Source organism: Haemaphysalis longicornis, unplaced genomic scaffold, assembly GCF_048455015.1.
Source record: "Haemaphysalis longicornis isolate Haplotype H1 unplaced genomic scaffold, Haemaphysalis longicornis Haplotype H1 scaffold_8, whole genome shotgun sequence".
Lineage (NCBI taxonomy): Eukaryota > Metazoa > Arthropoda > Arachnida > Ixodida > Ixodidae > Haemaphysalis > Haemaphysalis longicornis.
Window position 1 is genome coordinate 79,718,128 of NW_027526445.1, and position 72,089 is coordinate 79,790,216.

General features: G+C 46.3%; 1 long non-coding RNA gene across 1 annotated transcript; it reads left to right on the forward strand.

Moving 5' to 3' along the window:
- Window positions 1-5,140: 5,140 nt before the first annotated feature.
- LOC144149274 (uncharacterized) lies at window positions 5,141-41,786 on the forward strand. Its single transcript, XR_013318250.1, has 3 exons — window positions 5,141-5,250; window positions 29,204-29,389; window positions 41,468-41,786. It is a non-coding gene; the product is annotated as an uncharacterized LOC144149274 (long non-coding RNA).
- Window positions 41,787-72,089: the final 30,303 nt, after the last annotated feature.

Sequence of the window (72,089 nt, forward strand, 5' to 3'; positions counted from 1 at the left end):
TACCGTATGGCATAAAAATAAAAAATGGAAGACGCGCTTCGCTTTGGACACAGAAAACACGTCCGGGCCTGGTCCGGCAGTAAAAACAAACAATAAATAAAAAACCCATACATGATTCGCGGCAATATTGCGGACTTTTGTTTATCCGTTCTTAAAATAGCAGAAATATATCCGGTTCATGGATTACCGCCGAAACAGTGCCGTGATATGGGCCACCATTTAACTGCATAGAATTTAAAGAAGTTGCATGTGGGCTCGGCATTACCCACGTATTGTCAAGCCCATACTATCCAGGCTCAAATTGGACAACGGAGACGACCTCGCGAACTACTATAAGAAATGGTCTCGTAGTATGTCTCACCTCCCCATGGGTCTGCTGTAATGGCTTGATACACCTGGAGACGCTGTTTTGAAGTCCCTGTAGAGGTAGCCATGGGAAGGCGGGCGAGAACACTGCTTCCCAAACCCTCAAGCCACGTTGTACAGGACATTGTGCGCAATCGGGCCATCCATATCCGCTTTTCGTAAATCGGCCACCGCCAGAGGATCTACTAAATCGCGGCTCCAGGAAACTACCAGAAGTATCACCTGGCCAGAGCGTGACGGCATTTGATATCTGCGAAAATCCCTGGACACCTGAAGTCTTTCTAAGAGAAGCTAGGATGCCGCGCTTCTTGATGGTGAACACAGAAGAGGCCCATAGAAAAAAAATGCACTCACGAGGTTTTGTGAGGCGCACCTCGACATCCTTAAGAAAGTCCACCTGTCGATTCCGAGGGACAGGACGACACCTATTTCGTTCAGGGGCTGCCAGCAGCAAAAGGTTATGCTGGGAGCCTTTCCGCTACCCTAAACTAAAAAGCAATAATAATTATTGGCTTTTTCAGAAAAGGGATATGCAGCGCGGCTGAGGCACAAGACCTCACCAGTGATTTCGTTAAAACCACATGGTCAGCTACCTCATCATTTGTTTGTCTATCTACTTTGTTTCAATGGCAATAACCGTTGTTCATCACCCAAACGGTGGCCCGTTTGCGTACCAATTGCGCAGAAAGCGCAGGCCGATGCCGCTGCCTTGCGCTGGTCTGTTCAAGAAGTTCTCCATATTCGAACATTTTTTTTCAGTCGCCCATCATGCTGCCTGCCACCCTGCCGCTAACGACGCAAATATCGCTAGTGAATGTGCCTCATTGGACCCACTTAGGCATTGCGAACGCAAATTCAGAACTGTATTTTTTTTTCTCTGTAGTCTTGGCGTCGCGTTCCATAAAATGCACAAACAGGCGAATATGCAAGACAGTGGGATGAGTGAAGAAGAGTACATGGAGCAGCCTTAAGAAACTGGAAAATTGCAGAAGACAACGCCTGCCGTGCCTCGAATAACTCTCACTGAGATCGCCATGTCAGTCAGTCACACGGCAATAATCAAACGAACACTCCATGCTCCCATTATACTCATAAACATTAGGACTCCACCAACAATACTGTTATTGGACCCACAAATTAGGGAAATTAGTGTTTTCACCACCACCGCCATTGGAATGGTGTAATGTAAGTGGGTTTAACAGGTCACTAAAAGCATTCATATTTACCAAGTTCTTCCATATGCCATACATAGGAGTCGACTTCTGCGTAGCATCCTTCAGATGTGGTGTTTTCGTCATGATCATGGCCTGCAACATTACTTCGCCCTGCATGACATCCCACACATTGATACTTTTTAAGCACGCCCAAAGTCCTGTCGCAATCAGGAAACTGGCGATGTACCCACGCCATGGCCACAGGTTGCTGCGGCACAAGTGCTTCCAGAAATCTTCAGAACTAACACACCAGCCCATCCAGACGTCTGCATGGATGTTGTGCCCTTTTCTACAGATTTTAATCAAGATCTTGCGCCTGCGCTAGCTTTCATTGCCGTCAACAAAGCCGTAGTGACGGGCGGGAGAATTCGTCGCTAGTTTTAGGTGGAAATGTCTACATCTGCCGGATATAGAAACTGGACCACAAATGTCTGTTTTGCCAAAGTCGCGTACAGCAAGTGACAGGAAAAACCACCTTCAGTACCCAAATTAACATAGCGGCAGCGGCGGCAGTGGTTACTTGCCCCGCAGTCTCAGAGGAATTGCCGGCAAGGCGGCGCACCATCCGCCTTGTGACGGCACCCGGAACGGGCCTTGAAATTCTGGTATGTATGGCTCGAACAAAACGTTGTAGGAACACCGGAGGAAACGAACTTTGCCTAGCTTGGGGAGGCGCCGGATTACTGACTGAGCGTTTGACTGTGTTGAATGTGGTCTCTCACCATATAAGTTCTCCAGAATTTCCTTTCTTTCCCAAAGTAATGCTGCCTATACTAAAATGAAGCTTTCTACATTAAAAACACAAGTATGACTCTGTGAGGCACAGGCTGTTAGGTTTGCTATAAAACCATTGAAATATTCGGAAGACGTGCAGAGAATTGTAAATTTATTTGTTCTTGGATAGTCCTGCATGTCACGCTAGCAACGTTTTACATATTCATGGTTTGTGTGATAAGTAAAGGTAGCTGCACAATTACATTCACCGCTATAGCTTCTGATGTGTCTTTTTGTGTGTAATGGCAATATGCTCGGGTTGGTGTTCCTATGCATTACTAGATTGCACTGTTGAAATCTTTTCTGCAATATTAGCCCGTCATGCTGGAGTTTGCGGAAGAACAATCAAACATGGTCGCGGATAGCACACTGAGAGCAAATAGACATGAAATACGCCAAGTAGAGAAGAAAATTTGTTTGCAAGAATTTATGGTTATGGGTGCCATAACAGATTTGGCGTGCTTGGGAAACGTGCTGTATGGATAACGAAAGGAACTGTAAAAAGAAAACGATGTCTGGTTGAGAAGGCTGCGCAACCGATGCTTGGTTGCGCAGGCTGAACGACGCTTGTGCAAAGAATTTTCGCTGCGTGGAAATGTGGCTGACTTGAATGTTTAGATTTGTGGATGCTGGTAATCGACACAATTTATCCCTTTACAAATTCCTGTAGGTTTGAAATAGACGTCTTAGGTCAGTTTCCTGGATCCTGTTGGACGCTAGATCCTACTTAGGCTTTTTTATCTGGTGTCATTAGTGCGTTCAAGGCAGTTAAAGAAAAGGTAACATAAATAAGAGCATGATCATAATTTTGTCAAAACGTTTTTATCGAAACTATTCTTTTTATGTGCTTTAGGCGTGGTTGATTGTTGTGTTCTCTTTACTGTACAGTTTGCTTTTTGTACCTACCTGTGTAATGTGCATTATGTGCCAACTTCCTCTATGAGCCTGACCGAGGCATACAGCATTGATAAATAAAAATAACGTCAGCAGCGATAGGCATAAAATCCCAGCACTTGCTATAGCTCGTGATCCGCTTACGAATGATGGCCCCTTAGCGCAACCCTTTGTCCTTATATCAACCTTAGGCCGAAGTACCGTGGCTAGAAAGGAACTAAATTACTCTGGTTATACTAACCAGGAGATGATTGATTCCGGAGGCTGAAGCAGCCGACGCCGAGACGCCGAATATCACACAGAATATTTTGAGTGGATTTGGACTGTAATTTGATGCCGCTGGCGAAGGCAGGAAGTCCTGCAATAATATTTTGGGCCCTACGGTATTTAACCATGTGTTTGCCCACTCATCGACGAAGTTTTAATCGATGGCGACTCTGGAGCGTTACGATGACAACCGTAGACCAAAGTCGTCTACGCGGTTCGCCTGAAGCCTTAATACGCAAAATGATGGACATTTTAATATTTGGACTGTAGTTTACTTACCATGGGGTAGATGCTATTCCATAGGGTTCGTAAAGTCACGAAACACGTATTGTGTTTTGTTTGCGTTTGTATTCTGTAGCAAGCACTTGGCGCTCCAAGCCGTTTTCTCTGCTGCTGATCCTACCCTCTCACACTCTGAAGAACGCTTCTGGTGTTTCATGCCAACGGATACTTTGCCCTGTCACGTTTAACTGCACCTAATTCTCCCCACCCTGTAACAATGCGAAAAATGTCGCGCATGGGACTTGAACAACACCATCATTGATATTATGTGGGAGTGTATGAAAAATACCTTGCCAATATTCCGTACGACCGAGAAATCGAAGTCGACGCTAGGTAACTCACACCAGCACATGCCGATAGGTTAGACGAAACGGGCTGCCTTAGTCACATACAGCTCCATTTGCCAGTCACCATCCCTCCTCAATAAAATTTTCAGGAATATTTATTTCTTTGTTTATATGTAAGCAAAGCACTTGTTCAGTGCTCTTTCCTTTGCATGCCACACAGCCATCTCTCTTTACAGGGAGAGTGCTTTGCCCTCCCCTAACTTGACTACAATAATTGCAAATGTTCACGACCTAGTTCGGCGGTTCAAGAAATAATTACTAGAAAACATAAGCGCTCGCCAGCCAAACACTGCTAAATTGATTCATGACACACGGCTGCCACCATCCCTTTGCTCACTGTTCCTTTGCCACTTGTGTATTTTTGGGGTTCTCATAGGAGTAGAAGTTGGCTCGAATGAGCCTTTGTTACTTAAAGGAAACATGCGGAATCTTTTCTATGAAGTAATATTATAAAATGCGGGAGCACATGGAATCCCAAGACCAGCCCCATGCCATAACTCCACAAACGAGCAGTTTGTGACTTTGGTGGCCGGCTTCTACCTCTCCCAATCGTGCTACCCGGTACAAAGAACACTACCTTCGATGGGGGATCGGGGTTTTGAATACCAACAGGACCACCTACAAAGCAGGCACCTCTAAAGTCAGCAACTAATGTTCGTCTGCAAGGAAACTGATTTTCTCGAAGAATATATCCGCGCAAGTAATATTTGCACCCTCTACCTTACCCCCGTATTATTATTTGCTTTTTCAAACCCATACAAAAGAAATTCGAGCACTGGAAAGAAATGCAATGAGCACATGATTTCCCAACGCTATGATGCGGTTTTCTTGCTCAGAGCCCGCAGTATTTGAAGACCAAAAGAAAAGAAATGACCGTCGGAACAGCCTTGCATGTCTGCTGCTATTGTAACCAAAAGAACAATAGAGGCATTTCAATGTTTCTCAAAGCCTGCATGAGCCTACACAAACCTTCGTTTCATCTTGGCAGCTAATATATTTGTATATGTACAAACAAAACTAAAATATACGCAGAATATTAGTATTACCAAACATGAAGCTACTAGTTGCTTTTATCAGCAGTCTGCTGTTCCTGTATTCTGATCAAGGTAAGAACCTAACAACTTCAAACTATTTCTTCATTCACTAATATTTATCCTTGATTGGTGCCCCATTATTGCCAGAGTACAAGGCAGATATCACCAGTTTGTTTCTTATGTTTTCTTTACGTGAATTGCTACCTTTCAAGGATGCGTTCAGTGCTCACGTTATCTGAAGTGATGCGTTGGGCAATCACCTTACCATATTTTGTGAGAAGTGCCTATTGTGTCCATTCTTCCGAAGAATAACCCAGGTACACTAACGTTTAGGAAGTTAAAAATGGGGCACTCGTTTGCCGTTACGGAGATCGGCGATGGTTAGCGTTTTCCCGTCAAATAAAGGTGAAACACTTAAAGTTATTCCGTTTAATACCGCAAATTTTTTAGTGCGGAATGCGAAGGTGTGTCTAGGTCTACATAACACCGCAAAAACGTCATAAATAGGCGCAATACTATGGCCGCGGGAAGAAATTTATGTGCCCTTATATTTTAGATACTTATAAACCTATTGCACATGTATTCTTGTTATTTATTAGTCCTGCAGAGTCATGCACTCAGGTTTATTTATTTATTCAGTACCCACAGCGCCTGTGGCATTACAGTGGGGGGGGGGGGGGGGTACAAGGAAATGTACACTAATCAATGCAAGTGATTTAACAATAAATGCAGAGTCAAACCTAAACAACATACACAACTTGAATACACAACTTGAATGTTACAAAAAATTGGGTCATAACATGGAAAAAAATGCATCGTTAGACATGACTGTCACAGTATCTCGAGGTAGCCGATTCCAATTCGATATGGTCCTGGGGAAAAAAGACTTTCTTAGGACATCTGTTTTACACTTCATTTCTCTTACCTTATTCACATGATCTAAGCGTGAAGAGACATAATCAGGATAAAAAAGTATTTTTCTCGCTCTATGCCAGTCCTGGAGTGAAAGATATTATGAAATAACTTCAGCCTAAGAGCCCTTCTACGTTCTTCAAATGGTTCCCATCCAACAATCTCTTTCGCACGCGATACACTGAAATTCCTAGTGTAATTTCGGAACACAAAACGGGCCGCTAAGTTTTGCACTCTTTCTAACTTCTGGATGTCATTCTTTAGCCAAGGGTCCCATACAGTGCAAGCATAATCAAGAATAGAGCGAACATTCATAATATACAGTAGCTGCTTAGTTTGGAATGGATAATGTTTTGTATTGCGTCGCAAGAATCCTAATACTCGACATGCCTTGGCGGAAATATTGTTACGTGACGCTAGAAATACGGGCAAACGACGAAGACGACGAGAGACACTGGACGGTGCTCGGTTCGAGGAAGAAGAGGAGAAGGTTGATCGGTCAGCTTGCGAACTGTTCGTTTATGCGCTGCTGCATGCACCCGTCGCAGACTGTGTGAACAACGCAAATACGCCCCATTTTTATCTTAACATTGTGGTGGAGGTTGCGGAGTTGGTATCACCACCTCATCCCGTACCGCTCGCCCGGGCGTACTCCACCCACCACGGAGATCGGAGTGGACGCTCTGTTCCTCGCGTAACAATGCCTGGTGATGGAGCGACCGCGACGACGACCCCCCTCGTCACCGTGTCTCACCCCCGAGAGCCTGGAATATTCACCGGCGTGGACGAAACTGATGTGGACGACTGGCTCAGCCTCTTCGAGCGTGTTAGCGCTCACAACAGGTGGGATCCCACCATCATGCTCGCGAATGTCATCTTTTATCTTAAAGAGGAGAGTCCTGCGCGCAAGTGGTTTGAGACGAACGAGACCGATTTGACCAACTGGGAAGTCTTCAAAACGAAGCTCCGAGAAGTGTTTGGAAAGCCTCTTGGTCGCCAGGTTGCTGCCCGCAAGGAACTGGCATCGCGCGCCCAGACGTCGACTGAATCATACGTCGCATACATCCAGGACGTTTTGGCCCTGTGCTCGAAGGCTGACAGCACAATGCCGGAGGCCGACAAGGTGGGACACATACTGAAGGGCATTGCGGACGATGCATTCCACCTTCTTATATGCAAAGACTGTGCCACTGTAGATTCCATCATTAAGGAACGTCGGCGCTTCGAGGAGGCCAAAGGACGCCGAATAGCCCACAATTTCGCACGACTTCCACACACAGCAGCGACCTCTTCGTGTGAAGATGGCAAGCTGCAAGCCCGTATTCCCTGCCTACAAGATTCTGTTCCATCGTCGTCGGATATAACCAAAATCGTGCGCCGAGAACTGGAGGCTATGACCCCTACTACTGCGGTGCCATACATGCCCGATCGGAACGACCTCCACACCGTTGCCGTTATCCAGGCCGTTGTCCGCGACCAAATAGCCAACATGGGCCTTCACCCAGTGTGCTCGCTTAGCTCTCCGTTCGGACAAGGGTTCAGGTCACCCGGTTCCCACAACGAACGTCCTCCTCCACGCTACCCACGCCGTAACCCCGCTGAGTGGCGTACCCCGGACGATAAACCAATTTGTTTCCATTGCTCCAGAGTTGGCTACATTGCCCGGTACTGTCACAGCCGCCGGGTCTCATTCTTCCGCAACAGTTACTCCGACTATAGTACTCGACCACCCTTTGGCTACTCCGATGACCGGCAGAACTGCTTCTCTTCCCGTCCTGAGCTGAACCCGACCAACTTTAACCGTCCGCTCACCCGATTCAACCGTTCGCCGTCGCCCCAACGCCACAAGTCCCGCTCACCACAGCCTCGCCGTCCATCCCCGACGTCCGACTACGCTCGACCTCCTTCGGAAAACTAGGTAATGCAGCTCCCGGAGGTGATGCTGCATTCCCGACCACGCCCGAAAATCCTCTCTTGACCTCGGCTACCCGGACCAATTTACTGGACGTTGAAGTTGACGGCGTTCCTTTCAGTGCCCTCATCGATACAGGAGCGCATTTATCTGTAATGAGTGCTCATCTTCGCCGCCGTTTACGAAAAGTTATGACGCCACCAAGATCACATCTTGTTCGAGTCGCTGATGGAGGGACACCTATTGTTATGGGAATGTGCTCTGCTCGTGTTACTATAGCTGGTCGTCAAACGACTGTTTTGTTCACGGTGCTTGGACGGTGCTCGCAGGACCTCATCCTTGGCCTTGACTTTTTATCTGAGCACGCCGCCCTCATTGACTGCTCTACCGGTGTCCTTCGCCTCGAGATGCCGATTTTGCCAGCAGACGATGACGCGCCTGACGAGAAGCTTTCCTCCAAAAAGCACATTCGCTTGGCACCGAGGGCCATAACTTATGTTCCCCTGTCGTGCCGATCCCCAGTTCTCGACGGTTATTACGTAGTGTCACCAATTGTTGATGTGCTGCTTGCGCACAACATGAGCCTACCTCATACCGTTGTTAGTGTTACCAACAACGAAGTCACGTTGCCGTTCCTGAATTTCAGCTTCTGTACACAGGTTCTTCCGCACGGTATGACACTTGCCACGCTGGCGCCGGTTTGTGATTACGAAGTTTCCTCAGCAACCTTTGGCGAACCTCCAGTCGATGCTGAAACACCCAGCCCGACTCCTCCGCGGGAGAATGCCGAACTTTCGAAGATGATTGCAGCTGATCTAACGCCAACGCAAGCTCAAGAACTGCGTTGCGTTTTGGAGTCATACAGCGACATCTTCGATTTCGGTGATCGTCCTTTGGGCCAGACATCCATCGTCCGTCATCGTATTAACACCGGCGACGCCAGCCCTGTGCACAAACGGCCGTATCGTGTATCCCACGCTGAGTGGCTTGTTATCCAAAAAGAGGTGGACAAAATGCTTGATCGAGACATCATTGAGCCATCCTCAAGTCCTTGGGCGTCACCAGTCGTCCTGGTTAAAAAGAAAGATGGAAAGTGGCGATTCTGCGTGGACTACCGGCACCTTAACAAAATCACAAAAAAAATACGTCTATCCCCTTCCAAGAATCGACGATGCGCTCAACTGCCTTCATGGTGCCGCGTACTTTTCTTCCATTGATCTCTGCTCCGGCTACTGGCAGTTCACTGTCGATGACAAGGACCGTGAAAAGACGGCTTTTATCACACCGGACGGACTCTACCAATTCAAAGTAATGCCCTTCGGACTTTGTAATGCCCCAGCAACGTTCGAGCGAATGATGGACTCTCTCCTCCACGCCTTTAAATGGTCAACTTGTCTTTGCTATCTTGATGACGTAATCGTCTTTTCTCCAACGTTTGCGACCCACCTCCAGCGACTGTCGGACGTTCTGGCCGTTTTTCACCGAGCCGGACTTCAACTTAACTCTTCCAAATGCAAGTTTGGACGCAGGAAAATCACCATCCTCGGTCACCTGGTCGATGCTAAAGGAGTGCAACCTGACCCCGACAAGATTGAAGCTGTGCGAAAATTTCCCGTTCCACGCTCAGCAACAGATGTGCGCAGTTTTGTCGGTTTGTGCTCCTATTTCCGCCGCTTCGTCCAAAATTTCGCCGAAATCGCCAAACCCCTTACCGAACTTCTCAAGAACGATACTCCATTTGCTTGGGGCCCTGAGCAAGCCGCAGCCTTTTCTCGCCTCGTCGACACTCTGACCAGCTCACCAATCTTGGGCCACTTCGACCCTTCTGCTCCAACGCAGGGGCGCACTGACGCCAGTGGCCATGGCATCGGTGCTGTGCTCGCCCAAGTCCAGTGTGGTCACGAGCGGGTGATTGCGTTCGCGAGCCGGCTCTTGTCCCCCGCAGAACGAAACTATTCCACCACGGAACGCGAGTGCCTTGCGCTGGTGTGGGCTGTCGGAAAATTTCGACCGTACTTATATGGTCGCGATTTCACCGTAGTCACAGATCACCATGCGCTTTAAAAGACCCCACCGGGCGGCTTGGTCGTTGGGCACTACGACTACAAGAGTACACCTTCAACGTCGTTCACAAGTCTGGATATTTGCACAAAGACGCCGACTGTCTATCCCGTTACCCCGTCGGTACTCCGGACACCGCTAACGCCGCTGACGATGCCCACCTCTTGGCAATATCCGACTTTCTCCAGATGGGCGAAGAGCAACGCCGTGACTCTTCATTGCGCGCAATAATCGAACGCCTCCAATGTGACCCATCTGACCCATCGCTACGAGCTTTCCTCCTCCGTGAGGGAGTCCTCTACCGTCGTAACTACCGCTCGGATGGGACTGACGTCCTCTTTGTAGTACCTGAACACTTGCGCCTAGATGCCCTCCAACAGCTTCACGACGTCCCCTTGGCTGGCCATCTCGGTGTTGCCCGCACTTATGCCCGCGCCCGCCACCGATTCTTCTGGCCTGGTCTTTATAAGACGGTCAAGCAATACGTCAACGCTTGCGATTTGTGCCAGCGCCGCAAGAAATTGTCAGTGCTCCCTGCAGGTCCCCTTCAGCCCGTGGATATTCCGACCGAACCATTCTTCCGCGTCGGCTTGGACCTCCTTGGCCCTTTCCCTTCATCGCTGTCCGGCAACAGGTGGATCGCGGTTGCTACCGACTACGCGACCCGCTATGCTATCAACCGTGCCCTGTCAACAAGCTGTGCCACTGATGTCGCCGACTTCCTCCTAGAAAACGTCATTTTGCAGCACGGCGCTCCGCGGCAACTCCTCACAGACCGTGGTCGTTCCTTTCTTTCCAAAGTCGTCGCCGACCTGCTGCGCTCGTGCTCCACCCGACACAAGTTGACCACAGCATACCATCCCCAGACAAATGGTCTGACCGAACGCTCTAATCGAACACTCACCGAAATGCTGGCCATGTATGTCTCGTCTGATCACAAAGACTGGGATGCCGTGCTTCCATATGTAACATTCGCTTATAACTCTTCATGCTATAATACCACCGGCTATTCCCCGTTTTATCTGTTGTACGGTCGAGAACCAGCTTTGCCAATGGACACTTTACTGCCTACGCCCACGACAGCCTACGCGCACGACGCCATTGCGCGGGCTGCGCTGGCACGTAACGTCGCTCGCGCGCGGTTGTGTGATTCCCAGGTGGCCCAAAAGTCCCGTTATGACGATAAGCACCGCACTGTGTCTTTTCCGCCTGGCTCTCTGGTGCTCTTGTGTACGCCTCTTCGCCGTGTTGGCCTTTCCGCAAAGTTGATGCCCCCGTTACACCTGACCTTATAAGGTGCTGCGGCAGGTGACGGATGTCACGTACGAGGTTTTCCCTTTACTGCCCTCCACATCCCAAGCGTCTCCTTCATCGGACATTGTTCACGTGTCTCGCCTCAAGGCCTATCGGACGCCTGCCGATAGCGACTCCTAGCCAACACCGGGACGGTGATTTCGCCGCCGGGGGGGTCATGTTACGTGACGCTAGAAATACGGGCAAACGACGAAGACGACGAGAGACACTGGACGGTGCTCGGTTCGAGGAAGAATAGGAGAAGGTTGATCGGTCAGCTTGCGAACTGTTCGTTTATCCGCTGCTGCATGCACCCTTCGCAGACTGTGTGAACAACGCAAATACGCCCCATTTTTATCCTAACAATATATTCAATATGGCGGTGCCACGACAGAGTGGAGGTAAAGAAAACACCAAGATACTTGAACTCAGGTACGTATGAAAGCTGCTCAGAGTTAATTGTGTATTTAACTTGATGGGGAGTACGTTTTCTTGAAAAACACAAATGTACAGTTTTCTGCAAATTTATACGCATACCCCATTTTTTGCACCACTCTGCAACCCTATTTAGGTCATCTTGCAAGGCAAAACAATCACTCGTATTATGAATAACTCTATATAACACGCAATCATCAGCGAATAATCTGACATGAGATGAGATGTGAACACTTAGATCATTTATGTAAATTAAGAACAACAGAGGGCCCAAATTAGATCCCTGGGGTACACCTGATGTTACTTCTATTTCGTGCGAGTGTTGACTGTTTAATACTACTTTCTGGTGCCTTGAGGTTAAATATTCCTGAATCCAAGAAATAACTGATTTATTCAAATTATTCCAAGATAACTTTTGTACCAACAAATCATGCGGAACAACGTCAAAAGCTTTTTTAAAATCCAGGAAAACTGAATCAACCGAGCAGCCGTTATCCAATGCACTTGCTACATCGTGAGTAAGCTCTGTTAGCTGAGTAACGCAGGAAAAACCGGTACGAAATCCGTGTTGACAAGGGCTCAGCAAGGAGAATCTGTTTAAGTGATTAATAATGTTAGTGAAGAGTATATGCTCAAATACTTTGCACAAAATACTTGTCAAGGAAATCGGCCGGTAATTGCAAACTCTGTTACGGGGTCCAGACTTGTGCACAGGAACAACATTTGCATCTTTCCAATCTTCAGGTAAGGCACTTTCGTGTAAGGACTTGTGGAAAATATTGCAAAGATACTTCGAAATTGACTCAGCGCACGGAGACAGTAATGCAGCCGGTAAACCATCAGGTCCACAAGCCTTCCCTACATCCAATCGCTTCAGTAACATTTCAATTCCTCTCCGATCTATTTCAATGTCTTCCATGGGTTGGCCGCCCATTTTGCCGTAATCCATGTTTACAGTATTGGCACTTCCACGTGCCGAAAACACGGAAGCAAAGAACGAATTAAAGCAGTTTGCTTTGGCAAGGTTGTCATGAACAATGCTGCCGGAGTCATCTATTGGGGGAATCGATACGTCGTCTTTTCTATTAATTTTGATGAGCTTCCAGAACAACTTAGGCTGGCTTTTATTACGCGAGTGAAAAGAACCGAAAAATGTGTTCTTAGCCTGCTTCACAGCAGTTTTCATTTCTTTTGTAAGCTGCCGCAATTTAAGCGTTCTTTCGGTTGACCGACTGGTTTTGCATTTTGCATAAGCATACTGCCTTCGTTTGGCGATTTTGCGCACTTCCTTTGTATACCGCGGTTTATTTTTGCAGCGACGTGACGTCATCACCCATGATGGCACATAACGTTCGCGAAGCTCATAAATTGTACTTTTAAATATGTGCCACAACGCGTGTACGTCACATGTTTCCGATAAGGTTTCAAAAACTGTAAAATACGCCTCTAATGCTCGGGATATATCATTTATACGGGCCTTTTTGTAACTATATACGCGGCGTTGGCCGCTATCTGCAATTTTAGCGTATCTGAAGTTCATGGTACAAACTATAGCATCGTGATTCCCTATTCCTGGTACAACCACCGTAGACTGTGCGGCCATGGGAACGTTTGTGAAAACAAGATCTAATATATTGTTTCCACGTGTGGGTTGTAACACCAGCTGAGTCAATGCAAAGGAGTGGCATATCTTTATCATTTCTTTACTTGATGCATTTCCCGAGGTTTCAGTATTGTGTGTCTGCGACCAATCGATTTCAGGCAAATTGAAATCCCCTCCGACGACTAAGTCATCGGTGTCCATGGTCTCGATAGAATCATATAGGTCACTAAGCACTTTCACAGGGCTTCCAGGGGGGCGATAAAACGAACATAACGATAAAGATTTTCCATTCTTCAGTCTAACTTGAGCCCAAACAGACTCGCTTTGGCCGACCTGAACTTCCAGCCTCCGGGAGTCAACTGTTTCGTGAATTAAAATAAAAACGCCTCCTCCACGACTACCGCGATCTTTCCTATAACAAACGTAACTCTCGGGAAATACTTCATTATCTCTTATGTCACCGTCCAGCCAAGACTCAGTTCCAAGAACTGCACTTGGCTAAACCATTTCCAGGAGACTGGAAAACTCGTCTGTCTTATTCAGAATACTTCTGCAGTTTACTACAAGTACAGTAAAGGGGGAGGGTTGTGGGCGTAACTGTCAGGCGGATGGTACAACCCTCTGAAGTGACTCATCATACATATACTTCTTTTTGTTTAAATATAGTGTGTCATACTTAAGGATTACTTTATCGCCTTCAGTTCGATGAACCTTCGCGTACTCCCACAGCTGCTTCCTTTTGTTTCGCACATTTTGTGAAAAATCTTCCGATATGCTGAAATCATTTTCCTTTAACTTTTTTGCATTTGCCAGTACCTCTTGCTTGTCTTTGAACGTGGTAAACTTCACAATGATCGGCCTGTTTTTTCCCGACTGGAATCTGCCCAGACGGTGGGCTCTTTCAATTTCTACAGCGTCCAATTCCAAGGTCGACCGACAGATTTCCAAAACGTGTTTTTCAGACACTTGATACTTTTCATGCTCGTCGTTATCTTCCACGCCATAAAAGAGCAAGTTGCTCCTTCTGCTACGGTTTTCGAGGTCATCTACTTTACTAACCAGAGATTCTAGCTTAGCGTCTTGCAATACTCAGACTTCTTTGCACTCCCTGACAGTGTTCTGCAGTTCGTCAAGCTTAATTATTTGCGATTCAAGTTTAGCCATGCGCGCGTTTAGGTCACATTGCCTTTTTGTTATCAGCTTGATATTGCTCAATAGCGTTTAACTTAAGCTTAATCTCTTTCTGTCCATTCAAGAGCTCGTTTAGTATATCATCCCCTGGGCCCGGGTTTCGCTCGACATTACCGCACAGTAGAAGCAACAGGAGATAAAATGCGCAGCGCCGGAACAGAAAGAAATGGTGTCGCCTTCGGCAAGGTTTTTCGCGCACATTCAAGTTTGAACTAACACTTGCAAAAAGCTCTGGGGCTGAAACCGGCAAGGCAAGAATGATATGGGTGCAACATACATCATCGCAACTAACCTGCACGAAAAGCAAGAAGTTCGTGAGCGGCACAGTCATGGCCGCACCGGTTTCACGCCCCAGATGCGAACTGAAGATCAGCTGCTTTTGTAGGCAGTAGTCGTCGTCGATGAAGACCCATGGTTGCCGAACCCGTAGTGGGCAATGGCCAGAAGAGGAGGAGACGGTGCAGAAATCCTGGCCGATGTCTTCTTCGCCGTCCTCGTCGATTCCCCCACGGCACCACGAATGATTCCATGCATCGATTCTTGGTGACGCAGATTTCTTTGTGCTGACAGGTTGCGCTTCGATAGGGCATTGACGCAAAAAGGGTCCGATAAGCACCTGCGCGAAAAGGAAGAAGTTCGTGAGCGGCGCAGTCACGCCGGTTTCGCGCCGGGTTCACTCCAAGGGAGTACTATCATCAAATATATATGCGAAATATGAAGTGTTATTGGTGTGTGCAATGATTTTGTCAAGCGCCAAATGGCACTGTTTTTGTCAAATTTCCAGCTGAAAGAAAAGCCACCGCTTTTTTTTCTACATCCATGCCTCGTGCACCATCGTCGTTTGACCAGAATAGTATTACGCGCTACTGAATTGCCCACGTTAGCGCACTTAGTCCACAGTAAATATATATCTCAATTTCCCCTTCTACCCATTAGTGGACCTAATATAAAAACACAATCACAAACACAGTTACTTTCGGTTGAGAAATAGACGACTTAAGCGATTACCCATTATTACTGCTGCTGCATAGTTGTTTAAGGTGGTCTTTCATAGGTGGCGTTTAGGTTAAATATTTAGGCTCTACGCTTAATGCCATTGGCTCTGTTGTGTGGCAGAGTTTAGTTGCCGCGTGCAGTCCCCATACAATCGGATAGATAGAACTGACCTAATTTGATGCGGGTTCTCTGGTGGGTACGCGAATGATTGCGGGCAGGTGGAACATGAACGAATGCATGTCTTCGCCTGTGCTAGCTCTCGCGTTTGTCGTCAGTTGCATTGGTCCAAGTTTGAGCAGGCTCTAACTAACAATCAAATTGCCAAGCAAAATACCCGAAGTAAAAAATACACTTTCCGTAAAAAATTATTTGGAGGAACCTAGATTTCCCTCCGCAAAAAAAAAAAAAAACAGTAAACAACAGTCAAACATTTATTCACCATGTAAGGCCATGATTTAACTTAGCTTTTGGCTTCCGCTCAACTCAGAAGGGGATATTTCGGTAATCCTTCTTTATTCAGAAAAAGTTACGTCTTCCTGCAAGTACAGTTACTCTTTAGGTGCTGCGAGAAATGTACTATTAGCCTGTTGAACCTTTAAATGCGACAGTCCTTTGTAGGCTGCCCAAACGTCGAAGTTTTGATTCGTCTCTTGCGGTCTGCTGCCACTCAATTGAGCCACTGCGCAGAAATAGAATGACCCTTGCTCAGTATCTGGTAAAATATGACACCTCACCGTATTACTACGGCTGTCGCGAGTGCTAGAAATTGACGTTATATAGCGCAAGGGATTACTCAAGCACACTTGATCAAAAATAAAACCAAAAACATTCATTGCCCGCGTTGCCTAAATTAGCTCTGCGCCTTGGGTTAGTTCTTAGAGAATAAAAAAAAATCTATGCTCTGCGTTCCGCAGAAAGATGAAATAAAAATACCACAAACAGAACAGAACTCAAGTTCGGTCTTTCCGATGATGTGCAACAAAAATTACCAAAACGCGCTTCACTAAGCGATGGCGCTTGAGTGGCATGCAGACTATCAAACAAATAGGACAAAAAGAGGGCAGGAAAAGGATGGGTACACTCAAAAGTGGGAAATCACGTCAATGCTTTGCAAATGGCGGATTCGGCAAACCAACGGCCACAAAAAACCGCAGTGACCTACAGGACAGAGAAACGGGATTTCGGGTGGGAACGTCTCTTGGTAGCACGCGAGTGTGTACATCGCCCTTTGAAGTACGGTCCCGGAGTCAGAGGACACGGACATTCCTGGGAAACCACAGGCAACTGGATGGAAGTTGTGCATGCTGTGACAGTGGGGCGGTTATTATTAAGCATATTTTCATGGACTGCGCATTGAACAGACACGGTGGGAGGATGGGGGCACACCGTTATCTGAGGCCATGGGCGCCGGCAGTGGCCTTATTCATGGGTACTTGCCAGCCGCCCCCCTCTTCCACAGGTCACACGTAACATTTGACCTCTGCCCCCCGCCCTCAACTTCTGCCGCCACCCCCCCCCTCCCCCAATGCGACGTTTATGCTCCCCTCAAGGCAAAAACATGCGAACGCTCGTGAACGGTGCGATATTTTTGGGGTGACGGGACTCCTGGGAGGCCTCTGATTTGATGTGAAGGTGATTGTAGAGATGCTGGCAGACTGGTAGGAAAGAGATAGGGGCGCAGAAGGAGCGATGAGATATTCAGAAATTAGAGCAGCCGCCTAAAGGGCAGAGAAAAATGCGCACAAGCAGAAGAAGGTGACGCAGAGAACTTGGTATCAAAACCATTCAGGAAAGAGTAAGAGGAGAAGGAAGAAGCGAGTGGCTGAAATGTTTTATTGCTACAACAAAAAAAGCAATAAGCCGGCAAACGGATTGTTGACAACCGACTCTTGTTGACAACCGACTCACCCACGCAAAGAGTTTTCCTCTTTGCCCATTTGCCTCATTGTTGGTAAAATTCAACTGCATTAAACGTAAGCTTCTTGAATTCATTGTTATGGAGAAACAAGGAATGGCACTACCCTGATGGTGCTGTTCTCAATAGAATCTAAGGAATTACGTGGTAAGGTTCTTCTTTTGGTAAAAAACAGCGGTGAGACAAAAAGCTACGACTCAGGTTTTGCACTTGTTTTCTTTGTTTGTATCTCGACTACCGCATGTAGCTTTCACTCCCGCATCCATTCACAATCAGTTTAAAAACCCGCTCCGGACGCAGAGTAAACTAGAGCGTACAATAAGAACACATATCACACGCGCACCAGGCATTGTCAGCCCCAGTGAAATGAAGACAGGGTGTTTCTCTTCAGACACTCAAACGGGTTTGAATATCTATTCCCGCTTGTAGTAATTACTTGTAATGGTTGATAACTTAGAAATGCATCATTTTTAAATTAACAGTTCCGCACATGTCGAAATGTCGCGAGTGGGCAAAACGTGCTCATAATGACGAGATAATACCATCCACGGGGGGTCACAAAGCGTACCCTATAAGCTTCAAATTGAGTCTGTATGTGGATGAGAGCAAAGGAGTCACGTCATAATTGACTTCCATGGTCAATTGAGTCTACAAAACAATATGTGCTGTTTACAACAAGGCCTTGAAATAAATCTTACCTGAAACGTAATAAACTTTTCTGTAGTGGTAACATATAAATCGGCCATCCGACCCGTTGTTGACGCCGCTAAACCATCTCGCTACCTCACAAAGTACCTTAAAAGAGTAGTGACACCAATTTTTTAAGGCGAAATAAATTCGGAGATAGATTGCTGTGAACACACATAATTCATCAGCAAAATATAGGCGCCGAATAGAGCCTATCCATAATTAAAATCAAAGTTAAAGTGCGCAGAATGCAACCAAGCAGCCAGCAGAGGTCCTGGAAAGATCTGAACCTTCTTGGATGTGGCGTAAATAAACAATGTACAAACACGCTACGAGGTTGTGTCGGTGGTTTTCGCGCTCCCGGCGTATCTCGCAGGCTCTCCACTCCGATCGCAATTCTGGAGCTACAGACGATTGGATCGTTGGCGGCGGAGGCACGGAAGCTACTTGACATAGTGGCAGATGTCCGCGACCCAAGTTCGACAATGAATCCAGGAACTCTATTTTTATCGCTTTTTATTCAAGTGGACGTGAAAACGCACCGGGCACAATACCGGCGCCGTGAGGGAGCTGCGTATACCACCAGCACTGATTCCTTGCGGGCGCCGGCCGCGGCCTTAAAGTGGCGCAGGTAGCTCAAGTGATATCTTGTTACCGCCCACTAAATGGTACTACTTGGGCAAACAAAACTGGAGATACGAGGAAGATTGTAAGGATGTGATGGCGAGTTGTCTTAAAAATCGCCATCTGTGGCGCTTACGGAAGCGACAACAGAATGTCAGCCGCAGTATTAAGCCTAACATACACAGCTTTACCTGTAGGTGGACCGGAAGGCTGCTCCCAGTGCGCATCTCCCCACCATTTCGCCTCAATCGCCCCTTCGGTCAACAGCGTCTCCCTCCCGACAGGATGTTCGGATCGCGCTCACAACTTCCAACCAACGACCTACGCCTTCATATTTATCCCAAACTACTGAGAACACCCTCGGATCGAGACACTTCGGCAATCCCTAACAAAGATCTAACTAAAGCTTTCGTTCAAATCTCACACTCAGCTATCCTGTAGTCATAAATGTCCTTGAAAGTGGGTAGAAATCTTCCATTTCGTTCAATCTTTTGTGTCTGAACGGACACCCACGCTTAAATTCGGCAGTAGACAATCCACAGTTCTGCATATTCTCAACTGTGGTACTCCTTAAGGTTCGAGGTTATGTCCGACATGGTTTAGTACAGCTGTTATTACTCTTGCTACGGCACTGGCCAAGATCCCCTCCCTCCACAATAGTCTATACGCCGCCATTACAGTCTGGATAACTCATGGCAGTGGTGCCCGCGTAGAATCCGCACTCAAGTCGCTACGGACAACATACACAAATTCGCCGAGTCGGCAACCATATCATGCGCCCCTGAAACATCAACGTACTCCGGCCGCCCCAAACAATACATGCAACACATGCTGCTGTAACCTAAGGAAGAAATAATAGACAGGCTTTCCAATTCGCAGAAAATATGCATTCTTGTTTTGGATAGCAAAGGGAACCTTTGATAATGTCAACCACCAAGCTGTTATTTGTGAACTGGCGTTAAGTTAATGTACACAGGGGCTATATAACTATTTGTTACGGCCTTCCTCGCAGGACGCACGGCAACCTTCGGAATAGGCCACCTCCACTCTAGAGCATTTAAAACAACACCAGTGGGCACTCCACAATATCGGGTGATATCACCGGTCCTATTCAATATAGTACCTGAACAGCTGCCTTGTAAACTCAATGACCTCCCGTATCGACGGCATGCGCTTTACGCAGACCACTTGACCCTCTGGACCCCACACGGGATCAAAAGAGGAAGAACAAGACGCCCTACAAATACCCATCGACAAGGCACATGAAAACCTTCGAGCCCAAGGCCCACAATTAGCCCCATAAAAACCGGCTAGGCTTATACTAACATCTCGGAAAGCTACTCAGAGTAACACAAGCATCCCCGAGCTCAGCTCACCTTAAAGGGCAAACCAGTTCCACTTGTGCCCCACCTGCATATTTAGGGATTGGGATTCCCAGAAATGCCTCAAGAGTGCATGCAATTGCCCCTATCAACCACACTCTCAGCCAGCTAATGCATCTCAGACTAGAAAGTTGGCTTGCTAGAGTCTAATACCGCGTGCATCATACCAACACTGCTCATCAGCAGGGTCGCATATGGCATGCCCTCTCTTGGACTTAAAATATCGGAGAAGAACAGATTGAATACTATAATTACACAAGCTTACAAAATCGCCTCAGGACTACCATCAAACACATGAAGGAAAAGGTCACCCCAACTGGGAACACATAATACTTGGGGGAGAAAGAGGAAGCACAAACAGGGACCTTGGTCTGAAGTTTGCTTGAAAGCGCTGGTGCTGTCGATGGTATCCGTAGCCATACAAGGTAGTCAGCAGCGTAAGTCGGCGTTCCACTACTATCGTCGGGCAAGACTGCTGACCTCCTTGTTGTTGAAGGAGAGTGCCAATTGATTGCACACTTCACCCGCTTGGCAATTTCCGAGACTGGAACACATTCCGAGATATCAGGGCGGTAAGGAAGGATGGTGTCAAGTAGGCAGGAATGCTCACGACGGTATAGCAAAAAGAATAGTAAGAAGCCGGTGGTTGTCTGCGTGGCCGTACTATATGCGTACGTGACTAAAGAAGAACTAAGTCCCAGTTCGAATGGTAACGAGAAACATACATCGACAGCATGTCTCACAGGGTACAGTTAAAACGTTCTGCTATCCCGTAGGTTTGTGGGTGGAAAGGTGTAGGCTTCCTCAGAACAACGCGGTAGTCAGTGAGTAGCGCCTTGACGACTTCGGACAAAAAATGTCTGCGCAGGAGGCCGCCTGGTTCTTGCTGCGGCAGGAAACTAAACATCCCCCTCGCTAGGGGCACGATCAAATGCAGAGCATTTCCGGGGGGGCACGACGTTAAGTAGTTTGCGTTACGTTAATTTTGTTGCAGTAGTTTCTGTTGGTTGTTGTATTGTAATTAAATGAGGAGACGTAATTACGTGGTCATGTGACATCATTTATAAGCAGGTGGGTATGATTATTGTGGCGCAGTGGGAAGAGCACCATGTACCTCGCGTTCCGCTCACAGGTAGTGAATGCGTTGTATGAGCAGCTTCTTGAGGAAGTTTGAATGAGTCAAGGATATAAGGCGCGTTCGTAGCCCTCCAGCTGTGTCGGCTTTGTGGCACAGTGGGTAGAGCACCATGCACCTGGCGTTCCGTCCGCAGGGTCGTGGGATCGAAACCAGGCGCCGGTAAGTATCATTTTTTATATAGCGTAGGGGGAGGGGTGCGGACTACTACGGACGACTAGAACGAGTGGCATCGTGAGTTAAAGAAATGCTCTGCATTTAAAACACTCGTCCCCGGTCGTTCAACAGTTGCCTGGGCGTTCTGTGCCGCCGAATAAAACGTTGAAGAAGGAAGGATGCGATATCGCGAGCAGTGGCAGTGGACAGTGCAGTTTGTTCCGCATAGCATGTTAAATGATCAACTGCCACAATGATCCAACGATTGCCTGCGGCCGTGATGGCAAGAGGACCATACATTTATTTTCCAACACGGTTAAAAGGACGTGCTGGACACGGTAGTGATGCAATGCTCCGGTGGGATTTTGAGGAGGCGACTTACAACGCTGACACTCTGTGCACGAGTGGATTGTCTTGATCACAAGGTACTTCCGCTTGTGAGGTCAAAGATCGAATTTAGGTCTTTGTTGATAGACTGTAGGAAGACACTTGTCGTACACAAGGGGATAATGCACTCATAGGGACCAATGACGGTTCGTCGGTCACGGCCTTTACACGCGAGGAATCAACAGCTTGGTGCATCGTCTCATAGCACATTTCAATTTGTGCGTTTCGCATGCTGTGGGGACATCGGCTGGGGGCGCTCTTTTAGTTAGGTTACCACTTGGAATTGTTGAGTGGACTGTCGTAGCGGATCCCTGTGACCGCTTTGTGCTTTGGGATAGCTTTTTTTTTCAAGACTGAATGAAGAGTGATATGCATTTATGCACCTAGCCCACAAGGTGAACGGGATGTGTTTTTTCAGAGCATCGTAAACACCTTTATTGCGAAAGGGCTGTAATTTTGCTTGGTGACCTCAAGTCTGTGTGCATGCAAGAAGACAGAACAAAAGCGTGCATTAAGAATAGGGGCACTGACTGTTTGATGGATATTTACATTTTTATTTATATCTTTATTTATTCAATTATTTACTTATTTAGTTATTGTTGCACACTTTCAGGGCTATTAGGGCGCTACAGTGAGGACAGGGTACACAGTAAAAATATCATTAATCAAGTAACAAGCAATTAATGGGTGAAAGTGGCAAACAATCTCAAGTTATACAGGCAAAAGTGCGGTTCGGAAAGCGGAATGATCTGTGATGGAGACAACTGAGGCAGGAAGGTAGTTGGAGTACTTCCTGGTCGGGGTACAAAAGAATCATAAAAAAGGTTATTCTTGCCGTGGATATGCCACTTTTCATCGCGTCTATATGCGAGATGATAAGTAGCTGGGAGGAGTGAAAAAACCTTCTTTTAGGGTTTCATTTGTATAAAAATTTATGAACGAATGATAAACGAGGTATTTGTTAACGGGCCGAAAGATCTCCAAGATATAATGAAGATTTCATTTGCATGGCACTAGCAAAACGGGAATAAATTGAAAGTATAAGTCGTGCTGCGCGATTTTGGAATGATTCGAGTGTGGAAATGGGTGCGCTACCTTATGTATCCCAGACTAATAATGTGTGTTCAACTTTTGCCCACACCAGCGTTTTATAAAGCAGCAGTTTTAGTGTGGTAGGTGGTAGAAAAAAGTTTTGACGAATAAAACAAACCAAGCATCCGGTTGGCATTGTTGCGTATTTGCTGAACGCGAGTTTGCCGGGTGATGTCACTAGTACTGCATATACCAAGTTATTTGTAACTCCTGACGGGGGATAAAGGCAAGTCATTCAGAAAATAAACGGGGGTCTAGGGGATTAGTCTTCCGTGAAATTCTAATTGTGTTGCAGTTGTTAGTATAGAGGTTCATCATCCACCGGTCGTACCATGCATATGTGTTGTCAACTTCAGATTAGAGACAAGAAACATCGATTGGTGACTAATTTTTATATACATTATGCAATCACCGGCGAACAGCGGTATTGAACAGGAAACAGATTCAGGAAGGATATTAATATACATAAGAAACCGGAGGGGTGTCGAAAACTGACCCCTGTGGCAGACCGGACGTCACTTGGTGTAGGTCGGTTTGGTAAGCATTGGCACTGACATATTGGGTACGGTTATGTCGGAAATATTGTATCCATGCCAGTAGGTTGGCGTCTAGGTTACGTTTGCTCAGCCCAAAGAGAAGTTGATGGGATACGGTGCCGAAAGCTTTCGCAAAATTGATGAAGATGGAGTCAATGAGCAACGGGTCGTTTAAAGCCGAAAATAAGTAATTGGTAAAGACTATTAATTGGGTCTCACAGGAATAATATTTACTAGATCCGTGTTTGAATGGTGAAAAAAAGGAATTTGATTCGAGGAAACTACTCAGGTTAGTATAGATTATAAGTTCGACGAGTTTACACAAAACCGAAGTGAGGCTATTTGGTCTATAGCTAAAGGGAGATTGAACATCACCAGGCTTGTGCACTGGGACTACCTTGCGGTTAGCCCAGTCTGAAACAAGGGCGGCACTTCGTAAAGACTGTGCAAATATGTATGGCAAAATAATGGATGAGTATGCTTCAGTGATTTTTAGAAACTTGTTAAACGAGGAGAATGGGACCTTCGCCTTACGGGTAAGGTTACCGATGCCTTCTGATTGAATTGCAATTCCATTCTTTGCTTAAACAGTGCGCTGCAAGAAGAAGGAAATGTTGTTTGTGTTTGATCTGTAAACGGCAGGGAAAATGTGTGTTTTAGGACGGTGCGACATTGGTGACAGGGTACAGGTGTATCATCGGGTACATGATTGGTCCGGGCCGCGGTAATCACGTTTCAAAATTTCCGTGGATTAGTCTTTAATACAGCAAGAAGCGTTGGCGCAAAAAAACGCGTGTTTCGGGCTTCACAGAGCGCGTTTTTATTCTGAAGTTGTGGAGAGATACGATGATAGTATCTTGCTCGACATGGAACGCTTGTATCTGCGAAAGATTAGCTTTTTTATTAAGAAGGCGGTTAAGGGTTGGGTTAAACCACGTTGATTTGTGCTGTGCCAAGCGACGCAGTTAGATATATTTATCAGTTAGTGTTCTAACTATATCTATAAATCACGAGCAATTATCGTCAGTGCTATGCTCCTAGAATTGCGGAAAAAATCAATCGGCAAAGTTCGCAGGCCCCGAGCTTATTCCGTCAAAATCAGCCTTGCTGCAATCTTTAATCATTTTATAACACATATTCAGCCACTGTAGAGCGGAAGGAATGTTGAAGTGCATAACCGCGAGGTCGCTTAAACGGGGCAAAACAGTTAGTGCAGAGAAGGAATCAGGTACCGTAGTCAATTTTAGGTCTAGTACTATAATGAGGAAGTAGTTGCGCGCGTAGGTGTTTTTCAAATATGTGACAGATGGCATTTGTTACACTTGTCAAAAAATGCTAGACAATCCGACAACCCATTGGTTGCTGTGTGCTCATCTTTAGATGAGATGGCGGGGAAAATAGTCTTCAAAAGTAAAATTGCAGCGCTGGGATATCTAACAATAATTTTGCTCCAACAATCGAACGGGTCAGCATAAAGGTATCTGCTGCGTTACGTGCATGATTACATGCGCACAACACTGCGTCTCTCTGTGGTTCACCCTAAAGCTAACTGAGACGATTTCTAAAGACTTGGGAATGGTTATAGGAATGGATTATAATACCAGGAAATTTGATACTGCAATCGGGGTTCCTCTGCCGCTGCACTCGCAGCGGTCACTTCTCGACACGTTGTAGCGTTTTTTGCAGGTAAACAACTCGCAGTTGGCGAGTTTACTTGAAAGCCACGTTTCAGTTATTATGACTATGATGGCTGAGCAAGTATCTAATATGGCAGGCAAAGAATCACGTTTACATACAATACTTCTGATATTGGTGAAAAGAAATGAATGGTCGTACTTACGTTGTGCCTAAAAGGCCAAAGTTTCCTAGAACAATGATAAGGGTGGTACAGTGGCAGAAGAATGTGCATTATCGCCAGTGGCAAGCGAGAATGCGATATCGCCCTTGCGGCCGGGCATGTGCACTTCATGTACACTGCCTGCTTGCGCAACATATACCTAACACCCTTTGTTAATGTGAAGTTTGTTGTAATTTCGTTTACACTTCTGTCACGCGAAGTTCCGAACATAGTAGCTTTTTTCTTGTAAGCCTCGTTGACTTCCGAAAATCATCTTGCAAAATTACACCACTGTCTTTGAGTTTGGATCGCTGGGACATAATTTTATCTGTTGTTGAGAACGCAGAAAAATTAACAACAGGGCGGCACTTGTTCGCGACGTAACCGCCTAGCTTATGTGCTCGCGCGATGCCTTCGTGATTCATCTGCGGCGTAAATGTGTTCCCGAGAAGGGCCCGCACTTTTTCTTCTGTGTGGAGGCGAGTCTCGGCGGCGTGTCAGTTATTTCAAGAGAAATAAGATTATCCCGTCGAGACATATCCTCCTGATCATCAAAGCGGAACTGAAAGGCGGCCTTCTGGCTACTAATAGTTTCTGCAACAAGGTGTTGAATGTCCCTTCTAGCAGGAAGGTTCTCCTGCGAACTTACTTTTAACTTGACAGCAGCTGGCCTGGTTTTAATATTTGAGACTCGTTCTTCAAGCAGTTTTTGGCTAGCCTTAACTTCATTTAGGGTGGAAATCACTTCTGAGTGCCTTGATGTCATGGTTCGATGGAGGGACTTTATGGCAGCTAGTACATGATTATTTACTCCCATTTTCTTTATTGGAACTATCGCTTGGAGTGCGAGGAATTTGTTCCTCATCACCACTCATAAGTAGCGACTTGGTCGCCTGAACACAATCACAAGACAACAATAAGAGCGTATATGGGTATGGGACAAGCAGCAAACACTGGTTACTAGTGCTCTTCAAATTCAGTGTAAATAAACGGACCCTGTGTAAGAAAAAAGAATGGTCTGAGCCACGTTCTTTCCATAGCTACTTGCCCATGCCCAGTGGTCGGTGCGGGTTCACGCTCGGTATTTTAGCTAGGTCCACACGATGATGGCTGCGCCGATGATGTCGCCTTGCAGTGGCAGAGTAGCAGTGGCTGCACCTGCGTCGAAGGAGGTGATTCCGCCGCCTCAGGCCCATGTCGCAGCAACAACAGCTGTAGCGAAGAACGAGCTTGCAGGAGTTGCAGATAGGCTGGTGGTGAAGCTTCCGGGTTAGGCCAAGAGCAGGTGATAGCCAGCAGCTGTGTAATCAAAAGAACGGTCTGAGCCACGTTCGCTCCATCGCTGCTCCCCCATGCCCAGATGTATAACTAAACACAATTCTCTTGAAGTAGTGGGTCATTTCACGCCGAAAGGTCCAGTGATTCATTGATTTACCGATTACTTGATTCTTAAGCGGCGATGAGGCGTGCCGTAATGGAGGTCACCGGATTAATTTGGACCACCTGGGGATCTTTAACGGGTGCCGAAATCTCGTACACACGGACATTTTTGCTTCTGGCCTCCTTCAGAAAAGTGGCCGCCGCGGTAGGGAATCAACCCCGCTACCTCGTGCTCAGCAGCGCAACGCCTTACCCACTGAGCCACCGCGGCGGGTAAAGGCCCAGTGTGGTTTACCCACTAGCATGGTATTAGCCACCCTAGACTCGCCAGACACTATATTTCAAGCGAAGTAGTGCCTCTGTGTGCCAATTGCAAGGTCGCGGCTTTGTCTACCATGACTTGTTTACTTATATGCCTGTAGCTTTGGAACGAAGCAAAGCGCGCCGAAATGGAACTGGAAGTTGTGGAAATTGAGCCGTCCCATTCTCAGAGAGGAAGCTTTCACAATCAAAGCCAACGAACGTTTTACAGATATGCACACTGGTATACAGATCAGCTGGGGGCCAGATGGGTACTTCTTAAAGAACAAATCAAGATTAGCGCAATAGAAGGAGCACAATTCTAAATAAACAAAGAAAGAATGAGAAAGACCTACGCCAACAGTTAAGCACCCTTCTGCTAGAAGAAAGCATAAACGCCAGGGAGTTCAAACAAGAGATAAGAGACACGGAAAACTGCTTAAAAGCAATCGATACAGAATGCTACAGGGGAGCCATCGTCAGAGCACTGTGCTGATAAAATTCGGGTTGGTGAAATGCGCACAAAGCGTGCACTATCGGACGAAAAGCACTATGCGGAGATAAACATACTAAAGGAAATAACGTACTGTAATGTTGTTACAGCCAACGAGGAAATGATTGAGCGCGAATTCGTTGAGTGCTACACAGAATTGCTGTCCACGCATATTCCAGAGGATGAAGGTTTTTGTGAGGAACTTTTACCGCTCATGCCCAAGTTAGGTAAGGTGTATTTAAAATAACCAGCACCAATTAGCGTGTGGAAATAGAAAGGGGAAATAATGAACTGACCGTTGTAAGTCAACTAGTCCAGATAGCTTAAGCGCAGAATTTTACGAGATCGCTCTTGTTGAAAGTAGTAGCATCGTTATCTAGTTCATGCTATGGAGGTAGTATTGCAGCTAGAATTCAAATGGTTCCGATTGCGGATGATATCACAACCCGCACTTAACAATTTAAGCGGCCCATACGACGCGCTTAATACGGCAGGCGTGCTGCGCAATATCACTACGCTTTCACTCGAAGGGTATCAGATGCTCTGCTACCATTACTTCCATCAAAAAAGCAGTTGGAATTGTTAATAGGCTGCATTCGCGACTACTGGAAAAGCTCCCCTGCTAACCAGGCGGACCGTGTATCACGTCCATGCCATTTTTAAGCATGCATTGTGGAAGGGCAGGTGCGTGTAGGCGCAGGCAGGCTTCATGCTGTCACCGTTGATTTACCCGTTCTGATGGGATGAGATTTTAACATGCGTGCCCCGTAATCCGATTCGACCTCACTTGTCGTAAACAGCCGTGTTGTTTCAGCTGCTGTGTTGCCCAGATAGTAAGATTCGTATGACACGTGATTGAAACCGAGAGCTTCATTTTGGCCGCGGGAGTAAAGTTGTAGATATTTACAGTTTCTATTTAGCTAAACAGCTTGAAAATATGATCCACCACGAAGAACAGACCGATTTCTTTGTTATTTATTATTTTTCTTTATTTATTTATCATTTATTTACGAAATACTGCAGGCCTTTTTGAGGCCCAAGCAGGAGTGGGGTACGGATACAATATTCTGATACACATTACCATTCACCCGCCGCGGTGGCTCAGTGGCTAAGGCGTTGCGCTGCTGAGCACGAGGTCGCGGGTTCGATTCCCGGCCGCGGCGGCCGCTTTTCTGATGGAGGCGAAAAGCAAAAACGCCCGTGTGTACGAGATTTCGGCGCACGTTAAAGATCCCCAGGTGGTCAAAATTAATCCGGAGCCCTCCACTACAGCGCGCCTCATCGCCTGCGTTGCGTCGGCGCGTTAACCCTACAATCAATCAATCAATCATTACCATTCCAAGCAAAAAGTAAAGAATAACTAATAAAAGCAGCGAAAGGGAAAAAAGCAAGGGTATAGTAAAGCCGAGGTTTGGCATACAAGGCATGCATGAAAAACATGAAGAACAGGAACAAAAAAAGAAGCCCATCTATAACGCCAAGAACAAGCAACTGAAATGGGGAGAACACAAGACAGCTGAAATTTTACATGTTGAGGAAATTTTCAATGCTCGGCTTGCACGGCGCCCAATACCGCTTGTTATGTAAATTCAGACTTTGAAAGGCCACTCATTCTTTCCCCGTTTAGGCCTATCCATCGTAAAAAAATGTTACGTTTGACTGCCAAAACAGCCCCGCTAAAAATGCTACCTCTTCCAGGTTTTCCCTCGGTACCAAATGAAGAATGCATGCACCCGGTGTATAGTAATGACACCTGCGGATCTGCCGTAAGGAACTGGTACTATTCAACGGAAGTCGCGCTCTGTCTGCCGTACTTATACAAGAAATGCCGGAAAAGCAGAAACAACTTTCATTCTTGTTATGAATGTATGTTAGCTTGTCGCGGTGAGTAAAAATTTTGTGTCTGTATCTGAGGTTTAAGGTGAAACAGCATTTTTTTTGTCTAAACCAGTGTTGTTCTCTTGTAAAATTTCTTTGCTTGGGGGTAATTTTATTACCAACATACATGATGTCCGCTTCGACACCTTGAAACGTTTTGCATAACAATGACTTTTTTTAGTGCTTCCGAATGTTTGCTTAAAATGTAGTTTCGGGAATGAAATTGTGGAAGCATGCCGAATCATTCCAAAATAACTAACGCTTGCTAAAACGTGTACCTAATGCATCCCCATCCAGCTAAGACTGCTGCTCAGCGCTCAGCTATTTTTGAAAAAGGAGTTGTATGCGTTCGGCGTTGCGCTCGGCCGTGGTAGTAAAACATTTTGCTGATCCAATATGCGTTTCAGAAACTTGGAACACTTGAATTTGGGAACACTTGAAGAAACACTTCACCAATGTTTCACGAAGGAATAATAGCTAGCGGTGAAGAGGTGACCTTTTATAATAATATGTTCAACATTCTAATCTCCCGTTGTTTCCAAAGAAATCAAGTCTCTCCACCACCCGAAAATTGCGAGACCCGAAACGCGGAAAAAGGAATTGGCAGCACATTTCACCTATCTATAGTGTCTATATTTTAAACACTTTTGAAAGCAAAGCCATTTTTTTATTACACAAATAATGCCGCACCGACTGGTTCTATGAACGATTCTTAACACCAACTCCCTGATCCGTCGGTTGTTTCTCTTGAAGAGCTAATGGTTTCTGTCTCCAGACAGGGCGCGAACCAAAGATTTTCTTATTGTGTGCGGGTATACCAATGTGCTAAGATATTTCCTTCATCAGTTTGTTATCAGGTGCAGTAAATAAGGCACATAAAGGGGCGACAGTTCAATTAATTACTTCATTGTCGGCCACAGCTAGTGCCTGCGACGATAGTACTTTCACAAGGAATCAAACGCTACTAAGACCTTCAACCGTGAATTGAACTGAAAATAATTGGAAAAAAAGTTCTACGTCACAAAAATTATTGCGAGCTACCATTACAAATTCTGTTCAAATACAAAAAAATCGTTCGCAAGAAGTGACACACTAGGCAAAACAGTGCACAATAAATATTAAGTGTAATAGCATGGCCCCTAAAAAACACCCTGACTAAGATATAGGCATAATAGATATTACAGAGAATCAAATTCCTGGCGCCGCGCCAGAGGTCTTAAAACTACCCATGGAAAACACTATGGCATGTTACATTACCTTTACAACATGAACCCCTCTTTAACCGTGCATAAGGAGACAAAGTGGGCACGACAGCAATACAAACCACCTCAGAGACACGGACAGGCTGTCGTTCGAAGGCGTGTGTAAGTGTTTGCGGGAATTCTTAGCCCAATTAGTCACGTTTCTTTAATTTACCGGCTGGAAATTTTTTGTCACAAAAAAGGCGTCTACCGGGATGTAATGCAGATGGTTGCGTGATATTTGTGGAACAATAGCTTCACATGCTCGACATACATATCACAAAGTTGAATTTTGCTTTTGAGCATCATTAGAAACGTATGAAGAGCACCCAGCACGCAAAACACAAATCTGTTTGCTATCACTGCATCGCGAAACATTTAGTTTTTACAAGGAACCAGCAACTAAAGTCACTGAAAAAAAATGGGCCCATCTGCCCGCGAGGGGGACTGAAGTAAATGCGTCGCATAGGGGGTGGGTGTATTGCGTTAACGTTTAGTGTTTGGGGGGTTGGTGCTATGACGCGCACACAACGCAGCTATCACGCCGCTAGCACGCCGCTGAGTCGCCAACGCACGCCGCTGACGACGTAGTTTGAATGAGTCAAGGATATAAGGCGCGTTCGTAGCCTTTGATTCTGTGTCGGTTTTGTGGCGCAGTGGGAAGAGCACCATGTACCTCTCGTTCCCCCCACAGGTAGTGAATGCGTTGTATCAGCAGCTTCTTGACGTAGTTTGAATTAGTCAAGGATATAAGGCGCGTTCGTAGCCTTTCATTCTGTGCCGGTTTTGTGGCACAGTGGGTAGAGCACCATGTACCTTGCGTTCCGCCTGCAGGGTCGTGGGATCGAAACCAGGCGCCGGTAGCTGTTATTTCTTTTTATAGTGTAGGGGGAGGCTGGCTGCTGCGGGCGCCGACGCACGGGTGACATCGTGAGTTATACAAATGCTCTGCATTTAAAAAACGTTTCGGTAGCCGAGATCAAAACTGCGGCTCCCCATTGGCGAAAGTGATCCTCCCACTGCTGCGCAGCGCGAGTCGCTTTCTGGCCAAGGCAGAAGACGCCGCAGGTTCGAAATCGTGGCGCGGGCGTAAAATAAACGCGTGCGCACGCCTGGTAAAGATTTACGAATGCTTGCTGGAACGTTGAAATTTGAACGAAGGGCAAAGTGGCAGCATTCGGTGGCAGCGGCCCCATCAGATTAGGCTTTCCATCGCGCAAGATATTATATGGGGGCTTTCGTACGCGGCGCGTACGACGTTTTAAAGTGAAACTTTCGTCCGCCTTATCCGCCTTTTTTCTCACATGCCCCTCTCGTTTGCCCCTAGAGTTCTGTTTCAGAGAATGATTAAAAGCGTCGCCAGAGCTACCCGCAGCGCGCGGGTGGTCTCTGCGGCTGCTTCAGCGCGCCTGTGGCTTGAAGGGCGCGTTCTTGTGCGACGAAAACGCTCCATGCTGTTCACACTGATTATGGTGTAGAAGATTAAGCTCCGACAGAAAGAGAAACAGTGGGCCAGCCGTGCGTGTGCGCCACGCAGATTGCTGGCGAGGAGCTCGCTCACGTACTCTATGGTTCGTTGCATCCGCGGCATTAGGGGCCCATATCGCCGTTCAAGTTTCATTAAGACACCGTTTTGCACTTGCAACTCCCAAAATCTACTTCTACAATAAAAGTTTCTGCCTGACTCTCTATGAAACTTCGTTAGCTTAAAATCCCGGTAAACGGGACTTCGTTAAATAGAGGGTGAAAATACATGGTGTGCATACACACTTGAGGTTACAGAAAATCTAGTTGTTATTTACATTGAGGGTTTCGTTACATTGAAGTTCGTTACATCGATGTTTAGCTGTACTGTAATCCGGTATCGGGAGAGCTGATACCACCAGCACTGTACCGAGGTTTTCCGAAAAGGTAACTGCGCCTGCCCGGTTGAGTGGTGCTGTCATTCTTCAGCCAGGCGCATGTTGCTTTTCTGCTTCATACCAGGAGCGTGCTTCGTTAGTATTTCAGATTAGATGAGAGCCACACCATTTATGCATATTGCGGTGCAGCAGGAGAAACCTAGTCGAGTTAATAAGTCTCCGATCAGTCATAGCTTGTCGTTGATGTGGAGTCGGATGTCTTGCTTATGCTTTGGTGCAGGTTCGCGTGTTCCTAAAGCGGTCCTCGAATGAAATTTACAAGGTTGTAGCCATTTGAAAAACGGGTGGTCTTCCAGTGGTCCTGCATTCTATTCAGGCAATAACATCCAATATAGTTTGCCTAGCGCGTTGGTTCCCGCAGGCATGCTACTACCGTGTTTGCTCCTCTTGCTTAGAGAAATTTTTATTCTTCACGATTGAGGAAGGCCCAAGCAATGTTTTGTCCAAGAAAGCTTTAGATGTTTTTTATGTATCTGTCTCCAGGATTTGAAGGGACATTGGCCAGCATGTTCAAACATTTTCTTGGATATGCGTCCACTACTATTCATCCGACCAAAGCTTTCAGAGTAGACTGCTCCAACCATTTTATGTGTCGCTGCGTTATCGAACAAACGAGGCAATGCTGTCTGCAAGAAGTAGATTACTCATAATTTTTACAAAGAGTAATCCTCATGTTCACCACCTAAGTCGGTTTTACATTCTTTGCAAATGACGGGAGATGTTGTGAAGATACATATTAAATCGGTCTTAATAGAAAAGTTGTTAATTTTTTTTAAGTTCCTGCACTTCCTTTGTATGGATTCCCAAATAGCGGCCGCAACGTGTCCTGCGTACAATTATTTGGCATTGCTAATGTAGTAGGCGCATAGTGAAATGCTTTTGAATAACAAAGCAGTATCTGCAGACTTCATGGATCAGAGTTGATATTCCGAAATTGAATATCTTTTAAGCAACGCTTCCAAAAGTGCGCTCGCACTATCAGGTGGTCAAAATCTAGCGTGTGACTTAATATATTACAATCAGTTTGGTGTAATACAAATTGTTCTGTATAACGTGTGTGTTTTATAACCACTTCTAACGACGTATAACGAAAGAAAATTTGTGTATTCAAGGCAACGTCCATTTTGGTAATAAGGTTGCCCGCTTTGGGTATTGAAGGTATCTATTGCTAGAAATAGCGATATTTATTTTTAATAACATACCTAATTTTTGTACTTTTTTATTGTTTCCTACGCACATGCATGCACTCTCTCATGGTTAACTAATGTTAATACGCCAGCAATGTAGCCATTTGGGGATCTTCCCTTTTAACAATATATTACGGCGCACTTCATTCACAGCTTTTTTTTTCTGCGACACTTTACCAGAATGTTCTTTTTGCGGTGTTTCATCTGGAGTCACTGCTGCCTGGAAGTATGCCACTCAAATTTTAATTTAAAAATTTAAATTTAAAGCTTTTCTAAGCAGCACCAAAGTCAGTCTCCCACAATTTTATTAAGATAAAGTTGCGTTTCCTTTCCCTACCAACAGAGGTGTTCTCTGCTCTGGTCTGGAATACATTTCACAAAACCTCTCCAGTACCAGTAAGGGTGCCGTTGTCAATGACGGCTCACTGCGCAGTGCCCAACGAATGGTATATTATGAACGCGAAGTTATTTCAATGTTTAACCGTTCCGCGTTCTGCATCAAATTTTCTTTATAATGGAACTGTTCTGTACACAAATGTTCGTCCTCCATTAGAAGTGAATCGAAGAGTCAACGTAGCACCTCTCGAGACCACATCTTCAGCAGAGAAGGTGATTAGCTATGAATTGTGCCCAACAGCTGCAACAAGCTTGCAAGCAGTAAATTCTGTCTGTAATGGAATGATCTAAACCATATGTGAAGACATCCTTGCATTGTCGGAATGTCAAGTTTTTCTGCGTGCCACACTTCTGGATGCCAAAACCCTACAATTATTTTATGCATGCAGTACTGCATCGATGGCACAATATTTAGCCTCACGGTGCAACTGCTGCAACATTTATTTGTAAGTGTCGCTTCAGAATAGAGTGTTCTTTACACCATGGTTTTTAGGCTCAGGAACCGCTAGTCTTTGTGACTTATGCCGTTTCACATTTGCGCCATCTGCATAACACTGTGTCCCCTGGTATAAGTGGCGCACCGACAGCTGTCGGCTTAGTGCACGGGACACTTGGCTTTTAGAGAATCCACATCCGAACACACGTACCCTTGTTGCTGTTAGATTCTGTAAGCTTCGTGCCACCTGCCGCGGCGTTGCCGACGGGGAGGCACGGTAATGTGTTTAGCTGTGCTGGCAGGCCGTCTTCCATTACACTAGAAGATGATGGCTGCAGCCACTGTGATTCACAGGCGGACGCCAGTAACACTGTTTAAACTCGTTATGGCGGTGTGGTTTTATCCAGGTTTCTTCTGCTGGGAAAATATTCTGATGGGCATTTGAGGTTGCCGCTTGAATGGGAATAATTAGAAACCGTCGGATTCGGAAGCGCGATTTCCTACGCAGCTGAAAAAGTGACGGCGGAGTCGGGTGCGATCGGCTTCTTCCGAAGCTATGACGCATCTGGGAGGAGGAGGGTTCCAATGATCGGCATGTTCTGCGCTTGCGACTGCATGAGTTCGAGTGGAACGTCATCATGTGGCGGGTTCTTTGAATTGCATTTATTCTGGTACAAAATGTTGGCGGGTGTTATCAGCCACTGACGAAGTCCATAGCTATACTCGGGGCCATGTGCCTGGTATTCCCTTATCGGCATCGACGTGTTATACCGTTATCTTGTTGGTAATTTTACTGCAAACTCACGTATATATAGGTGGTCGCAGCCTTCCAGCATAGCGACAAAAGAAACACTTCCGCTGAGTCGGTATTCGGAATTACCGCGCGCTGTTCGCGAAACACAGTGCCTGGGTCGTTGACCCGGGGGAAATGAAATTTTAAATGTTTTAGTCATGATGTGAATGTCGGAATTTGCAACGATATATTACATGCGTGGTGGCTGCTTGATAGATTTACTCCTGTAGCGAGCGGCATGAAGAAAGGGGTTATCGATCACCGCCACAAAGGCGAAGGCGAATCACGTGCTTTTTATGCACAAGCGGTTGCCTCAGACTTTCACAGAGGGCTCGGAGTACACCTCCCCGATAGCAACAACACGAGTAACAGGCGGTATTTTGGGAACCAGCATAAACTGTTGGCGGTCAGCCGGGAGGTATAAAAGCCGTCTAACGCAATCACTCGTGACAGGTGGTTCGTTGGGTGCGGAAGCCATCACCTTGGGAGATAACGCATGTTCATGCCAAAAATCAGTGTGATGGTTTCAGCTTTCTGCACCTGTCGGCGTTCAGTTGTTATGTGAGACTGCCTCAATAAAAAAGCTAGATATACATTATCGGTTAAACAACAAAACATGCACAAATGTCAGACCTGCACAAATGCCGGGTAATGGAGAAGGGCGTCTATTGCAGCTAAAGCCCTAATGATGTGAGGTCGTTGAATCACATGACGTCAGCAGGTATTGTGTATGGTATGGGCAGTATAACTGCACGAGAGTATATGGGGCAGTACTCATGGCGGGAGGGCTCGTGCGCAAGTCCGCTGTGATATAACAGGGCTAAGATACATGCCTCGTGCGCCCCGGAGGCTCAGCAACATCAAATGCAGTGCCACACGTGCCTCGAATATCACGGTTTCCCCAACCAGTATGGACCGAGGGGATGTGAAATAGGAAAGCTTGGAAAATACACCCAAAAATCAGGGGTGGCCAATGGAGACTTAACAATGCACAAGTTCGGGGTGATATTCTTTCCCAATTCTGGTCATGACCCTCTGCCGGCATCTTGCTCACCGAATTAACTGCAACGTGTCCATCATCTGCTATATGTTTTTTGTCTGAAAACAACCACGAGCATATACAGAACTGCTTTGTACCCAGCCAACCATTTGAGAACACGCATTTGTATTTCTAATATTTCCGATAGTTTTGCGTACTATTCGCATATCGCGCCATACCGATCAATGGGTAGATGTCTGCCAATTCAAAATCTTCGTAAAAGGTTTGCCAGTTCATCCTGCTATACTAACCTGCGTCTAGAGGAGACCGAGTTTGCGGCTTATGATTAGAACAGTATTTTTATGTGACGGGAAAAGCTAATGGGGACTTTCTGTTCATGTTCTGCTGAAATGTAAGCTGCATTTTCTAACCATGACAGTCACCAATTTCCCAGCCTGATTCGGGGGTTGTTGCACTTGCTCGCGATCGACGCGAGCCCCTTTTGATTTCCATTGGAAATGTCCTTTTATCTTTCTGACGCACGTCGCAACTCCACTAGCTTTTGACGTCGGAAGCTACTTTCGCTCTTTTCGCACCTCCACTAAATTTTAAAACACGCTCTCGTCGCCTTCACCTCTTAAAGAAGCCATAAAAAACTTTAAGTTTGGTTCATTTGGGCGAATGTGTCCCGAAAACAACCATAACTATTCTATCCAAAAACTCAAAAAATAATTAGGGCAGAAGAGAAAATGCATGAAGTAGTTGCACCTCCCCAACCACTTTCCGTAAATTTTGCTGTAAATCGACGAAGTCTTTTTTGCATACCTTGCGGCCACCGACATTATCCCCAGCCGAGATCTTTTACTGCTGGATTATTGTTGCCCGTCCAGTTCCACTCGAATATGTCACTTAAATGGTAACGGGTAATTCAAACTCTGCAGAAAAAAATCTGTTTCGTGCTGGCCGGCATGACGTTACGCGTTCTCAAGATACACCACTGAAGCTGGTAATTCAGTGGATTGTTTTTCTTGTGTTTTTTCTCAAAATGCTCTGGTTGTGGCGAGAAGAAATATAAATGAGTTGCCAAAGGCTGGTTCTTTCTGGCTCACGAAAGCGGCGTTAGTCTTCATGGAACCTGCGTCTATAATTGCAGGTTGGGCAGTACCCCGCTGGTCTCTTCTTTCCAGGCGGTCTCTGCGTAGTTCTCAGAGTTTTCGTGTGATACCTATCCCATACACCTACCTAAATTTTCGGGCGGAGACACTTCCGTTCCAAATAACTCCAACCACAACACAAACTTTTTGTACCATAAATTTTCTGTGCCTCTCTTTGTAGCAGTCATAAAAATACAAATCTAAGTTTTCGCAGTGTTATATCCAACATCTGTATCATTGCTTCACAACTACAAGAACAGCTTGTACTCTGCCCTCTTTCCCAAATCCCTGTTATTTCATTTTCATTAAAAGCCCAATTAATTCCCGGACTACACAATCAGGGCAAAATGTACTCTCGATCATTCACTGTTCACCAGATCTTCTGATTTCCCTCGATCCTTATACATACCATTTACATCTTACAGATATGGCATTTATAATAACACTCCGCCTGCAGCACAATGGATTAGCGTTAAATTTAGCGACACGTATCTCGTCGTTTCCGCCTGTCCGCTCCCAGATATCACTAGCGCCGTATCATTTGTTGATTTCTCTGCTAATCGCCTTGGTGAAGTGCTTCACGTTCTGGGGAAACCAAACTGTCGTACTTTCGTTGTGCAATTGGTTTTGGTTTTGGAGTGGTTTTTTTTTCATCATATTTTCATATTTCACCAAACAAGGCCTAATGCTTGAATTGTCACGGAAAAGTGTTTTTTTGGCAGTATATTTATTATTGCAGCTATATTTTTTTCTGTGTCCGCGTGATAGACTACGCTGCGTTTCATACTTTGGAATGTACTAGAGGCCATACACGTAACCCTTCACGCTTTAATGAGGGGGTGAAGATAGGACAGCAGATAACTGTGTTGACGCTATCATACACCCAGAGAACGTTTGTCTGAAAAATTGAAATGCACGGTAAAAAACCTGCGTATTAAGCGTCCAGTAATCTAGAGGCACGCTATTTGGTATATCCATTTCCTGATACACCGGCCATTATTACAATACCAGCTTTTTCCTGGTTACCTCATTATAAGCAATAGATATAGGACTCGATGCCAGTTTTCTGACGTTGAATAGTTAGAAGGGTAATGGCTTCTCGCCGTAAATGTTCACTTCATGCCTCATTTGCTCGTGACATTGTTCCAAAACAGTCCTGAATTCGCGCACTTCAACGATTGTACGTAGTGCTGAAGAGTGCTTGAATTCGCTTTTATTTTACTCGTCTCCCCTGTATGTTAAAAATGTGGCAGCTCCTAAGCCCGACTGGAATCTTAATAAAATATATACCATTTATTCAGAGTTATGATGACCTTATAATAAAATCTTTTGCTGCTGTACATATGCTAATGCGTTTTTTTTTCATTTCACATAATATGTACCTTTGCGAAGACCTTAAAATTCTCTAGCACCTCCTTAAAGTTTAATTTCTCCTAACTAGTTTCCATAGAGTGTATTTTTTCATTGCATACACCCAGCTAGCCCAATCATGCCCTGTATTACCCGCTGACTCATTCCTTTGTTACCGGTTTATATTTTACCAAAAGCTAGGAGAACGCAAGTATACCTTACAGCATGGGGATTGTATTTGTAAATGTGTATCCTACTATTGATGCCTACACGTTGGAATAAATAGTTAATACCTTTTTTTCTAAATGTAGGTTCTCGATCATTTATTTTTAGGCGGAAACTGCGCAGTACGTTGTTATGATGGGCACGTAACGTTGACCGGTCTTTGTAACGTCGTGAGACCCCGCCTTCGACGTATGGCATATTGATATTTTAGCGTTTTGTAATCGAAATTGCCTGAAAGTGAAACAAAAATAGTTTCTCCTGGCTACAGTAAAGACAGGTGGTGCCATCTGTTCGTGTTTCATGCAACTGTCAGTGCGATGTTGCGCCCCTACTAAGAAACGCAAATAAGGTCATTCGGTCCGGAGGTTTTCTATTGAGGCAGCCAACGTAAATCGTTTTCATGCATTTAAGAAACCTGTGATGCTCTAGAATATCGTTTTACAAGCTCATAAAAGACTAAGGTCTCATTCACCACGTCTGTTTCTGGGTTCTCTTTTCGGTTTTCTTCTTCATTTCACTTGTAATCTTGATCTTAAACAGGTTTCACGTAAGGCCATTATTCACTCTTGTGACTACCTTTGGCTCAACTGAATATATTGATTGGCTCTTTCTCTCTCCTAAAAATAGGGGTATGGTTTGGCAGAAGAATATTAAAAATCTGTAGATGCCGCCGATGCATGTGAGCCGAAAATTCTTCAAAGGATTTCAGTAATCGGGACAAATAGACCAATTCCGTGTTGCTTCTTTCGTACACCGCTTCTTTTCAACTGGAAGATTTTAAAATCTAATACAAGGCCTTGAAGGCTTGCCAAGCTAATGTTCTTCTGGCCTGTCAGTTTGAGCTTCCCAGGAACGAACTGCTTTACCAACATCATGTTCCCCTGACATCGTGTGCACTTACCGAGAAGGTAATAATATGCTCGTCCACGAAGATTTTTGCTGAGAATGGTAGAGTAAGGCGGGCAGGTGTTTGTAAAAATGTCAAGAAGAGGACGGACTTTCCATTTACAATGGGATTTTTTATATTCGTCACAAACAGGGAGTCACACACACACGTATGCAATCAGCACACACACACACACAAACAACACACAAGGCAACACACACAACACGCACACGCATGCACAACACACACACACATAAAAAACACAACGTACACAACAACCCACACAACCCAGCACACACACACACGCCCGCACACAAAAAACACCCAAAATACAATATAACACACGCACAACACACAGAGAGTGCCTAGGACATCATGTTCAATGGCTTTTTGAAAACGTATTCACAGTGTGCAATAAATTGAACATTTAATACATCTAAACGCAGCGTCATAGAACATACAGAATAACACGAGAATTATTTTTAAACAATGATAAAATCAAATATTTTAAAATAACTGGCTTTTACTACGTCATGTGTATGGTGTCAAGAGGGTAATACACGGTGGGGACGTTTCTCAATGGTTCCCAGTCGAAAGAAAGGCCCAGGTGGCAGAGCTTCTTATCTTCTTCTGGTAAACTTTATTCACTGACATCTTTATTAACTTATATCTTTTCGCTGGCAGATACTATGGTTATGTCTTGACACATATATGAGCCTGTGTTGGTTTCTTCTCCATAGTTCACGCCCTTTGTAATGTAGCGCGTGTAACACGAAAGAAACACAACTCACCATTACCCGTTTTTGTATCCTTTGACGTTTTAACGCCGCTTCTAAAGGTACAGCTAGGGCATCTCACAATACAGTGCCACATAACCATTTGAAGCAATGCAATTCCACTTATTGGTTTGCGTGGTCGCTATTCAAATGATAACAGCCCATGAAGTTACAGCAGCAAACAAATGCAGGTTTCAGATCTTCTCTGATAAGTTCAGGCATGACAGGTTATCTTCAAAAACGTGTCCCAAACCGTTTGTTCTATCACTTTCGCATTCGATGTAGCATAGCTTTATTCGGATATTGATGACGTGGCGGCAGAAACGTTATTCATGTTATCTTCTTTTTTTCGACAAGGTGAAATGCATAATTTATAAGATAAGACATTTGTTTTTCATTTGTGCCCCATGTGGGCAATTTTGCTATGACGGACGTCATTTAGGAGTGCTGGTCGTACCACAGAAATAAGGCGTTTTGAATCATGTTACAAAATATCCACGTTGAAATCTCATAACCGAAAGACCATGAAATGCAGGCAGATGTAGTGTGTTGGCATCTCACTGAAGTTGTAAGAAATATCACACCTTTATTGTCGAGAAACTGAATATATTGCGTTAAATTTCCTCCTTTGCCGGTTTTTTTATCTCGTGACTGTATTTGCTTATGATGAAAATTTACACTTAATATATGTTCGGATTGTTCGATGGGGTTGTTAATTTTTTTACTTTTTTATTTTCAGATAAGCGGACAGCACGCAGGTACTGCGGCTGCCTGAAAGGGCATGTTTCGAAGTCTGGTTGGAAAGTCTAATTGGAGCCGTAGTACTTTACAACCAGAGCTTTCTAGGAGTTCCCCTGCATGGTTACATTATCGTCCGGCACACTCTACAATCTATAATTTAAATTTGTAGAAACCCTTTATAGCTGAGAACTAAATATTAAAAGCTGAAATACGTACCTTCTGTCATTGATCCTCATGTTAAATCAAAACAATAAGAGCTCAACTGTGTATTTTGTACACAGCCTAAAACACAACTAGAAAAGCTTTACTAAACACCATGATACTCCAAGCATAGAAATTCGAGCTTTCTCCCCTTCTCGTACACTATCATGGCTACACAAGAACTCTTCAATCATTGAGTTCGCAACAAGCTTAGGGAGAGGCAAGAAACCATTACTGAGCTCTCCGTTGGTGCCTGCAATTCCCTTACACAAGTGTAGAAGCCTCTGTAGCATTAAGACCGAGGACTTTACCTTCAAGGAAACGAAAATTCCAGCCTTGGGAGAACGCATTCTTGTGTCACGTCCCAATACGCACCCCAACTACAACATTGGCCCCTAGGTTGCTTGCTGTCGAATCCTGACAGCCTGATACCCAGACGACAAGCCGCCCTATGAACACAGGCTACCCCCAAACTGAGCATGCGCGCCACGTAGCATGCGTGTGTGCACGCACTACCCAATGCAATAATGCAACGAGAACTCCCACAAGTTCAATTGTATTCACCGAGGGAATAGCCACGGCTTTGGGCGCCGCTTCACACGGGGGAGCAATAAGAATATTTGCAGAGAACCAGACAACCTTCTGGGAGTTCGAGAGTGGCCCACGCTCGTTATCAGCGCAACGCGTGCTAATAACCGGTTCTGGTTTCCCAGATGTCTATTTCTCGTGGGCATCTGGTTTCGTGGCCATGCACGGCAATGAAGCGGCTCCCTGAGCATATAGCCATTAGCTACAACGAGCCCTTACGAATGAAAATATATTTTAACCACATACATGATCCCGCCCACTGATAAGGTATGCAGATTGTCTGTGTCAATTCACGGAAACGTTCTGGGTGTTCCAAACTGCACAATGTCGCCTCTCCCGAGATGAAGCTACCACGTGGAAGTTACACCAGACTAATGCATATCGCCATTTCCCCTGCTTCCACGGAATCTTCCAAGCCTAAGTACTTTCCCACTGTGCTTATAAATCCGTTTCACACCCAATACAATATATTAAAGGCTTATAACCCAACGAAATATTTTCTCTCCCTTCCAAGCTTACCTTTGATGAGTGGAGTGCTTGCCTCGACAGCCCGGGCTTGGATTACGACCTCAACATGGTTCCCGAGTTAGGGACAGCTAGTCGTCGCGAAGTTATCCTGCACTGGGAATTTCTGAATGTATTTGTTGCAATGAAGAAACCTGTTGCAATAAGCCACGAAATACCGAGACATACCTGGTGAAAAGTAGGTAATTTTGAAGCGTTCCACCCTCACAATAACAAGAAGGTGCATTGATTTCGCGCACACCCCTCTACCTGCGCACACTTCCGCGTAAAAGCCTCTGAGCCAATAGCGACCTATATGAATGCACGCACTTTGTTGCGTGGATGGTTAAGCCTATTGTTTCTGAATAGGATTTTTTCACAGATTAACAAGGCATGTACAGTGTTATAGTACGATATCCTTGCATAGTTAAATGCGCTATTTCGCTATTCCCGGAAGCACAACAGAACTGTCTGTCTCTGCAGGCTTCGCGACACTACACTGTTGATATATAGGTGTGCATATCAATTTTGGAACAGCTGTGAGGATACCGTTACCAGTGGGGGAGCAATTCAGGGAATAGTGGCACCGCTTTTGTTGAGTGGATAGTGTGACTCACCTCATTTGGGCTCCCTTTTGAAAAAGGCAATGGCCAATGACGAGTGGCGCATGAACGCTTTAGTGGCTACTCACAAATGAGACGTCGAGCTTTATTATGACTTGCAATAGCCACAACAAACAAAACAATTGCTTTTCTACCATTTACTAGTTACAGGTGAATGAGCGGAGAGCAAGTGCACTGCTGAGTGATCTCGTTGTTTTGTGCTAGTGGTTCAAATCAAATGATGCTTTCAACGAGCAGGTATGTAAATGTCCAGAATAGATCATGAACTTGTGGGGACCAATGAATGTTTTTGTAAATATAGAGAACAATGTATTTCAAAAAAAAAGAATGGTTGCTTATAGTGTGAATGTAAGAAGGCGTGAGAAAACAAAGGATCCGACAATGGAAGCTGCACTTATCAAGGAATGTTCTTGATGGTGAGGGAATAAATTGTAACTTTCGAATGTTGTTTGCATTCCATCTAGATTTTTCCTTGTCATTGGTGGGTTGTTAATAAAACGTCATGCTTCTCTAATTATTGTTTTGGTTTTCTTATTGCAAGCCTTCAGGATTTATTGAATGGTAATATTATTTGGCTCCGCGGTGTAGTATTATATTGAGTGTTTTCACATGTGCCAATTTCTTATAAGATTTTGGCTTCATGAGCATTCATATAAACACATTTTACTTATATTAACAAAACACTGCGGCCTGCTTAATCCTGTCTTTATATTTGTTCGTACTGGTAACGGCAAGATAGGAAAAAAATCATACAATTGCCTGAAAACCACTGCCATAAAAATTTAAACGCTCGCCAAAGAAACAATACTGAATCAATAGACTTCCTCTACGTATGTTGATAATTCCTTGTGACCCATTATCGGCCTCCTACAAAAGAAATTCTTTTTTTTCGACGGTGAAAGTATGCACGGTGCACTTTCTCGAATATCCTAACCATCAGATTCTTTTGTCTAGCCGTTTATTTTCATGCGCAAATCCTAGGTGTCCGCGTATAGTAGCAGACCACAAAGGAAATATATTTCTGCTATGATTCTGCTTTGCAGGAATTACAGAAAGCAAGCCAGAAGTGGTACGTTTTTAAAGAGAAGACATATCACTTGTCAATGAAAACCGAAGCACATTCCTCCGCACAATTCTTACTGAAGGCCCCCTGCTCTTCTTTGAATATTTGGTTTCATTGTTTCATTTGTTTCATTTGGTTGACTGGCGCTGTTTCTCAACTTCGTGCTCGAAAACAGTCTGTGAAAAATGCCATATAACAATTTATCGGAATAAATTTTACCATGTATAATCAACACTGGTTCAACTTCACTAGAAATGGATTGCGTACGATTAACCTGCTATAATACGTGCGCGGTAGTTGCTATGTCTTTTAAGGTTTGTATTTTTTATTCCTTTTGGGCCTCGCTCTATGTTTCTTTACTAACAAATCTTGATACCCTCATTAACGGCACCAGCACCTCTTAGAGCATGACGAGTTTTAGGCTACCGTACTCGACTAAAAAAAAACTCCCGTGAGCCTACAAAAAATTTCATTTACGACGGCAATGCTACCAATATTTAATGCGTGTGTGGTATTGACTTACACAGGAATACAGACACACAACTTTCTCGAAACCGAATTTATCCCTAATCAAAACGTAGCGTTATAGCGGTGGTCTGTAGCTGAGTTGCCGATAACAGTAGTTCCGCAACAGGGTTTTTAGCGTTTAGAGTTGTGTCATGTACTTCGCTCCTTAAAGCCCGAAGTCAAGTACTGTGCTTCGTCAAGCCGATGATGATGATGACGGTTGCTATTGGTTTGCCCTTTGTAGCGGGGTGATGACATGTCATCTTAGCAAAAAGGCCTAATATACACATGTTTCACACTTTTGGTTTAAAACTAGCTCTGCTTAGGGCTGGCGCAAAATCTTATTAGGCCAAGTGCCGCCACCTGGTGGGGTCCACTTAATTAGTGAATCAGGTGGCTTAGATTGCGCGGGCCTGGTGCGGCAGTGCGCGATTGCCAAGCATTGACGACGCCGGTCACCACCCGGCTAGTTCGCAATAAACTACCTTCCTTTGTGTTCTATCAGTGCGTCCACGAGTCCTGCATTCTCCACTCGCACTACCTAACTTCGGCAACTAACATTGGAGACAAGGTGGAGCACCCAGAGCGGCAGGAACTGCACAAAAAGTGAGAATTGCAGCGCGTACGGTGAACTACGCCGGCCGCATTGAAGAATTCGGCGGCAACGTTGCGTGATGGAATTCATGGAATTCTACAGTTCCATTTTGAAGCTAACGACGTCCGGGACGCAGAGAAGAAACGTGCATACCTTCTCACGCTGTGCGGCGTGCAAACGTAAGAGGCTGTCTGTGCACTACTGCAACCTCTCACACCTGACCAAGTCCACTACACCGACATTGTGGCCGCGCTGCAGGCGCTTTTCGATCCTCGGCCGTCGGAATTGTACTCCCGGGTTCTGTTCCAGCGGCGAGATTAACTGCACGGGGAATCAGTGAGTTACTGCGGGGCAGCTTTACGCAAGCTCTCCGCTAGCTTCAACTTCAGAATTTTCCCTTCGGTGAACTTGACGCCGGCTGCAGTGGACCCGGAGGGAGCGGCCGTTATTATAGTGGCGCCATGGTTGTTTTGCGGGGGGGGGGGGGCTCTGCATAGGAACCTGACGCTGCTCCCGCTGGAAGTCATGTTACGACATAGATTCGTTTCTGGCCTTCGCGAGGAATAGCTCCAACAGCGGCTCTTCGCCGAAAAAGACGACCTCCTCGCGAGCCTACGACCTTGCGGTCCACGCAGAGCGTGCGGTTCGTCAGCAGCAGAGCATCAAAGGAGAAAAGACGGAAGTAAACAAGTAAAGCAGCAGTGTAGCATCCGGAATGGTAGAAAATAAAGGCCAACTCAAGGAAAGACAACACTGCGGGCGGTGCGACGACAACCACTTTCCGAAGACATGCAAGTTTGCTACGGCAACGGGAAACTTCTGCCGCAAGTGGGGGCATATAGAGCGAGCCTAAACCGCGAAGAAGAAAAGAGGGAAGCCGTGTCAGCGCAACAACTACTTGGGTGCGGCGCCTGAGCATCACTCACCTCAACAGGTGGATCCCCTGGCTTCAGAGCTCTACGACTTTCACGCAGTTCCAAGTAAGGGCACAACGCCGAAGATAACGCTGACAGTCCAGGTGCAGGCTAAGCCGGTAACTTTCGAGGTAGACTCGGGGGCCGGCTGCACAATGGTCAGTCACGAGACATTTTGTACCTTGTGGTGTACTAACGCGCCAAAGCTGAAACCTAATGACATATACCTACGCACTTGGTCTGGCCAGTCGTTCGAGGTTCTTGGAACAGCAACGGTACATGTCAAAGACAGTGACAAAATGTGCTAACTGCCACTGATAGTGTTAAACGGTTCGGGCTGCAGTTTGTTGGGGCTCAACTAGTTCGCCAAGCTAGGCATTCACATCGGTGGCATTCATCAGTCAACCTAGCACCCACACATTGCCAAACTTGCACAGGAGTAACAGGCAGTGTTTCCTGAAGACATACCTGGCCATGCTCGTGTACCAGTTCATCTGTGGTCGACAGAGGAAGCGAAACTTAAGTTCTTGAGAGCGCGTCCTGTGCCCTTTGCAATTCGCTCGGCGCATGCAGCTGACATTGACCGCCTGAAAGAGCAAGGGGTGCTAGAGCCAATGCAGCATGCCAAATGGGCTGCACCTTTTCTGTGCGTACGCAAGAAAAACGGCGATCTGTGCCTTTGCGGCGACTATCGCTGCACTGTCAACAAGGCGACAAAGGAGACTGTTACCCCCTTCCCACAACGGAGGAAGTTTTGAGTAGCCTGGCAGGGGGAACGATCTCCAGAACGCTAGACCTAGCTCAGGCATATCAACAGCTTCGGGTGACTCCAGAGGCGGTAGAGATCCTTACCATCAACACGATAAAGGGTTTGTACAAGGTTAAGCGGTTACCATTCGGAGTATCAGCAGCCCCAGCCATTTTCCAAAGGTTTATGAAGGCGACATTTTGTGGAGTTGTTGGTGTTTGTGTATAGCTCGACGACATTATCGTCAGTGGCACCACCGAGGCAGACCACAACGACCGACTGGACCACAACGACCGACAACAACGACTGGCAGACCACAACGACCGACAATGACCGCCAGTTCTACAGAGACTGGCCAAGTAAACCAGCCACTAAAGAAGGTCCAGTGTCGTTTTGCAGTATCTTAATTACATTTTAGGCCACAGAATCGATCCCAAATGAATTCACACAACAGATGACATGTCAGGGTTATCGTCGAAGCACCTGCACCTACAAGCAAACAAACCTTGCGGTCATTCCTAGGCATGTTGGCCTTTTATCAACGTTTTCTAGAAGGGCGAGCAACGATCGCTTTGGTGTGCTGTACGAGCTCCTGTAAAAAGATCTTCCGTGGAAATGGCATCAGAATCATCAGAACTATTTTGACGAGCTTAAACGGCCCATTGTAAGAACAACCGTATTAGCACATTATGACGAAGCCAAGCCTCTCATAATCTCCTGTAATGCGTCAGCTTACGGCATTGGGGCAGTACTGGCAAAGCAAGACAGTCGAGGAACAGAGGTCCCGATAGCTTTTGCCTCAAACACACTGCGGGCAGACGAGCATAAATATGCGCAGCTAGACCAGGAAGGTCTTGCGGTTGTGTTCGCCGCTGACCATTTCCACAGGTACATCCTAGGACGCTACGTCACGTTCATAACGGATCATCAGCCTCTGCCCGGAATCCTGAGTTCAGAAAAGGCAGTGCCACAGATGATTTCGCCCGCATGACACGATGCTGCTTGAAACTGGCAGCCTACGACTATGACCTCAAATACTGGGCGGGAAAGTTGAACCAAAATGCGGATGCGCTGAGCAGGTTGCCGCTAGTGCAGTGCATTGAAGAGCCACATGTTCCAGGTGCGTATTCATGTTTTAAGCCCTCTCACGGCCGCCACTGACAGGAGGTGTCATACTAGCCTTAACACAGATGATGAGCCTCTTCCAAAGCTGTTCATAGCCGTACAAGAAGGTACAATACAACAGCTCTAGGGAGACGAATTCACATCGTACCGCCGAAGATGCTCTGAGCTGGCAGTCCACCATGGTTGTATCACTTGGGGGCCCAGGGTTGTCACTCCCGTGTTAGCGCGCAATCAAGCGATGTCCCTGTTGCATGCAGGACATCGTGGCTATGAAAGGCTGCGCGCGCAGCTACTTGTGGTGGTCCGGCTTAGATGGCGACATAGAGGCAACAGCTCGCTCGTGTGAGCCATGCCAGAGCACGCAGCGCAATCGAGCAAGGGCCCCAACGCCATCATGGACACCGGGGTGAACGCCGTGGCACAGAGTGCACGTGGATTTAGCTGGACCTGTGGGGGGCATACATTTCTGGTGGTAGCAGTAGCTTTTACCCAATGACTGAAAGTGCGATAAGTGAACCAGCCTACGTCGGCAGCAGTGATTGCGATACTGCGCAGCCTTTTCCCCACTTTTGGCGTACCGAGAAAAATTGTGTCTGACGAAGGTGCAGCTTTCGTGTCTGTTGATACTCAGAGGTTCTGCACAGAAAACAGAGTCAGCCACATAACCTCGGTGCCGTAACACCCTGCTACAAAGGGGCAGGCCGAACGCTATGTTGACGACTTGAAAACAGCACTGGCAGGGGATAAATCAGGGCCGGTGAGTTGCCATGTCGCGCGGTTTTTGTTTCGGCAGCACAGAACCATCCACCAGACCACAGGAATCACCCCAGCAATGGCAATGTTTACACGGGAGGAGCTTACAACCGACTGAGATCAGCTCACACCTGCACCACAACCAACTGAGAGACAAAAGAAGCTACCCAAGAGGCGACAGTTAGTGGCAGGCAAACAGGTCATGGTACGGCAGTTTCTGAAGTAGCCCAAGTCGATTTCAGGAGCCATCAAGTAACCGATCGGCCCAGATCTTGTAACTTTAAAGTTGGGGAAGGAGGAATCGTTCGACGACACCTGAATCAAATACCAAAACGGCATGCCAAGAGAGTCACGTATGGCCCATCAGGGACGTTGACGTGGGACCTGGATATTAGTGACGATGTTGACACGCAGGAACACCGCGGTAACCTACCAAAAACAGTCGTGGAACAACGTCCAGCTGAAGCCACCGTGACTGCTCCAGGAAACGGACGAATATCTGATGCGGTGAAGCCCCGAAAGACTCGGCGGGCCATACAGAAGCCTCATCGCTACCCTCTCTAAGGGGGAAGAGGTGTCATGTACCGCGCTGCGTCAAGCCGTAAGTGGACAAGTACCACCACCTGGTGGGGCCCAATTCAATAGGGACTCACGTGACTTAGATTGCGCGGGCCTGGTGCAGCAGTGCGCGCCCAAGCATGGACAACACCGGTAACCGCCCGGCTAGTTCTCAATAAAGTACCTTCCTTTGTGTTCTATCAGTGCGTTCACGAGTCCTGCATTCTCAACTCGCACTACCTAACTCTGGCAACTAACAAGTTGTATGCATCAAAACGCTTTCTCGCTTTAAAAGCATTATCGAGACATCACATTGCCATCGATCAACAGCTTTGCGTCACAAGCGTTGGAGTGTTTTGAGAATTATTCTACTTAATCAAGTTATTAAGCAGCCTATGTGGTGATGTTTGTACGTCACCAAAATTCTTGCTCTTTGTAGGCAAAATACTCCAGCACCTTTTCTACTTTTTAACAAAAGAGACACAAATGGACTTGTTTACGCTTTTCCATATTTCTGGTCTAGATCCATTGTCAGGGAACTATCTTGGTGGCGGTGCTCAGTACTTATATATTGGAAAAAAGACGTTGCTGAAAGTACTGTCTCCAGAAGCGGAAGGCTTTTCTTATTACACGCCGCATGGAAAGAACGCCGTGTGCGAGAGCTTGTTTTGTTGGTGTTTAAAATAAAGTACGCCTCTGAGACTTCAGCCATAGAATATGGCAAGCTATCTGCACAAAAGGCGCAATATGAAATAACTGCCTCCGCTTTTTTGTTATTCGCCCGAGTCATAAACGCTCGCTAAAGCAACCTTTGTTACAGTAGAAAGAAAGGTTGGAAATTTGAAATCAGTGCCGTGGTATTAAACAACTAGCCTGTAACATTCCAAAATGACCTTGGTGGGGAATTTGGCGGTCTAACTTACACAGACCGTGCAAGGTGTCGCACAATCAAACAGGGGTAAAGCAAGGCGATCGTCGACGTCTAACCCCTCACGTCATTTTGCGCGTCGCCTTGCTCCTGGGTGTAGCACCGTGCCCCGTGCTAATTCCGTCTTATTCCCTTCTTAAAAGTGACACCTTAACCGCACCATACCGCCATTTGCATTCCAACACTACGTCACTTCATTAGGATGTCCATCGTTTTTTTGTAATTAGGCCCATGGGTGCATACTCCATAGGACGACTGCACCCTAGCCTTCATGCCTCAATGCATGGGGGAGGGGTGTGTGCGCTTGAGCTCTGTCTGCCACTATTGTTAATAGAAAGACCTGGGCTAAGTGGAGACGGGGAAAATTTTAAGAAAGAAGCGCGAACAAATGTAGCGACGGCGCAAGGAGCCCACAAGTCCGACCGTCAACAACAAAAAAAAAAACTCTACTACTAGTCAGAATTCAACCAGCGTGCACTGCGTAATATTCCGGCGTACCTCGTATTTCGCTATCATCCGATTCGGAGCGCAGAGCATATCGAAGTTTCGAAATGCTCTTTAGTTTCGAAGCGCGGTCTTCGAAAGGGAGTGCTATCTGGGTGTTTATGCAAAGAAAGTAGCCGATTACTTACTGGTTACCCATACGCAGACAAAGACTCTGGGCTTGTACTTCTTTTTTAGCATTTTTGCCTGTGAATGAATTGTGACGAGGTTGTCGACTAGGCCACCTTGCCCTCTTTTGAACAAAGTCGTGTATTACGTGGAACGTTAGTGGGCCTAATTTTGGCGTATCTTGCACCTATTACTGGCCGTCTTGTGTCCTATTATTGGCCCTTAACTAGGGTCCTATCTTACCTATACGAAGACAACTTATATTACAAGTGACCGGAATGATTACGCTGAAACTTATAAAAAGTTTATCTAATAGAATAATATCAGGTGTTAGTTATCGTGGTTTAAGCGAGTGCGATGGCGCTGCTGCTTTAGCATTCGTTCAACGGCCATGCGGTGTTGCAATGTCAATTTCGTATTAAATTCTATCAGGTTTATGCCTATATTTTAATTGTATGACTACTCCCATTTATTTCCTTAACCTATTCGAAGCTAGAATAAGGCGCAATCTATAAACAAGTCTATATTAAACATGGCCAAGATAGGCTCAGCTGCCAAAGAGCTCAAGATGTCAGGCTGGACAGGTATGTCTAAGACTTCCAACAATTATGTGTCAACAATGGCATGTACAAAAAGAAAGCGTTGCCAAACAGTACGACCTCCATTAAGCAGTAGTGTGGAAAACCAGAGACTGTGTTTTGTTTCAAGTGATGACGAGAGGCGTGGGTTTTTGGAGTTTCAATTTCTCACCTAAGCTGACGACATCAAACACGAATTGAGGGCTCTGTCAGGGCTGGAACCAAAACGAAAACGAAACAGTCATCATCATAACGTTTAAAGTCGCTGTGGTAGACGCAGTTTCTCAGTTAAGTTTGGTAATTGTATTATTTTGCCAAATTTATTTTTCTCATATAGAGACTTGCTAATTTGACAACCACAGTTAACTATCCCACCCACAAAAGACATACAGACCAAATTGCTTTAAAATGTTGAGACTAAGGTAAGCGTTAACGATTCTTTTTAACCGCAATCTTTGGAGTTGGCTTCCGGCTACCTTCTTTATTTAACTGCAGAATCTTGTGTAATAACCTCAGAGCAGCAGTCTTCAAGGGGCGAACCTTCTACCTATCCTTAAAAACATTAAATTTCAGCCTGAAGTACAGTGCCCTTGTAAAACTGGTATGTGTAATTCACCACGTGTTTGCGAAGTGGATTCTTTCGTCGCTCAACATTATTGCATGCGTCTTGTGTTTGCCGAAGCGCTCGCGAATGCATCACTTTTCGTCGACTGCCATGTACGTGTGCAATCTGACAGTTTTATATTTAGGCTGTACTCCCTGTACTCACTGTATTCACTGTACTCCCCCATTCCAAACGCGATGTCATATTGGGTATTGACTTCCTGAAAGAGTGTGGCGCTACTGTTGATTGCGCGAATGGAGAAATTCACCTGCCAGATGATATTCCTTCACCCCTCATGGACGATTGCACTGATATCGCCGCTCTTTCTGTATTGGAAAACTGTGCCGTACCAGCACTTTTGGCAAGATTTATTGTTGTTACTTCGCGCACAATCCGTTCAGGCACGTCCGAAGTCTTGGCGGAGCGAGTACATGAACGCTGTGCCAAAAAGAACCTACTTGTTCCGCGTTGTGTCGTCTCAGTTGCTGATGGCTGTGCCAGATTGTGGGTGGTGAACTGCTCGAACGAAACCACCGTGCTTCCCCAGGGCATGAAAATTGCTTCGTACGACGAATATGCCCCAACCGCAATTTCTGATTGACCGATGCCCCAATTCATTCTCTGGATCCTTCTCACCAGGAAGCAAAGTCCATTGGAATGATTGATAAATCTCTCCGCTCTGACGAACGCCTGTCTCTGTTGAGGATTCTTTCCCGGTACCCTGCCGTATTTGATTTTCCCAATTTTTCCCAGACCCGCTCCACGCTGTCGTTTCGAAAATCCCGGGCTCACCACGTCATAAATATCGGATCAGCAACACCAATTACGCAGAACCCTTATCGAGTATCACCATCCGAGCGCAAAGTATTAACGACCAAGTCGGCGAAATGTTGAAGCAAGGCGTGATTCAGGAGTCCTCGATTCCTTGAGGAGCGCCAGTTATTTTGGTGAAGAAGAAAGACGGCTCCTGGCGGTTTTGCGTTGACTACCGCCGCCTGAATGCTGTCACAAAAAAGGATGTATATCCTCTACCAAAAGTTGACGACGCTGTTGACTGCCTCCACTCAGCTTCTTACTTTTCTTCCGTCGACTTAAGATCCGGATACTGGCAGATTCCTATGCACCCAAGCGACAAAGAAAAGACGGCTTTCGTCAGCCCAGATGGACTATACGATTTTAGTGTTATCCCCCTTGGCTTGTGTAATGCGCCTGACACCTTCGAACGCTTCATGAACACAGTTTTGCGTGGTCTGAAGTGAAACATATGCATGGGCTATCTGGATGTTGTCATTTTCGGTCGCACTTTCGACGAGCATAATTCCCGCCAAGTTGTTGTGCTTGACTGCATATAGAACGCAGGCCTCGTATTGAACTAAAAAAAATGTCGCTTCGGCGAGCGCCAAGCCCTTGTTTTAGGCCTTTTGGTTGACAAGGATGGTGTGCGACCAGACCCGAAGAAGACTGAGGCTGTTGCGTCCTTCAAAGAGCCACAGTCTGTGAAGGATTTAAGAAGTTTTCTTGGCCTCTGCTCGTATTTCCGACGTTTCGTGACCAGATTTTCTGACATTGCGTCTCCACTAACGCGCCTGCTTCAAAAAGACGTCCCTTTCATCTGGACTCCAGAATGTGAAGAAGCTTTCCGCCAGTTGAAGTTTGTGCTTACATCGGGTCCAATCCTGCGCCATTTCGACCGCCTGTCCCCTATAGAAGTTCACACGGACGATAGAGCAGTGGGAATTGGTGCCGTGCTATTTCAACGTCATGACGGCCGTGAACACGTTATTGCTTATGCCAGTCGTTCGCTGAGCAAAGCCGAGCGTAATTACACGGTCACGGAGCAAGAGTGCCTGGCAGTCATGTTCGCGACTCAACGCTTTCGTTCTTACCTGTACGGCCACAGCTTTACCGTAGTTACGGACCATCACTCACTGTCTTGGCTTGTGATCCTCCGCGACCCTTCAGGCCGTCGTCTTGCACGGTGGGCTTTGCGTCTTCAGGAATTCAACTTTACGGTCACCTACAACAGCGGCCGCAAACATTCCGACGCCAATTGTCTTTCCCGCCTCCCAACGGAAACAACAGACGGCAATTCTGATAAGCTCGACGACTATCTTGCAGCTGTGACCACAGAGTTTCCTGACCTCAGTAAATTCAGGAAAGCACAACTGCAAGATGCGCACCTAGCATCCCTGTTCGATTCAGCACGTCAAAGTCCAACGTGCAGCTCCTGCTGTGTGCACGACGGATTACTCTACAAAAAGAATTACTCGCCAACCGGTTCCCGATTGCTTCTTGTGGTTCCCCAAAGGTTGCTTACTTCGGTTCTGCAAGCTATGCATGACGATGCCACTGCGGGCCACATGGGACTTGCTCGGACGCTTCACCGCACGCGCCAGCGCTTTTACGGGCCCAAAATGCATCAGGTGACAGAACGATACGTCGCGAGTTGCCCCGAATGTCAGCAGCACAAGACACCTGTGTCAAGGCCACTTGGCCAACTGCACCCGGTACACCCACCGCACTCTCCATTCGAGAAAGTTGGTATCGACCTGCTCGGTCCATTGCCACGGTGAGCGCACGGTAACGTTGGATAATTGTCTGCGTGGGCTACCTCTCCCGTTACACAGAGACCGCTGCGCTCCCATCAGCTACTGCCAACGAGGTCTCAAACTTTCTTTTGCACCGTATTCTGCTCCGCCACGGCCCGCCTCGCGTCATCATCAGCGACCGTGGGCCCCAATTCACCGCCGATGTTGTCGAAGAACTGCTCCGGCATTCTTTCTCGCAGGTTCTTCGCTCAACCCCTTACCATCCGCAGACGAACGGCCTCACTGAGCGCACCAATGGGACACTTACGAGCATGATAGCTATGTACATGGATTCCAGACACAAAACCTGGGACGTCATCTTGCCATTCATTACTTACGCATATAATACCGCCCGCCACGAAACCACAGGATACAGCCCTTTCTACCTCCTTTATGCGCGTCCGCCGTCGAGCACTTTGGACACGATTTTTTCGTTTTCTGTGAACGATGACCGCAGCGTGAGAATATTACTCTCATCGATGATCTGCAGCAAGGTAAAAAATAATAAGCTGCGAAAATACTTTTATACCAAACATTGTTCATAGTGTACACTAAATGAAAGGTCCGGTTGAAAGCACAGATCTACTGCGGGGTATGTTATTTCATGCGTCCTTAACAAACGCGACCACATACCCTTCTGCGCTAAGCTTCCGGAATTGCAAACTAGTAGGCAAAACTTCGGATGAATTTACCCAGTCCTCCCTACCCAGCACTCACCGAACATTTGATGGCTTCTTTTTCTGACACCGCGGTCCACGCCTCCCAGTGTACCAACAGATGGAGCACACACCCCTGCCATGAATTATGGGACGTGTACATAAAGCTACCGAGTTCATTTCTTGTGCACTGAAGAAGCGAAGTCAACGGCTCACTGAGGAGCACACGAAAGATGTCAAAAAAGCCTTCTTACAATCCGGACCCTAAGCAGGGCTTCTGTTGAATACAGTTTATTTTTATGCTACGCCCTCCTTCTTTTCTTCCTGCCCCTCATCTTTCCCGCGGAGCTTTCTGCTAGTAAGACCAGACTAGTACTGTCTTGGGAAAGGTGTATTGTTGAACGACGAATGAAGAACATTAATTGGGGCATTTTTACCCAAAATTTATTAGGGACATAAGAATAATTATATCGGCGCTATATCAGAACTTTCAAGTCAAAGTTGAATAAAATACTCACAAGTGCACGCAGTCAAATCAGAATTCGCCCCGTGATAAAACTCCCGTTTGAAGGATTTCGGAACGCATTTGAAAAGGCGACATTTTATCTAAATTTTTTAGCAACCATGCAGCGCTTTTTGAATGTAACGTAATCTTTACTTGTTAATTTTTTCAGCACTTTACGTCTGATGAATTTCTTGTATATTTTTTCAGGTACTAAATCAGAGATATCAAATAAAGGAATCCTGCAGGCCGTTAGCTGAATTAAAAAAAAAACGGTTTAAAGAAGGAGAAAAACAAGGAGAAAAAAATAGGTAGAAATTCCAGCCAACATTGTACACCGCGGCGTAAAAGGTAGGGAAAACGACAAACCCTTTATTTTATTTTCGCATCCGGAAAATAACGAAGAGGCCATAGCCTGCATATTTTCTGATAATCACGCTTTGTGTGGAACGTCAACAAAAATGGCTCGTCAGAGTTCTTATAAACCTGGCGAGCATAACATCACACGCATAAACCTTCTGCAAATTTTTAAATATATGTACCCCCAAATTAGTGGCGTTTTAAATTAGCCGCATGCTGCAAAGTCGCGCAAAAAGGAACAGTAGTACTACCCTTTCTATTGGGAAGTGCTGATAATTCTGCGATGCTCAGAAATCATCAAGAATTCTAAAACGTAGGATATTACCACATATGGCCGTCCGTCTACGCCGGAACCTCAGAGCGCATCGACCCAGCTTCCGCAGCCGGCAGCTGCTGCTGTTCTTTAAACGATGTCAGCGCCATGGCCGCCACTGTGGTTGAAGGGGAAATCAACTCTCCCACGGCGAAGAAGCGCATGGGGAGGCCGGAACTCCTCTCCTTAGAGCGGCTATGGCAAAGCGAAGGGGCAGGCTGCGCACCGAGAAGAAAACGGATGGCTTCCGGTCCCGGACGCGTGTTCCCAAACCATATCCCGTAGGGGAGTCTGCGGCGCTGGGGAAGCTGACGCACATGTGGCAGAAGCTAACCTTTTGTACCTCAGCCCCTGATCTCTCCGCCTCTTGTTGCGCACCTGCAAGTTGACGCTGACCTCCGATCGTGTTCCTAGATAAACGCTCGAATCGGTGCTCGAAGTGCGCGAGCGCAAATGGACGCTTTCACGCTCATGTAGCAATTATACACGTTCCGTAAAGCAAACATCCTCCTAGGAAGCTCATCTTACAGCACAAAGAAGGATATACAATTGAGTTGGGTGCTCTTTCACTGTATACGCACCTCAAAACACGATTCGGTGCTGCAGGTAAGGATTACAGGAAAGGCAGCCAATTACCCATCACTACATTTACAAACTGTCTTACTCGTGCGAAATATTACAGCTGCATGAGCTGCTACATTTTGGCACTTTCGTAAGCACTATTACATTGAATTTCGTTAACATTAACTTTATTGCATTATTGTTTATCAGGAACAGTGTCACTAAAGAAAACATTGACATTTTGGTAACAGCAATGGAAGGTGTGAATCGCTCTTGCAAAGGTGATACGTTGATAAGAAAGACACCAGCACAAACGTACACGTTTTACACTCGGTCATAACTTCTGCTTACTTTGCAATGCTGGTCATAACAATTTGGGGAAACAATATAGAAAATATATACCAACGAAGGGCAAAGTAATAGTTGGATCGTACAGCTACTGAAGTACTCGAGGAGTTTGATTTATGTCATCTGTACAGGGCTATTGACCACAGTCTCTTCACTGAAGCCATTAGGCCGAGTTTGATATCAGTAACCATGCGTGCTACCACTCACACTGTTGCCAATGTCGATTAGTTATTTTTAACAATTTGTGCTTCATGCACACAGATATTTTGCTGCATAAGATACGTTATTTATAAATAGGCAGCTCCAGCAGGATCCGAATGGCGCTGATGCCTTCCTGTAATCGCGAAGGCACACCAAATCGTTACCACTTAATTTGGCTCTGTCTATTATTCGACCGTAATCGCCACCAGCTTTTAACTCTAGGTCCCGCCCCTGCGACTGAACAGGAACATGTTATTCGGGTCCGTGACGATCACACCTCACTAAAAGCAATTTTCGAGTACGCCGTTGAAAACAGACTCTACAAATTGGTGTAGCAGCCTGGCCGACTTCCCCATTCGGTGTTCAATGTGAACTGTCTGCAACGTGCACTGTTTTCAGTGTGAACCGCATTGTCTAAAATGTGAACTGTACATTTACGTGTGAACTGTGCAATTTCCTGCTATTGACTGACTTTATTGTGTTCATTTTGCGATTAGGACCCCAAGACTGCAACTGTGTTCATTGTGCGAGTTGTTACCTTCCACTTTTCTCCTCATCCTTGCTCCCCCAGGGCCCCATGGCCTCTCATTAAATGCAGTGTTACACTCACTCAGATACGTATATTCTTTTCGCTGGGACTAATGAGTAGTTGCGCGTGAGCTTGAAGCTAAGGTAGTCGCAGTCGAGATAAAAGTATGTCAAAAAAGTTATCTCCTTGGCGCACTATTTTTGCGATAGTGATCTCGCAGTCGAAATAGCGGCAAAATATTCTCACTTTTAGAGATCCACTGATGGGTATAGATGAGCAGTTTGTGTCTGTTTCCTGAGACGCATTTTTAGCTACCACATATTTAGATTTCTGTAGTGTCTGGCCTTTTAATTCGCCAGCATTGTGTCACAGCTCGCGCCTCAACTGTAAGCCACACACACCAAAAAAGTATACAAATATAAAAACAAGAAATAGCAGGAATAAAAATATAAATAGTACAACACAAGTTGCAAAACGCCGCCTCGCGTACAACATACCTTTCGCCCCGTTTCTGGACGTTTTGGACAATCCAGGTTGTGTTGGTGCACCCGCTCTACGTGTCCATGAAGGCGTTGACTGCTACTTCGTCAAACAGGTTCGCGCGGAACACGGACTCATGATTTGTTGACGCGAGGTCAACTCTGAAGACCTCGAGCGGTTGCTCGTGCTTATTCATGAAGCAGAAATTATAATCTTCGCGACCATCGCGTGAATGCGCGGGGGACGCGAGTGGCGCACACAATTATGAGAACGGACCCTGTGATGGCCAGTTCTGCACGAGTGCGAGGCACAGTCGAGTATGGCGAATAACACGCTGGCTGATGTTCGCAGCAGACGAGCGACCGACGTACGCGTGTGCTTTCGACCGAATGAGAGCAAACGTTCTACGATTCGGTAGGGAGTCCAAAGGTCCACCCAAGAGCAAAAAAACATTTTTGCCTTCACTTAAAGGGACACTGAAGTGATATGTAAACATTGCGGGATTACTAGCGCAAATTGTAGTCCGGAGTCCCCAGGCCATGTTACGACCATTCTAGGCGCGTTTACGCGATTTTATTTAGTAGAAAAACTAATTCGAAAATGCTGTCCTCCTCTCTTTACGCTCGCCCATTTTCTGTGGCGTTTTCGTGTGACGTCAGGAGGGGATGAGCTGGCAATTGGCTGCGTTACTGCACGGCTCCCCGGCCTTCAGACAGAGTCAGTCGGCCCAGCGTTTCGTCCGCCGGCCGCCGACGGGTCGTCGCAATTCGTTCCCTCAGTTGAAACGAAGCCAGGACACGTTTGTGAATGGAAGAATGTGCCTTTCTTTACTTGGTTAGTTTGTACACTGTATCTAGCTCCAAGTCAAGGTCGCTTCACACAAGCGCGCGCTGCAGAAGCGCACATGCGACGCTTCGCTGACTGGTACGCCAGTAGGAAAATATAAGGCCTCTTGAAGGCGGGAGAAGAGTCAGCGAAGTCAATATAGGTACTAAGGAAATAAAATCAACTGATATTTTTACCGTACAGCGTAAAACTAGGGCGCGGGAAGCACTTTTTTGCGCTGGGCGAACAAGCACAGCGGTCAGGAGCACGACTACGCATCTGCGAACGCTTTTCCGTCTACGAAATGCAATTGCTAGACGTGAGCTACTGTGGAAACTCGGGCGACGCTTACTGCACGAGCGCAGTACAACAAATAGTCACCTAAGCTGCTTGAAATGCCAAAACTAAATAAAAGTGTAAACCGGTTGTACAATATATACCCTATATTAGCATGGCCTTCGCATTCCGCTTCGTAGCTCAGTGGTCTGGTGTGCTGGTACGTCACCGCAAGAGTTTTGCGAGTCGGGAGTTCGAATCCTCGCGGGTACGTGTTTTTTTTTTTGTAACTCAACTTTTTTGTTTTCCGCCGATGTTTTCTATATTGATTTCACCTTTTTTTGGGCCGCAACGTTCATGGCTACACGAACTAGTTCACAAAACGCGCGCAGGCTGGCACTGGCGCGCTAGCGAGTTCTCGTTGGCGTGCTGTTGCCATAAGCACCGACTGCTTGCAGGCAGTGGGCGCAGGCAAGAATGAACAGACCCTTGGCCTGGTGCGAGCACGCTTTTTACGATACAGGCATGAGGGAGGCAAGCTCCAAATATGGGGGAAAAGCGCATGACATTTGGGCGTCTGCGGGTACGCGGAGGGCGTTCATGCACTGCGTAGGTCTCGGCTAGTGAATGCTACGACTACAAGCCGTCCTGGGAGGCTTATGTTGTGCATTTTACAGCCGACAACACGGCAGAAGCGCGGTACCATGATTACTGAGATATTGAGAATGCCCATCCAACAACGCCATTGGTTATGTTTTACAGAACCGAAACCGAAACCGAAACTTGTTTGATTGCTAACCTTGGGCATCGTCCAATCACGGCGCCCCTCCTCCTAACGTCACAGCCTTAGTTGGTGCGGCCGCCGCAAACCGCGCATGGTAGTTTTTCTTCTTTCGCGCTTTGTAAAATAATTACCGATTTGTCAAACGGATAAACGATGAAAAGTGTGCTAATTTGAGCCAGTCTACGCAGTGCAAGCAAAAACGGGAGCTTGACAAATTCACTTCAGTGTCCCTTTAACGGGAGTGCTTGCCTTCCGGAACGTAAACAATAACTACATATGTACGTGCAAAATCATTCATCCGCACGCGCACTTTGAGCAACGCGCCGAGCGCTAGCTTAACTAGGAACAGCATTGGAGACGAGCGACTTACGGCGTACAAGAGAGCGCGGAGAGCGAGCTTCATTTTCCCAGCGCGTACGCCAGGCTTGTGCTAGGAGCGAAACCACCGGCCGCCGCGAAGCAGCGCGATCACAAAAGATCAAAACAAATTTTTGTCTTGATTTTTATGAGAGTGTTTACTTTCCGGGACTTGTAGAATTGCCACTTGTACGTGAAAGCGTCCATCCGCGCGCGCGCACTTGGAGCACCGAGCCGAGCGTTTGTCTAGGAACAGGATCGGACGTCAGCGTCAACTTGGAGCCGCGCAAGAAGAGCGCGGAGCGATCAGGGGCTCAGGTAAAAAAGGGTAACTTCTATCATATGTGCGTCAGCTTACCCAGCGGCGCAGGCCAGCCCCGCCCACGGAGCGAAACCATCGGCCGCCCGCAATGCAGCCGAAACGAGGGGAGAGCGAAAAAAAAAATCCACATCGCATGTAATCGCACACATATAGGTAGAGACGTCACGGTGCTGCGTCCAAAGAGGTTAAAAAATTGCATTTTTTAACCTTATTGGCTGCACCCCTGCTTAGGAAGTGTGGTCGGCCTTGGCCCCTACAGGTTATGGTTTGGGAATACGCGTCCCGGACAGCGAGTCGAGCCTGCAGTCGTGACTAAGGAGTGTGCAACTCGAGCGACACAACCACTGTGTCAGAGGTCGTTTCCAACCAAAGTTCCTCAATCGCAACGTTAAAACTACCAGCGATGTTTCCGACTCGCAGTTCGAAACTGAGATGCCCTAGGTTTGTGCCATACAGTCGGATGAGCATAAAGGTAATGCCTTCGATACCTTGGAGCAGCACTACCCCCAGCTGCTTACTGTAGTCCTGGAGGTCGGCGTTACTTTCCTGTTCCCCACTCAAAATAGTTCGTGCACTGATAGCACGTTCTCGGACAAACTGGGTGAAATTATTCTGGCCAAGCCTCCGACGGGGTACCGTAGTGACCAGAAGGTCATAATACTTACCCCCGTAGGTAATCAGCAATCACCAATCCCAAACAATATCGTGGACTTATCAAACAACCCCGACTGACTTGTACCCAAATAACGATTCTTTTGTTTCCAGAGACGGGGTCCCCGGGAAACAAAGCCCAGAGAAGTTCATATAAATATAATTAATTACAGTTGGTCGAGCCATAGCTGCGCCTGTGTAATTTAGCACAAGTGTTTTAGTTTCCTTTATTATGACCATGCCTGATTTGCATATCTATTTCCAGGAAAAAAAGAGCCTCACTTTGTTACATATATTTTTTCTTGGATTGTTCCTAAGTTCTACCTTGATGCTTCCATCTGTTCTGTGAAATCCATTGCGTGGTTATGCGCCCTTTTCTTCACTTGAAAGATTTATTTCTTGCATTTTAATTTAGAGAAATGTATAATTTAGCACTCGGAGCTGCCTCCTAATGGTAAATGCCCCATGAAAGTAATTGCAATAAATCAGAGAACACCAGAACTTAGCAATATCTGCTTGATAACTGGATGCTTAGGCATCGCGCGGCTCTGCGCGAAGCAGCCACTGTCGTAGAAGAGTCGTGAACTGTGCTTCGCGTATGCCTTTTTGTTCTCCTGATTATACATGTCGGGTGCCAGAACTCGATGACGAAATTTGGCTTCAATCGCCTTTCACCTTCTCTTTTTGTTGCCCCACAGAAGGCCTATGTGCAGTGGCTGGGGAGCATGCGCTCGCTAAGAAACCTCCTAGGTAAAATGTGCGAAACGCGAGTCTTTATTCATTACCTTTTTATGGTTCTCTAATTGTTTCTAGGAAAATACTGTGTAAGCCAAACAATCGTGCCTTTGAGGTGCGCAGCACATTCGGAAAATGTTGGCGATCGATGACCGCCTCTGCGCAATTCGCGAAAGGCGATCAAACAATCTTACGAGCTAGTTGGTCTGGCATAACAGAAACAACATTGCCTAAAAGTACCGGATGCAGTGTGTCTTCTGTTCGTCCCGTCCTTCTAGCGCAATTTTAGATGCGGAGCATCTCCTTATGTGAGGCATGTCCCTCGTGCGTCGTCGGCGTCCATCCGCATGCCACCTGCACATGCGCGACACTTTTCCGTTCGTCGCTCCCACAGCTGTGCGCAACACTCTCACTCCGGCGCATTAGCATAACGACAGCTGGCGCGCGTGGTTGGCGCGCGCTTCCCTGCGTTAACGCTGCTTAACAGCTGCCCCGGTGCGCATTTGCGCGCATGCGTGAATCTCTCCCGCGTTCTCCTCTCCTTCAAGCGCTGTGAATATAAAGCGGGTTGCTCCGCGGCGGTTCAGTCAGCGCTCGCTCTCGTTCTTCTCGAACATCGACGATGAAACCAATATTCGACCACTGCTGCGGCAACCGCTCACTGTGCACTTTACTGACCATAGAGTCATCATTCTTAAATGTAATAAATAGCTGGGTGGTGGTCGCTAATATACGTGTACTCTCTGATTTCGCGTATGCATGCGCCGCATGACACCAGGGTTCCCTCGCGGGGAGATGGGGGCAATTTTATTTCCATCTTGCGAGTGAGGATTATGTTCCTTGTTTCGGCGGAGAAACAAGAGCCCGGAGGCCATAGCTGGGAATCGTAAGACTGTGCTGAACTCCTTCCTCAGCCAGCAGTATTGCCATTTGAATCCTTGCCAAGTTGCCTTGCCAATCTACTTAGCATTCCGGCAGAATATTAGTTTCAAATACTGCCTCCTATTCGCACGTGGTTCTAAGGGGACGCAAACATATTGTACTTTTTTATTAGTGCAGGTGTTCTGAGGTTCCAGAAGTTTGCCGCATCAATAGGTTACACAACGTAAGGGGGTTTCTTCAGTGTTTCAATTTACCTATTATAACGCGTATAATATTTCCCAGCAAATACTTTATCTATCAATGACTCATACACACCTTCGTTGCTCAAGCTTGTTTATTTTTGTACTAATATAGTTGAAGAGCAAATTAACCCTCCGAAACTGGGACATCACAGTAAAAAGCAAATTTGATATACCACGACGAAATTGAATAAGGTGTTATTTGCCTAATAAGTCGATACTTTTACCAGGCGAGGGTGTCATTGAAAAATGTATTCCGGTTTTCACAACACAAGCAGCGGAGTACCGCAGGCACAGAAAGAGGGATTCAAAACCACCGCACTTCATTTTCTTCCTGCACAGGAACTCGTCGCAGAATCCCCTTTCGTGAAAACTGTGGCAAATCCCTCCACAACCAGAGAGTATGTCAGTGGACTCTTGGTCCCTCTTGTGGTTACCTCCCCGATGAGTGAGTGGCGTCCCAGCACAATGGGGATATAGCTTCGGGCGGAAAATATCGCTTAAGTCGTACAACATGTAGAATGTCCGTAGGAGAGGCCTGACTCAACGTGTTGACGCCAACGGGAACATCTTACATGTTATGTCAGTAACTTGCCGCAAGACGCGAAATTAAACACCGCAGAGGGGCAGAAGTTTTTTTTAGAAAGAAAGACGGTGGGTACACTTCGAAGGAAGGACAAGGAATCCCAGAGCGAAATGGGATACCCGGTGTCTTCGGTCATAAAGGGTTTGGTGACCAGCTAGGGAGGAACAAAGCCGGTAGGGCGATCTGCCTAGCATAATAAACGCGAAGAATGGCTCCCAGGCGTACTAGCATCACAAGGAGGGTTGGTCTCCCCACTTAAGTATGAGGGTGCCCACTGGTAGGGTTGCATTACTGCGTAAAGGAGGTAGAACGGCGGGTAGCCAGCTCTACGATGGCATGATAAATTATCGGAAAGCGTCACATAGGGCAGCGCGGCGTCCCAGCCGAGTTTATACGCGGAAACGTAGTAAGAAATCATGGCGGTAACGGTACGATTCAAGCAATAGGTATCTCCGTTAGTCAGCCCGGTACGCTCTAGCTATACTATGCTTAATAGAACAGCATAGAACAGCATTGGAGTATATTTTCAGCGAACAGCATTGGAGTATATTTTCAGCGACGTGGGAGAGAAAAAACGTCTATCGTCAATGAGCAGGTGACGGAACCACCATGCTGTAGAAAAACTTCCCCAAGAAGAAAATCGGCCGCATGAGTAGCACAGCTAGTTGACAAAGCACCCGTGACGGTTTAGCGTGCGATGCAGTCTGTCGCTGCAGCAACTCACTTCTTTCCCGATGTCCACTGCCGAAAAGGGCTAAGCAAGTCCAGGCGAAACCGGAAAAAAAGGTTCTAACGGGATGCCAATAGGCAATGGCTTTCCCGCTAGAAGCGACTTTGGTATCATGCGGCGCGGAGACTTATTGCAAGAAATGTGGTATCGGCGTACGGCATGCTAATAGCTGGGCGATAAAAAAAACATTGGGGCGGGCGTTTATACGTGCTAGATATGGGGCAGACCCGCAGCGGGCATGTGGTCAAGCCCCTGGTGGACAGTGAAGCGCAAGGGTTGAGGGACAGCGAGCAAAAGTTTACACTTGTGAGGAGGGGTATTGAGGCTATACAAAATGTTTTAGGGAAGCAGAAACATTCCATTCGAAGCGTCAGGTGAGGCAGAGTTAATCTGACCCTGTCCTTCCCGGTTGTGACCGAGTTTAAATATGGCGCACAAAAATACTGCGTTGTCATATTCTTCAGCGTCATGTTGGTTAACTGGATGGTGAGGCAATTATTGTGCATCTTCTTGCAAGCATCCATATCTTTATTTTACCTCAAATGTATATTCTGGGAGGCGAAATTACTAGCTGTCTAGCCTGGCTACCGGAGCTGCCAGCGAAGTGATCTGGCAGAGTACGGTGTGATCTGTTACGGGTGTGAATAGAGGGCCATGCGTATAACGGCGAATTTTGGCGGCAGACCACAAAAGAGCTAGGCATTCTCTATCCGTAGTCAAGTAGCTGCGCTTTGACGCAAAACGTAGACGGCTGGCATAGACAATAATAGGCTCAAGACCAGCCTGTAGTTGCGCCAAGGAAGAGTCAGCAACAAACCCACACATGTGTGCGTACTGCTGTCTGCGCATAAAGGTGAAAATCAGCCAGAAACGGAAAACGGTTGAGTATGAACGTGAGGTTGTCAAGAGCCGCAGCATGCCCATAGCATAATGAACATGAAAGATTCATATACAGCAGGTTTGCAAGGGGTCTAGAACTGCCAGAAAACGTTTTTGATAAAGCGGCGAAAGTACGAATAATGTTCTTAAAAGCTTCGAACGTCTATTGTTGCCATCTGTGCAGGAGGTTATGAAGTTTGCGATCTTTATTGGGGTGGGGCGCACCCCCTTCCCATTGACTAGATGTTCGAATGTGGTGATAGCTGTCGTACGAAGTGGCATTTGGAGGAATTCCGCTGGAGACAGGCGCTTCAAAAAAGTGCCAGAATTTCCGAAAGATGTTTGAGATGATTGAAACCAGGGAGAAAATACTATAAGATCATCAAGGTAAAATATCCAGGTAGGCCAGTTCAAGCCTTGGAACGACACGTCCCCTGTCTGCTATTTTTGTGGATGCGTTGGAAACATTGCCGGTTATTGCCGCCGCCGCCGCCAAGCACAGGAATCCGTACAACGGCCCGTGCTCTCGCGCACCAGATACCGTGGGATTTTGGTGGCGATGGACATCCGCAGTCAGCACTTCCACCTAGACAGGACGTATTTCAGCAGGCTCGTCGCACAACTCTCCCGCTTCTTAACAAGTGCCATGCCCCCGACTCAGCGCATAGGGTGGTTTCCCTCTCCACGACGTCGCTCCCCCCGCCGCGAAACTCGCTGCGCAGCCTATGGGGGTCATGTCACGGTAGAGTCTACTTCGCAAATACGTCGGCCTGTTTTAATACTTGAGGACATAGTCGACTTTATGATTGGTGGAATTCCCGTAGGCGCTTTAGTGACAGTGGATTTACGGTTTCGGTTTTGAGTTTGAGATATAAACAGAGTTTACGCCGAAAGTTTATGTTCCATTGTGATGAACCGGTTCTATTTGTCGAGTTGGGGGTAAAGTGTTGTGTCCGCTTCGGACCTGTTAAGAAGGTGTGTATCTCGGTGGAAAGGTGTTCAAGACAGAAATAATTGTGGTTCCCCGTTCCACACCCGATGTCCTTATGGGTATTGACTTCCTCAAAAAGTGTGGAGCGACTGTTGATTGCGCAAATGCGAAGTTAACCTGCCAGATGACGCTTCTTCAGCCCTGATGACGATTGGACTGATATCGCCGCTCTTTCTGTATTGAAATATAATGCCATACAAAATTTTCCGGTTATATTTATTGTTGTTACTCTGCAAACGGTCCATACAGGCTCGTTCGATGCCTTGATAAAGCTAGTACATGAAGGCTGCGCCAAAACGGACCTACTGGTTTCACGCTGTGTCGTCCCATTTGCTGCTGGCCGTGCCAAACTGTGGGTGGAGAACTACTCGTAAGAAAAAGCCGTGCTTCCCCAAGGCAAGGAAAATTCCTCGTACGACGAATATGCTCTAACAGCCATTTCTACAGCGACCGATGCAACACTTCATTCTCTTGATCTTGCCACTAGGAGGCAATGTTCATTGATATGATTGAGAACTCTCCCCGCTCTGATGAGCGCCTGTCTCTGTGTAGGTTTGTTCGCCGGTACTCTGCATTGTTTATATTTTTCGCAGACCCGCTCAACGCTGTCGTTTCCGAAATCCCGGGGTTATCATGTCATAAATATCGGATCAGCAACACCCATTGGGCAGAAACTTTATTAAGTGCCACTATCTGAGCACAACGTTGTTAACGAGCAACACGGTGAAATGTTGAAGCAAGGCATCATTCAGGAGTTTTTGAGTCCTTGTGTGGCCCCGACTATTCTGGTGAAGAAGAAAGGCGGCTCCTGGCGATTTTCTGGGTGTCTCTTTTGTAATCGTGTGACGCAGACTGATGTTGCAAAGGTACTAAAATGCCCTCGTTCTTCGTCGTGTCCCTGTTACAGAGGGAGGCGTTACGAATGCCAGCGTTACTGTTTGCTCCTCGAATCACTTTTGTCTCAAAAACTGCCATCATACTTGCTGTGGGCTAGATTTGGCACTCTGTTTCTGACTCGACGTTGCAGCGTCCATCTGAGAGTGGTATTGACCGCAACCAATCCTTGCACATCCGTTCTGTGTATTATTTCGCCACTCAAGAACTTCCACAGCTGGTTTGATCCTATCAGCAGGCTGACGACTTTCTCGCTCCATCATCGAGGTACAGTCCGTTGGTCTGCCAGTTGGCAGCTTTGCCTTCGTAATATGCTCGCGAAAACACATTCCATTTCGGTAACATGGATGGCTTTAGCGAAGACAATGTGCTCATTTACGTCAAACTGGCTACGTGGACAAACTTCTACGACCTTACAATCCCTGACACGGGAAGGAGCATCAGACGCCAAAGTGTTCACTGCGAGGCGTGTCTATCATATCACTTTTAGTCCCAACCTCACGACGATATCTTCATCGATGAACGTGCGTTGAGTGCCTCATGAACACTGCCTCACGAACACTGCAGACATCACAACCGTACCATAGGCAGACCTCAAGCCACACATAAGAAAACACTTGCGTAGAACATGGCAAACACACCGGACTGAACAGACAGATAACAAGTTACGCGTTTTAAAACCAGGCTTGAGACCATACAACACTGACACACGCAACAGTCACACGCAAGTCGCCTTGGCTAGGCTACGGATAGAGCACATTCATGCAACGCACTCGTATCTGCTGACAGGATCTTGAAGATTTCAGTGCAGGAGGTGCGGAGAGGCCCTATCCGTTGTTCACATACTTATTCAATGCACAGCACTTCATACAGCATGACGCAAACAGTTCCCACAACTATACAGACTAGACGTCCCAGTACACCCAGCGTTTTTCTTCTCTGGCGATGTAATGTTTTCTATCAAGTGTGTTTTTAAATATTTAGAAGTTGAATTTTTAGACCTCATTTCATACCACGCAAGATCACTCCCTGGCCCTATACACCAGCCATGCTCATTGTCGATTTCTGATTTTACTTGTGTTTTTTCTGTCTTATGTTAGTGTTTACGGTTTCACATCTCATATATAACCAATGTTTTCGCGATCTTTGCCCCAGTCGGCCTTGCGCCAATAATATCCATCCATCATCATCATTCTTGGTGGCGACTCTCCTGATAATGTGTATGATTGGATAGATGCCGTGTTTGACGCGCTGCAGGAATACGTCCCTGTTGGTGTTGGCCTGAAAATGTAGAGATCTTGATGGTGCGGCTTGGAATGATGGCCTGGTCACCGAGGAGTATTCGAATGTTTTCCTTGACTGTCGTTTGACGTGAGGGCGGCCGACAAGGATCTCTGGTTTTTGAGGTGAACACTGGAGCCCACAGGCTTTAGCACGCTGGCGTACTAGAAGTGAGATGTTATACGTTGGTGGGAGGATCGGTGTATTTCTCTAACTCCTAGTTCATAGAAAGGCGCGCACATGGCCGCTACACGTGCCGTGGGCGCAGGGCACAGCTGCGCGAGAGGTCGCATGACGCTATCAGGTTGCATTCAGCGATAATTCAGGGGGTAAAGCCGCAGATGTGCTTTGGTGGGTGCACCACCTGTCGTGTACGTCACCACGAGGGATCGTAGCTTAATCGGTAAGACAACGGGATCTCGCTTTTTTGCCCTATTACTTCCAGGTTCGATTCCTGGCGCTTTCAGTAACTTCTTTTATTTGTTCGCCGAGTATTCTGTTGACACCAATGGTAGTGAAAGAACTCTTCGTGGGTAGATGTAAACAGCGGGTATATTTTGCGGCAATATGATAGTATCATAATATGATTGAGAGCAAAGTTCAGTACTGCTTTCTAAACTGCATCAGAAGCTCCTAAAGAGCTATTTATGGGTCAACACTACATGATTCCTCGAAAAACTTAGTTTTCCTGAAATTTTCGGGAATGCCAAATAATGATAGGCCACATTGAACCATTATTTCATAACTGAGCTTTTGTGCTTGTGGTAAATTGGCTTTGGGTTTCTTGCCCTGAGTTGCATTTATTGAAAGCTTACCCGAAGTTTTGTTATGTATACTCTTTCGAAATCTCGGGCACCCTCCTCGAAAAGCCTTTGTGTTGCGACTGGCGATGGCCCGAAAGACAGACTCATAGAAAAGTGAACCTATTTGTGAGTTCACAGCCTTATGTAACTGATAGTTGTTTGGTGAGAGTGCACGCACAATTATTCATTGAATATAACTACTCCGAGGTAAATGTCATTCATAAATTCAGAAAGAGACCGTTTTAGGACTACACAATCCGTCACAATTTGGTCTGCGTGCATTAAAACAGCATTCTGAGTTGGTCAGATAATGAACCTTTGACGCTTGTCGGCACAATCCAAAAGATTGTGTTGTTATTTAGTTTTTGTTGACGGACCCGCCGCGGTGGCTCAGTGGCTAAGGCGTTGCGCTGCTGAGCACGAGGTCGCGGGTTCGATTCCCGGCCGCGGTGGTCGCTTTTCTGATGGAGGCTGAAAGCTAAAACGCCCGTGTGTACGAGATTTCGGCGCACGATAAAGATCCCCAGGTGGTCAAAATTAAACCGGAGCCCTCCACTACGCCGCGCCTTATCGCCTGCGTTGCGTCGGCGCGTTATACCCTACAATCAATCAATCAGTTTTTATTGGCGGTTGCAACGGCGTCTATTTTTCTTTTGTGCAATTTTCTACTCAGGATATTAACATTGGAATTTAAGATGCCAGCCATTGCTCGTAAAATTCGCAGTTGATATTTAACACTGTGTTTAATAGTAAGTATATGTTATTTATTGAATATTAACAAAAGCTTAGTAAAAGCGTGGCTTTTACAAAAGGAGAAAATTATGGACTGCTCTGTAGCCCATTATAAACGAAGCAAAATCTAAAAAATACACTTAAATCACTTCATGAAGTATGCTATTCGAAATGTATTTCATTTGAGACTTTAAGCTTGTTACATTTTGTTCGTCGGCTGAAGAGAAATCGCCCACAATAAACAAGGGGATGCGGCAGGTGTCGACAGGAAGGAGGAGATGGACGACCAGCAACGTTCGAAAGCCATGTTTGAAGTATACGCACTTCACTGCGTCGTAAATGCAGATTTTCAATATTTTACGGCGGCTTCGGACTCCCTCTTTCCACATCTTAAGGTGCCAAAACCCTGAAAGGAAGAAGTCGGAGTGACTAAGCTGCAGGAACGGGTATCACGAAAAGTGAAACAGTCGGCGTCGGTGAAAAGGTTGAAGAAGTCTGGGCAAACATTCCAAGTCATCGGACTATGAGTCTCTTAAAGAATACCAACGATGCGGACGGCGCACAGTTACTATCGGCCGAGCCACGGTGGTGCTGCCGAAAGGCGACCAACGGAATGGACGGACGAGAGCGCAACGGTTGTGCATCCTCACCTCTCACAATTGCCCTCGGTGGGTTAGGACAGTGATTCCACGAACGGTGAGGTGAGACTCCCAAATTATCACACAACGAAAGAGACAGTAACTCGACAGCAGGAGCGAAGCTTCACATTGGCCAATATGGTTTTTGAAGAACTAAGGGCGCAAATGGACCAAAAAAAGGAAAAATGGCTCCACAACTTTGCAGCTGCGCGAAATAGACATTAGGCTTGAATATAAATCCCAGTGGTCGCTGTGTTACGTTAAGGAGGTTCATGCGCCAGTTCCGAACAACTGAACTTCTGCCAAAATGGTAAATGAAAAAAATGAAACCGTTTAGAAACGTGGACTACTTCAAGCAACAAGACTTACGACCATTAAATATAAAGACATGATTATTGACCTTTTGAGCCGATTGTACCAATGATTACCAGACCAGCCTGACACCAATGAACAGTGCAAGATTATGACGACATTGATGGTATCGGCAAACTTCAAACAGTTTTTTCCCGGACTAAGATGTGTTCGAACCACCCGAGGTTGGATACTCTGCTGAAGGAGTGCCCTCGCCCGCAACTT